The sequence below is a fragment of the Oncorhynchus tshawytscha genome, linkage group LG06 (assembly GCF_018296145.1).
Source record: "Oncorhynchus tshawytscha isolate Ot180627B linkage group LG06, Otsh_v2.0, whole genome shotgun sequence".
In the NCBI taxonomy this organism is placed as follows: domain Eukaryota; kingdom Metazoa; phylum Chordata; class Actinopteri; order Salmoniformes; family Salmonidae; genus Oncorhynchus; species Oncorhynchus tshawytscha.
In genome coordinates, this window is record NC_056434.1 from 19747440 (window position 1) to 19818770 (window position 71331).

General features: G+C 42.2%; 5 protein-coding genes and 1 pseudogene across 12 annotated transcripts in view; 1 reads left to right on the forward strand and 5 right to left on the reverse strand.

Annotated features, from left to right (window-relative positions):
* Positions 1 to 2113, reverse strand: part of LOC112253277 — a 52726-nt pseudogene extending 50613 nt beyond the window's left edge.
* A 2182-nt stretch (positions 2114 to 4295) lies between these two features.
* LOC112252219 (heterogeneous nuclear ribonucleoprotein M) lies at positions 4296 to 11087 on the reverse strand. Of its 3 annotated transcripts, XM_024423259.2 has the most exons (15): positions 10819 to 11087; positions 9915 to 10090; positions 8210 to 8262; positions 7540 to 7547; positions 7355 to 7448; positions 6979 to 7239; positions 6669 to 6872; positions 6507 to 6567; positions 6263 to 6367; positions 6136 to 6180; positions 5939 to 6007; positions 5749 to 5850; positions 5082 to 5647; positions 4887 to 4938; positions 4296 to 4680 (listed from the first exon to the last, which is right to left on the reverse strand). In XM_024423259.2, exons 1-15 carry the CDS (start codon positions 10857 to 10859, stop codon positions 4517 to 4519), a joined length of 2001 nt encoding a protein of 666 aa, XP_024279027.1. In that variant the 5' UTR covers positions 10860 to 11087; the 3' UTR covers positions 4296 to 4516. The 3 variants fall into 3 exon arrangements, with proteins under 3 accessions (XP_024279027.1, XP_024279028.1, XP_024279030.1); XM_024423260.2 differs by lacking the exon at positions 6136 to 6180; XM_024423262.2 differs by lacking the exons at positions 8210 to 8262; positions 10819 to 11087 and having other exon boundaries at positions 9915 to 10049.
* Positions 11088 to 16974: 5887 nt separating this feature from the next.
* On the forward strand, positions 16975 to 20634 carry LOC112252220 (ras-related protein Rab-11B). Its single transcript, XM_024423263.2, has 5 exons — positions 16975 to 17154; positions 18706 to 18901; positions 19039 to 19232; positions 19334 to 19414; positions 19527 to 20634. The coding sequence occupies exons 1-5, from the start codon at positions 17115 to 17117 to the stop codon at positions 19667 to 19669; spliced, it is 654 nt and encodes a 217-aa protein (XP_024279031.1). The 5' UTR covers positions 16975 to 17114; the 3' UTR covers positions 19670 to 20634.
* A 5098-nt stretch (positions 20635 to 25732) lies between these two features.
* On the reverse strand, positions 25733 to 33653 carry LOC112252221 (E3 ubiquitin-protein ligase MARCHF2). Of its 3 annotated transcripts, none has more exons than XM_024423264.2 (5): positions 33296 to 33653; positions 27978 to 28246; positions 27454 to 27658; positions 26710 to 26919; positions 25733 to 26587 (listed from the first exon to the last, which is right to left on the reverse strand). In XM_024423264.2, the coding sequence occupies exons 2-5, from the start codon at positions 28151 to 28153 to the stop codon at positions 26429 to 26431; spliced, it is 750 nt and encodes a 249-aa protein (XP_024279032.1). In that variant the 5' UTR covers positions 28154 to 28246; positions 33296 to 33653; the 3' UTR covers positions 25733 to 26428. The 3 variants fall into 3 exon arrangements, with proteins under 3 accessions (XP_024279032.1, XP_024279034.1, XP_024279033.1); XM_024423266.2 differs by having other exon boundaries at positions 27463 to 27658; positions 33296 to 33650; XM_024423265.2 differs by lacking the exon at positions 33296 to 33653 and having other exon boundaries at positions 27978 to 28407.
* A 2619-nt stretch (positions 33654 to 36272) lies between these two features.
* LOC112252222 (ras-related protein Rab-11B) lies at positions 36273 to 38416 on the reverse strand. Its single transcript, XM_024423267.2, is given in 6 exon segments — positions 36273 to 36616; positions 36618 to 36630; positions 36777 to 36857; positions 36967 to 37160; positions 37298 to 37493; positions 38226 to 38416. Coding segments are annotated over 6 exon segments (648 nt in total). The 5' UTR covers positions 38266 to 38416; the 3' UTR covers positions 36273 to 36492.
* Positions 38417 to 45897: 7481 nt separating this feature from the next.
* LOC112252223 (phosphatidylinositol 4-phosphate 5-kinase type-1 gamma) overlaps positions 45898 to 71331 on the reverse strand; it is a 95047-nt gene continuing 69613 nt past the window's right edge. The window contains exons 11-18 of one of the 4 annotated variants that reach the window (XM_042323058.1): positions 67422 to 67506; positions 66956 to 67117; positions 66637 to 66781; positions 66343 to 66375; positions 64460 to 64573; positions 61530 to 61761; positions 56449 to 56535; positions 45898 to 47778 (exon numbers count right to left, since the gene is read on the reverse strand). In XM_042323058.1, coding sequence (XP_042178992.1) covers positions 47776 to 47778; positions 56449 to 56535; positions 61530 to 61761; positions 64460 to 64573; positions 66343 to 66375; positions 66637 to 66781; positions 66956 to 67117; positions 67422 to 67506 — 861 coding nt within the window. In that variant the 3' untranslated portion in view covers positions 45898 to 47775. Of the gene's footprint in view, positions 47779 to 56448; positions 56536 to 60960; positions 61007 to 61529; positions 61762 to 64459; positions 64574 to 66342; positions 66376 to 66609; positions 66782 to 66955; positions 67118 to 67421; positions 67507 to 71331 lie in introns of all 4 variants that reach the window. The other 3 variants (XM_024423269.2, XM_024423270.2, XM_024423268.2) reach the window with 3 other exon arrangements.

A 71331-nucleotide genomic window follows, 5' to 3' on the forward strand; every position in this document is an offset into this window, starting at 1 on the left:
TTGTAGACCTGCACCAGGCTGGGAAGACTGAATCTGCAATAGGTAAGCAGCTTGGTTTGAAGAATCAACTGTGCAAGCAATTATTAGGAAATGGAAGACATACAAGACCACTGATAATCTCCCTCGATCTGGGGCTCCACGCAAGATCTCACCCCATGGGGTCAAAATGATCACAAGAACGGTGAGCAAAAATCCCAGAACCACACAGGGGTGACCTAGTGAATGACCTGCAGAGAGCTGGGACCAAAGTAACAAAGCCTACCATCAGTAACACACTACACCGCCAGGGACTCAAATCCTGCAGTGCAAGACGTGTCCCCCTGCTTAAGCCAGTACATGTCCAGGCCTGGCTGAAGTTTGCTAGAGAGCATTTGGATGATCCAGAAGAAGATTGGGAGAATGTCATATGGTCAGATAAAACCAAAATATAACTTTTTGGTAAAATTCGTTGTGTTTGGAGGAGAAAGAGTTGCATCCAAAAAACACCATACCTACTGTGAAGCATGGGGGTGGAAACATCATGTTTGGGGCTGTTTTTCTGCAAAGGGACCAGGACGACTGATCCATTTAAAGGAAAGAATGAATGAGGCCATGTATTGTGAGATTTTGAGTGAAAACCTCCTTCCATCAGCAAGGGCATTGAAGATGAAACGTGGCTGGGTCTTTCAGCATGACAATGATCCCAAACACACCGCCCGGGCAACGAAGGAGTGGCTTCGTAAGAAGCATTTCAAGGCCCTGGAGTGGCATAGCCAGTCTCCAGATCTCAACCCCATAGAATATCTTTGGAGGGAGTTGAAAGTCCGTGTTGGCCAGCAACAGGCCCAAATATCACTGCTCTAGAGATCTGCATGGAGGAATGGGCCAAAATACCAGCAACAGTGTGTGAAAACCTTGTGAAGACAGAAAACGTTTGACCTCTGTCATTGCCAACAAAGGGTATATAACAAAGTATTGAGATAAACTTTTGTTAATGACCAAATACTTATTTTCCACCATAATTTGCAAATAAATTCATAAAAAATCCTACAATGTGATTTTCTGGATTTCTTTTTTCATTTTGTCTGTCATAGTTGAAGTGTACCTATGATAGAAATTACAGGCCTCTCTCATATTTTTAAGTGAGAGAACTTGCACAATTGGTGGCTGACTAAATACTTTTTTGCCCCACTGTATATCCTACCAACGGGACATTAAAAACTGTAATATCTTGTGTTCACCGAGTTGTGGCTGAATGACGACATGAATAACATACAGCTGGCGGGTTTTACTCTTTTTCGGCAGCAACCTCTGGTAAGAGAAAGGATGGCGGTCGATGTATATTTGTAAACAACAGCTAGTGCACGAAATCTAAGGAAGTCTCAAGGTTTTGCTCGTCTGAGGTAGAGTATCTCATGATAAGCTGAAGACCACACTATCTACCAAGAGAGTTTTCATCTATATTCTTCGTAGCTGTCTATTTACCACCACAAACCGATGCTGGCACTCTACCTCAGGCGAGCAAAACCTCAAGACTTAATATTAGAATTCGTGCACCAACTGATATTGACAAATAGACACAGACCACCACCCCTTGGCTTACCGGAGGCAGCTGTTCTATCTTGCCGATGCATGAAAAACCCAGCCAGCTGTATGTTATGCATGTTGTTATTCAGCCAAAACTCTGAGAAATATAAGATATTACCAAAAAAGCTAGAGTAGCCACCCTTTGCCTTGATGACAGCTTTACACACTTTATGGTGGTGAAATTACAAGATTATGTTATAATACTGTTATTGCATCAAATGGTTGTTTTATGTAACAGAATAGAGTTCTTAGAACTCTCATGTGTCTGTGTTAACGCTGACAGTAGATTTATGATGCCTTAGGTGATAAACCTAACAAGCCACATTCCATTCATGTGAGGGAGATTGCTCCGGTCTGACTGGACTGTACCAGGGTGAGATGGCTTGGGTTGAGAGGAACCTCGTTTTCGGGGCCAAATTCTGGTTTCCTTACAATGAGAACAGTCTTCACAGCAGATACTGTTATCAATGTATTTAATAGCAAATGCTATCTGGCTGGGGGATACTCCTTTCTCATATATTAAGTCTCACCTTGTGACCCATTCCATACATCGCTTGTTTGTCATGTAGACTAGGGGGGTGTATCTTTGCCATATACAAGATCTTGGTATTCTTTGTGTTAGGGCTCTCAACCCAACAGTCAAGAGTTTTGAGTTGACCAGCCTCGTTATTGCAGAGCACTCATTCACTTGTGTGTGTGGTAAGACCTACTTTCCTTATTAATAAGTGAACAAAGAAATTACTTTTAGTATAACTCTGACTTGTGTGATATGTTTGTCTCTCCTCATTTGAGAATAAAGAAATAACCACAATTCTTAGCATTCTCTCAACCAGAATGCTTTTCCAACTGTCTTGAAGGAGTTCCCACATATGCTGAGCACATGTTGGCTGCATTTCCTTCACTCTGGTCCAACTCATCCCAAACAATATCATTTGGGTTGAGATTGGGTGATTGTGGAGGCCAGGTCATCTGATGCAGCACTCCATCACTCTCCTTTGTCAAATATCCCTTACACAGCCCAGAGGTGTATTTTGGGTCATTGTCCTGTTGAAAATGACAGTCCCACTAAGCTCAAACCAGATGGGATGGCGTATCGCTGCAGAATGCTGTGGTAGCCATGCTGGTTAAGTGTGCCTTGAATTCTAAATAAATCACTGACAGTGATCACACCTCCTCCTCCATGCTTCACGGTAGGAACTATACATGCAGAGATCATCCATTCACCTACTCTGCATCTCACAAATACACAGCAATGTCTATTGCTCATGTGTCTTGGCCCAAGCAAGTAATCTTCTTATTGGTGTCCTTTAGTAGTGGTTTCTTTGCAGCAAATCGAGCCATGAAGGCCTGATTCACACAGTCTTCTCTGAACAATCAAATGTATTTATAAAACCCTTCTTACATCAGATGTCAAAGTGCTGTACAGAAACCCAGCCTAAAGTCCCAAACAGCAAATAATGCAGGTGTAGAAGCACAGTGGCTAGGAAAAACCCCTTAGAAAGGCCAGAACCTAGGAAGAAACCTAGAGGAACCAGGCTCTGAGGGGTAGCCTGTCCTCTTCTGGCTGTGCCAGGTGAAGATAACAGAACATGGCCAAGATGTTCATAGATGACCAGCAGGGTCAGATAAGTGGTTGTAGAGGGTGCAACATGTCAGCACCTGAGGAGTAAATGTCAGTTGGCTTTTCACAGCTGATCAGAGTATCTCTACCGCTCCAGCGGTCTCTAGAGTTGAAAACAGCAGTCAAGCAAGCGCAGGGACCGTCTCCTAAAGTTGATTCAGCTGCGGATCAGGGCACCACCAGTACAGAGCTTGCTCAGGAATGGCAGTAGGCAGGTGTGAGTGCATCTGCACGCACAGTGAGGCAAAGACTTTGATAGCCTGGAGTCAAGGGCAGCAAAGAAACCACTTCTCTCCAGGAAAAACAGGGACAGACTGATATTCTGCAAAGGGTACAGGGATTGGACTGCTGAGGACAAGTCATTTTCTCTGATGAATCCCCTTTCCGATTGTTTGGGGCATCCAGAAAAAAGCTTGTCCGGAGAAGACAAGGTGAACGCTACCATCAGTCGTGTGTCATGCCAACAGTAAAGCATCCTGAGACCATTCATGTGTGGGGTTGCTTCTCAGCCAAGGGAGTGGGCTCACTCACAATTTTTGCCTAACACAGCCATGGTAACAACACATCCTCCGAGAGCAACTTCTCCCAACCATCCAGGAACAGTTGTGACGAATAATGACTTTTCCAGCATGATGGAGCACCTTGCCAAAAGGCAATCGTGATAAGTGACTCGGGGAACAAAACATCGATATTTTGGGTACATAGCCAGGAAACTCCCCAGACCTTAATCCCATTGAGAATTTGTGGTCAACCTCAAGAGGCGGGTGGACAAACAGACAAACTCCCAAGCATGATTACGCAAGAATGGGCTGCCATCAGTCAGGATGTGGCCCAGAAGTTAATTGACAGCATGCCAGGGTGTATTGCAGAGGTCTTGAAAAAGGATCAACACTGCAAATATTGACTCTTTGCATCAACTTCATGTAATTGTCAATAAAAGCCTTTGACACTTATGAAATGCTTGTTATTATACTCCAGTATTCCATAGTAACATCTGACAAAAATATCCAAAGACACTAAAGCAGCAAACTTTGTGGAAATTAATGTGTCATTCTCAACTTTTGGCCACGACTGTACATGTCAATGGCAAGGAAGACAGAAAACAAAATTCCAATGGTGATATTTATTATCAAAACACCTTATAGATCAAAGGCAATGAAGTGAAGCATTACAGGTAAAATATAAAGAAATTTAAATTTGGTCACAAATTATGCAGGGACAAGAACTAACTAAAAATACACTTGCGCAGTTACAATTGCCTAAAAAACAAGAAATGTGGAAAGGTCGATACAGGGCTGCAAATATCAGGGCCATAATGACACCGGACGATTACGCATTTCTGTCGATTCTGACATCGATCTCTCTTCCATTCAGCCTGTAGCCATTCATGGTGCGACAGGCTCTCTCTGCAGTCTCCGGGTTGTCAAAGCGAACCACGCCACAGCCCTTGGACTTGCCATTCTCCATCTTGATGTCAGCATATTGGACAATACCTACAGTAGAAAGCACATTAAAGCTGTTAGCCAAAATATTTTGGCTGAAGTGCCAATTGAATTTTGGGTCAGAAAGACTTCCATGGTGTCATTACCTAATGAACTTAAACATTCCATTCGCATGCCTCTCAATTCTGTCAAATGACATTTTTGCTAATTTTGTGGGAAGTCCCCACATTAATGAAATGAGTGGATTATGTTCTTACCGCATGTATTGAAGTTATCCTTCAGCATTTTCCAGGTGAAGTCAAAGGGCAGCTACAAAGAGAGTCAAATCAATAAGTTTACAATGCTCTGTGTTGAATACAACCTTCCAGATGAGTCTAAATAAAATCAATATTCTGAATACACGCCAACCACACATTTGGGGACAGTTGACCATTATTTATATAAAAGCTTACATTTCTGACAAAGATCTGGCAGCCCTTCCTGGCGTTGGCTCCAGGACCTCCGGCCCCCCCAAAGCCATTTCCTCCAAAGCCCCCACGCTCCATCTCAGCTGGCCGGTCAAACTGGCCGCCAACACCGACAGCGCCCATGCGGTCCATGGTGGAGCCCATGCGGTCAAGCCCGGTGGCCGGGAAGCGGTCGATACCGGCTGACCCCATGCGGTCAAAGTTGGTTCCCATCCTCTCCATGCGGTCCGCCATGCCCATGGGAGAGGCGAAGTCCAGGCCAGCAGGCATACGTTCCAAACTGGACGGGCCTAGGCGGTCAAACCCAGCTGGGCCCAGGCGGTCCACACTGGAGCTCATACGGTCCAGCCCAGAACCAAGCCTGTCCATACTGGGCCCCAGCCGGTCCAGCCCAGAGCCCATCCTGTCAAAGCCAGACCCCCCTAGCCTGTCCAGATCAGACACGCGGTCCATCCTCTCCATCCCCATGCGCTCCATTCCACCCAGACGGTCCATTCCACCACCCAAGCGATCCATGCCAGAGCTCATGCGGTCCATGCCCAGTGAGCTACCTGTAAGTCATGGAAAAACAACTGGTGAGACATTTCAGGTCCTGTGAGAAATCAGCGTCGGACGTGTTAGGAAGAATTGCGCAAATCCTAAAAGTACTAACCCATTCCTCTTTCAAAGGATTCTCCAAAATTATTGCGAGACATGCCCATATCATTTCGACCAAACTCCCGGTCAAAAGAACCACCAAGCCCACGGTCCATCTCTGACAACGCAAGAGATTAAACTATTAGAAGACAAACTAATGTTTCACTAACACGTGAATCTGTATTGTGTGAATTTAATTTCCTTACCATTCATCCTGCCCATTCCAGATGGTCCAAAACGCTCCATGTTGTTCATTCCACCAAAGTTATCCATGCCTGGGAGAAAATGATGGCGAGAAAGTTAAATCTACAATAGTGTATTAGAGAAAAAAGGGCAGGAAAAACACGATGCAAAATATGTTAAACTATACCCATTCAATGGACGCAGTACAAAAAGTACATACCTCCCATTCTACCCATGCCACCACCAAAGCCCATGCCATCCATGCCTACAAACCAAACAAACAGTGAGTGACTGAACCAAGCCAAATGAAAAGTCCACTGCAGAGGATCACAAAGACAGCTCCATACCCCCAGGTCCCATGTTGCCCATTCCTCCACCTCCTCTGTTCAGTGCGGTGGCGTCAATGGGTTGGCCACCAGGCCCAAGTCCCAGCCCGATGCCACTAAGGCCACCTGAGGGAAAAGAAATGGACGATTGAGAGAAAGAAACACAACAGACCCCATTGAAGATTTTGTGGAAGCTAGCCTTGAACATCAAAATGTGTTGGACAGACTTCTCTTTACATTTGCGGGGGGGGGGCATTGTACATACGGGGTAGTGCTGGGGGTCTCTCAGGTGGTGCAAAGTCTCCTTTTGGCAAGGACTTCTCATCCTGAAATATCCAACAAGTATCAGTTAAAATACATTCAAAAATGTGTACAAGGAATATAACATTTGTTAATATTGGTGTGCACACACTAATATGTTGCTCACCAGCTTGACATGCATGACCCGGTTGAAAAGCAGTTGACCGTTGAACATACTGACGGCTTGGACAGCTTCAATAGGCATGTCAAAGGTGACGGTGCCCATGCCCCTGCTATTCCCATCTTTGTCCTCCAGGATGTCAGTGCGCACCACCACACCTGCCATACCAAACACCTCCTTCAGCTTCTTCCAGCCAACCTTGTAGTCCAGCTGGACACAAAACAGTGTTAACTTGGTTAAAATACTTGCAATATCATAATTTAAAATGATACCAAAAACGATGTTTATTGGGCATACTGGACTACAATCAACTTACATTAGCTACAAAGACAGTGCTTCCAATCTTGCCAGCCTGCAGCCCGTGGATGATCTCATTGGGGATGTTGGAGTTGTTCATGAGGCTGGGGGGGATGTTGACCATGGGTGGCGCGCCCGGTCCTGGGCCCATGCGGTCCATGTTCATTCGCTCCATATTCATGCGATCCATGCCCATGTTCATTCCACCATGGCCACCAGGGGGTCCACCACCACCCTGGGACCTGTGGGCGTCCCTCTGGGCAATCACACCATCTGGGTCCTGGGGAAGAGAGACATGGACAACATCACTAAACAGAGAAAAAAGGCTTAGTGGTAGATTTTTGTTCTTCTGGTGGTAACAAGTGCCAGTAGCATCTTAAAAACAGACTGCTCACCTCTTTGACCTTCAGGGGACGCCCATTCAGGTTGTGCTTGTTGACCTTCTCCACAGCCTTCTTCATCAGTTCCTCAGTCCTGAACTCAACAACCCTGTTCACACAAACATTGTGATGACCACCAGGAACTTAGAATAACCTTCAGACACCTATTAGAATCAAGACAGAATGACAAAAATACTTACGCGCAACCCTTGGTTGATTGAAGACCACACAGCAGCATCATTGAAGTAGAAAAACAACATTCAAGTTAGTAATCAGTTGTGGCACTGTAGAGAACAATGGTATTCAGGGGGCTGAATTACTCTTATGAAAGGGCAAAACACATTCTACTCACTTGTATGGCCATAGCCTTGAACAGTCAGCTACTCTTCCAAAATTATTAGACCGCTTAAAAGCTGGTCACCAGACAATATAGCAAATACAGAGGTTGTCTGGTGAATCTAAACCCTTAACATTGTACACAAAGCAGAAGTCCCAGACAAAATGCACTCCTTTGAAGGAAATATCTGTTCCACAAAAACAATTACATGGGCTCAAATCGATTACATGTAACAGCCATGTTACAACCTCTTGGGGGGCTGGGCCCCATTTTAGATTAAGCCCCAGATGAACAAATCCACAGCAAAAGGGGACTTTCCCAGCTACTGCAATCACATGGGATTGGCTACAGAAACCCGAATTCCCAATCAGACACCAAGATGACCTCTTTCAGTGCCACAGACTGCACCATGTTTTCTGTCCAGTGTCACCCACTTGACACGTTCATCAAAACTCATCCAGGTCTGAACATCCCCCACAATGAAAGAAAAGATAACTCAAGCTGACAAACACAGGTTCGTCTATTGCACTTACCCTCGATTTGCCTTCTCCGTCCATTAAGTGTTCCACGTACGTTACCTCACCCACTACAAATCAGATTCCAGACGACACACACCAGGGGAGAGAAGCCGAGAAAACAATGGGGGTTTAGAGCAGACAAGCGGTTGGTGACCGTGAGCTCGGCCTGCTACTCCAGAGCCTCCCCCCAGCACCTCAATTCTGGTACAGGTCTACAAAAGACAAGCTCTTACTTGATCTTAAAATGCCTTCTTAGCCTGTCCTTGTAGAGTCCCCAAACACCAAGCGCAATAGATTGAAGAGAACAATCGTCAAATAGCTAACAACATCTAAATCGGATGAGTTATCATAGAGGAACCATTTTCGAAGTGAGGATAAAGTTGACAGAATGCCAGTTACGTTTGCAGAGTCATTTGAAACCATGAGTCCACCCTTCCAAAATACATGTTCCTTGTTAAATGTATTTGGAACCACTGACTGATACAACTGTTCGGACGCACCTTTGAACAAACTACACTAAAAACTAAATTGTACCAACTCAACTAACGCCAATGTCTGAAGAACATTGACATTTTTGGAAAGCTGTACAGACATTGGACTTGGAGAGGCACAACAGTGTCCAAATGTGTTTTTAACTAACAGAGGGACAACCATGGCTAATTCCAGCAAATGAGTGCGCCATAAATGGACAGGAACCAATCCTCAGCTGAAACAAGGACAGCCGTGAGAAGCTGCTTCATTTTGTAGACCTGTACCCCAAGAAATCCCAAGCACACATCTGTAATTGGTACAACATGGAGATCTGCGGAAACGACAAACCTAAAAAAGAGAATGCAATTTAACGCCACATTCAATTATTATATCCAAACACTAAAAACTGTTTCTGAAAGGCATTGGTAACCTCTCAGAACACCCATGCTTTATCATGATTAAAAGCAGGTGCTATTTATTACATTAGTGCTAACTTATATTATAGCTTTGCCAAAGCCATGTAAACCACCATTTAAACTTCAATAAACAGTACACCGTTTCTTTTGTTGCAGGACTCAATTTGAAGACAAAAAGAAGTCGAGGACAACTTGCCCATGCTGCAAATTAACATTAAATAGAACCAATTAAACATTTATTTTGACATAATTTCCAAGAAAATGATAACGCAAAGAACATAACACCAGCTTTAATAATTGTAGTATGGGCACCTGAGAGAAATTCAGTATGTCTCAAGGCAATGCGGACCGTTTTCCCTTTTCAGCTATATACTACACACACAAACCACAAGACCCAACACAACGGTGCAATTGATGGCCCATACACTAAGCCATGTACTTAATTTGAAGACCTCCCTTTAGGTTGTATAGTCCCATTGTTCAAGCAAGTGTAGCTGCAGTGATCAGGCACTCCAAAATGAAGTACAAATTCATAATGCTATTCACAGCACTATAAAAAATGACTAGCCAAAGGCAGAAATCACAGAGAGAACTATTCTGAAATCTAAACCATCCAAGACTTAGGACACAGGCCAATCCATGGAAAGGCCACTCAGTCTGTATACCAAGAACCTCATCGCTATGAATTGCAACCTAGGCCCTTTACAGATTTGCCAGATGCCTTCCAGTGAACAAGGTGAAGTGGTTCAACGCAAATGACCTGTTATGGGAGGTTTTATTAGCCTTGATGGACTCGATATCTATAACGGATCTAACTTAACTTAACACCATACCTTTTTCTTTCATTAAGTCTTTGAGTGCCTGCCATTTCACATCATATGGAATGTTGCTGACAAACACACGGTATCTCTTTGATGGGTTTCCATAGGGTTCAAAGCGACCACCTCCACGCTTCTGGGGCCTTTCCTTCCTGACACTGGGTTCATGCTTGGCCTTGCCGTTAATTTCCCTTAGGGAAAAAAGAACGGGAAGTGATTAATAGAGTAACGATAATACGCCGGTCTGATGATGAAAAAAGGTTAACGTCCACTAACAAAACAAATACTTCTAGCTTCGTTCTGCAACTAACTTTAGGCATGTATGGTAACGATTCTAACTTTTACTTTGTTTACAGATCGTTTAATATAGCTAAATGTTAACTAATACAAATGCTTAGTTACCGGACGAAGCTACACAAATCAAGAGTTTGGCTAAGACTAAGACTCCCATATTTACAAGCCAACTTGTATTAGCTAACGTTAACTTCCCTTTCTCCCATTTTCAGACAAGCGATATATCATAAAGGCAGCTAACTAGCGTTATTCCGTATTTTGTGAATAGTTGGCCAGTACACGAGCTTAGTTTACCAAAATAGCAAGTGATGGCGTACTAAACAAAAAAATGGAGGGAGAGGAAAGGTTAGGTAACGTTAGCAGACTAGCTAATTTGCTAATCTCATGCGGTGTGGTTGCACTGGTGCACGCACGTAGTTCACATTGTGGCTAGCATAGCAAGAAGAATCCATTGTTTAGCTATTTTAGTGATCAGCTAGGTAGGTATCAATTTAGCTGGTAACTTCTCAAAACAATAGACTAAAAATATACGAGAACTTGGCGAGTGGAAAATGTAAAGAAAGGTTACTAGGTAGCTAGCTGCCAGCCAAAAAAAAAGAATTCATGAAATAAATCAAAACGTTACCCCTGGCCTGGTTTCTCCGGAGCAGCGGCCTCGGTCGACATCTTCTTGCGCAGTTAGCTAATCCTGTTTCGTTGCGGAATTAATTTTTGGTCAATAGAATACCTCAACAACGCTGATAAAATATTGTCGAAATTTGACAGTGTTCCTTCACTTTAGCAGTATTGAATAAATAACTGTTTTAATGTATTTTTGGAGCGACGGGCTGCTAATCAACAAGCTAACGTTGGTGAAATGGCGGATGAATACACCGTTTCAATTTATTCGCTGGGTTGCCAAGGAGAGTGAAGCATGCTGGGAATTTGGCTCTGGCGACCGACGACCGCTCAGAATCAAAGTACAATTATATATATATTTTTATTGAATATATATAAATCCGTTACCTGTTCGAAACATGGCAAAATGTTTCACAGTTTCAATTTTGTTTACACTGTTTTTTTTATCATGGCAAGGAAATTGAGTTTCTAAACCCAGAGACAACATCACGAGACTTCCGAGAACGCGTTTGAAACAGACCAGGCCGAGGTTTGGAGTTTGAGAAGTGAAATAACATTTTTTGTTGCTGTTCATTTGCTCGACATCTAAAAGGTATAACCTAGATTAGAGCCAATGTCTTAAGTAGTTGAACATGTTACTACTCTAACCTTGGAAAAGTGGTAAACTGACAGGTTTTTCACATTTTCGTCAAAAAACAACTTTACATAGGAGTGCATTTGCTTTTACGGGATGCACATGCGCAGTTTGGTGCGATAGACCCGATGACGTGTTTCTGCGCATGAGTTTAGCTAGCGTACTGGTACGTCAATGAATGTCAAACGGTTTTAGGACACATACTTGCACATTCAGGATATGTAGCTAAGACATTGCAAGAATATATTTTATCTTAATTAATGCAAGCCTGAATCTGTTTGTGGCAAGCACATCCAGTAAACTGCAGTTTACCAAGATTAAAAAAGAGTAGCCTAATAGCATAGACATCGGATTAAAAAAATAACTCACTTTTTTTTAACCACCTGCTGTACATATGCGTCACTGATATAGCCTAGCAATGTAGGCCTACCAAATATTTGTGTAAGTAAACCTCTGTCTCAATCTCATTGTTCTATTTGTGGGCCTACTTCTGTTTTGTTAGACTTCAGTGCGACTACTATATTGTGGATAAAGAGTTACCTGTCTAAAAGAACACAGAGGGTGTTCTTTATTGGAAGCCTCCAACATAATCCAGGTAGAATCAGAAATTCCCTAGGGCAGCTGTCTAGGCCTCATACTTTAAAAAATATTTACTAACAACATGCCACTGGTTTTGATTAAAGCCAGTGTGTCTATGTATGCGGATGACTCAACACTATACATGTCAGCTACTACAGAGACTGAAATTACTGCAACACTTAACAAAGAGCTGCAGTTAGTTTCAGAAAGGGTGGCAAGGAATAAGTTAGTCCTAAATATTACAAAAACTAAAAGCATTGTATATGGGACAAATCATTCACTAAACCCTAAACCTCAACTAAAACTTGTAATGAATACTGTGGAAATTGAGCAAATTGAGTAGACTAATCTGCTTGGAGTAACCCTGGATTGTAAACTGTCATGGTCAAAGCATGTTGATTCAACAGTAGCTAAAATGGGCAAAAGTCTGTCCATAATAAAGCACTACTCTCAACACTATCAACAAGGCAGCTCCTACAGGCCCTAGTTTTGTCGCACCTGGATTACTGTTCAGTCTAGTGGCCAGGTGCCACAAAGAGGGTCTAGGAAAATTACAATTGGCTCAGAACAGAGCAGCACTGCTGGCCCTTAAATGTACACAGAGAGCTAACATTAATGATCTTTTTTAATTTTTAATTTCACCTTTATTTTACCAGGTAGGCAAGTTGAGAACAAGTTCTCATTTACAATTGCGACCTGGCCAAGATAAAGCAAAGCAGTTTGACACATACAACAACACAGAGTTACACATGGAGTAAAACAAACAGTCAATAATACAATAGAAAAACAAGTCTATATATACACATCTGCATGCAGTAGTGATTTTAGCATGTACATCTGCAAGGAAGAAAAGTCACAACACTAAACAATACATTAATTGCACTATAACGGTGATAACCGGTACCCACAAACTGCTAGCGCCTACCTAATGCTGTCCCAACACCTTACCACTGCTCCACCTGGCTATCAGCGGAGCCTTGTCTGGCAGTGAAATAGTTCATTCAGCCTCATTTACTGCCTTAAAAAAAACATAACTAGTATGATTGACTTGCTTAAACAAATGTGGTTTCTACTGACAATTGAGATGTACAAATATGGCATAAGGGGACGACAAGCGGATAAGAGGCAATCCGTAATTTCGACTAAGACATTAATGAGCGAGTGACGACGGACATAGTCAATATAACTATATGTTCAGCACTTTTGAAATGTACAGCGACAGAATTTTGACAATGAAAGCTCTTACAATATTCAATGATTACATTTCTCTAAAACAGGTTATAAGGCTACATGTGCACCACCAAGTTAGAACAGTAGGCAAAATTAAGAGGTGAAAATAGACCAAATTATTAGGGTGAGGCACATTGGAACATAGTTTGGGTCTTTGCGTGTCAAAAAAGATACGTCAAATCACACTTTGATGCGTTAAATAGTCTTTTAATTTGACACGTCAGATAACACAATTCTATGATAGAATGTTGTGTGTGCTGAATTTGCACATGCAAGCCAAGTGCCACCACTACTATCAGTAGCATTGTCAAAGCTGTACAAAAAAGTCTGCAAACAAGCACACACCGGCCACGAACAATGTGTTTACAATACCGCGTTGGTGAAAATAGACCAAATTATTAGGGTGAGGCACATGTGCTACTAACAGCTTACTACACAGCATACACTTAGCATTACTTTCTTAGCTACAGTATACAGTGGCAAGAACAAGTATGTGAACCCTTTGGAATTACCTGGATTTCTGCATAAATTTGACATAAAAGTCACAACAATAGACAAACACAGTGTGCTTAAACTAATAACACACAAATTATTGTATTTTTCATGTCTATATTGAATACATACTTTAAACATTCAGTGTAGGGTGGAAAAAGTATGTGTACCCATATGCTAATGACTTCTCCAAAAGCTAATTGGAGTCAGGAGTCAACTAATCTGGAGTCGAATCAATGAGACGAGATTGGAGATTTTGGTTAGAGCTGCCCTGCCTCATAAAAAACACTTGAGTTTTCTATTCACAAGAATCATTGCCTGATGTGAACCATGCCTCCTTGAACAAAAGAGATCTCAGAAGACCTAAGATTAAGAATTGTTGCCTTGCATAAAGCTGGAAAGGGTTACAAAAGTATCTCTAAAAATCAGTCCACGGTAAGACAAATTGTCTATAAATGGAGAAATTTCAGCACTTGTTACTTCTCTCCCTAAGAGTGGCCGTCTTGCAAAGATGACTGCAAGAGCAAAGCGCAGAATGCTCAATGAGGTTAAGAACAATCCTAGAGTGTCAGCTAAACGTACAGAAATCTCTGGAACATGCTCACATCTCTGTTGACGAGTCTACAATACGTAAAACACTTAACAAGAATGGTGTGGGAGGACACCATGGAAGAAGCCACTGCTTTCAAAAAAAAACATTGCTGCACATCTGAAGTTGGCAAAAGAGTACCTGGATGTTCCATAGTGATACTGGCAAAATATTCTGTGGACAGATGAAACTAAAAGTTGTGTTGTTTGGAAGGAACACACCACACACACTATGTGTGGAGAAAAAAAGGCACAGCACACCAACATCAAAACCTCATTCCAACTGTAAACTATGATGGAGGGAGCATCATGGTTTGGGTCTGCTTTGCTGCCTCAGGGCCTGGACAGCTTGCTATCATCGACAGAAAAATGAATTCCCAAGTTTATCAAGACATTTAGCAGGAGAACGTAAGGCTATCTGTCTGCCAATTAAAGCTCAACAGAAGTTAGTTGATGCAGCAGGACAACAACCCAAAAGACAGAAGTAAATCAACAACAGAATGGCTTGAACAGAAGAAAATATGCCTTCTGGAGTGGCCCAGTCAGAGTCCTGACCTTCTGGAGTGGCCCAGTCAGAGTCCTGACCTTCTGGAGTGGCCCAGTCAGTCCTGACCTTCTGGAGTGGCCCAGTCAGTCCTGACCTCAACCCAATTGAGATGCAGTGGCATGACCTCAAGAGAGCGGTTCACACCAGACAGCCCAAGAATATTGTTGAACTGAAACAGTTTTGTAAAGAGGAATGGTCCAAAATTCCTCCTGACTGTTGTGCAGTCTGATCCGCAACTACAGAAAAAGTTTGGTTGAGGTTATTGCTGCCAAAGGAGGGTCAACATGTTATTAAATCCAAGGGTTCAAATACGTTTGCCAATCTGCACTGTGAATGTTTACACGCTGTGTTCAATAAAGACATGAACAATTATAATTGTTTGTGTGTTATTAGTTTAAGCATATAGACTATATTTGTCTAGTGTTGTGATTTAGAGGAAGATCAGATAACATTTTATGACCAATTTATGAAGAAACCCAGGTAATTCTAAAGGCTTCACATACTTTTTCTTCCCACTGTACATATCTCCTTTGTATATTACATCATTTATGCAGCAGCATAACGTTACAAGACATTTTTGGACTCACCTTGTGCTGTGCTCACTTAAACAGGAAGGTGGTGCGGCGGTCCTTTGTCGGCAAATTTTGTCATCAAAGCATTCTCTGGAAGCACACAGCCACTCCTCTGAATAGCAGGCTAGTGGTTGCTTTGCAATGCTTGCAGTTAGCCACTGATTCCTTCCAAACCACTCATTGTTGAATTTGCAGTTTCCAACTTGTTGTGTAATGTAAAAGTCCAATAGCCGATGAGCACCGATACGTTTTATCTATAATTTTTCTTCATTATTTCTCTTCATATGACAAGCATTAAAAAGGATTTGCCAGTAGATTGTCGACTTGATTCATGATGATGAATGCTAGCTAAGATTTTGAAAGTAAGACGTTGACATGATCAGTCCAATCAAAGCTACTGTACATATAACGCGATTTGACGCCATTTTATTTGTGGCCAATGACCTTGAGCCTTCTTCGAAGGGCTCTTCTAATGTAACTCTATGGCAGGACCCGAAGGGCTTAAATGTTTGATGTCTACTCTTACTAAGGATTTACACTTGACCTGTGACATAGTGTCCCCATGAGTGACAGAACACTGAGCCAATCGCGGCGCAATGCTCCTATTTTCTGCTGGCTTGCCCCACCACCACATAAAGCACTGGGCTAGGCTGAAACACCTGGATTTTGGAGCTGCCTTACTCAAGAAAACAAAAAAAGAGACCATGTTTGTATGCAGCTTTATTAACTCTCCACTATATGCATGTCAATCTCTCCTGGCTCAAAGTGGAGGAGAGAATGACTTAATCCTTACGTGTTTATGTAAGAAGTGTTGACATCCTGAATGCACCGAGCTGTCTGTTTAAACTACTAGCACACAGCTCGGACACCGATGTATACCCCACAAAACATGCATAAATTCCCAATCTGGCCCTCAAACCATCACGGTCACCTAATAATCCCCAGTTTACAATTGGCTCTTTCATCCCCCTCCTCTCCTCTGTAACTATTCTCAAAGTCTTTGCTGTAAATGAGAACGTGTTCTCAGTCAATTTACCTGGTAAAATAACGGATAAATAAAATAAAAAATAAAAAAATGCCACCAGAGGTCTCTTCGAAATCCCCAAGTTCAGAACAGACTATGGGAAGTGCATTGTACTACATAGAGCCATGACTACATGGAACTATATTCCACATCAGGTAACTGATGCAAGCAGTAGAATCAGATTTAAAAAACTGATAAAAATACACCTTATGGACCAGCGTGGACTTTGAAGAGGCACACACACGGCTAGCACACGAACTCTACCCACGTACATTGTGGTATTGTTGTATGGTGGTATCATGCATTTTGTGTTGTTGATATGTAGTAGTGTAATGATGTCATATAATGTACTGTTTTATAATATGTGTAATGTAAGTGTCTTGATGCGTTTGGACCCCAGGAAGAGTAGGCATTTGCTAATGGGGATCCCTAATAAAATACAGTTTACATGGGCGCCAGTGAACTCCTCCCCTTCTGCAGAGTCAGGAAGATTCCGTTTTCCTGCGGTCAGTTGGGGACTGAAAAAACAGCGCATTGTCTCACACATTGGGTTATAGAGAAAACACTGCAACTAACTTTAGAAACGCTAGACCAATAATATATCGCAATTAAATTGGAATTGGACTATTTTTAAGACATGGGCAACAGAGATGATGAATACGATTTCTTGTTCAAAGGTAAAATAACTATCCATCTAGCTGTAGCCAGCTGCCTCTTGGTGGTAGCTACAACATATATGATTTGTGTCTCATTCTGTCAATTATGAAGTTACCTTGTGAAGCTCCCACAATGTACACAATGTATTTTATTCTAACAGATCACTTTAGAATGTCCAGCTAGATTAGGAATTGATAGCCTCCATCTGATCTGGTGACTTGCTAAATATAATGCTGAGTTTAAGGGGTTTGTCGCATTGTGTTGAGCAATGCCCAGCTCTAATTTAGCTAACAACAGAGGTTTTCTTAGGTTGCTTTATAACACCAATACCATAATCCTCAAAGGTCCTGGTTTATAGCCAGCAACATGTCGGGTTTTATACAATTAATATAGCTAGGAGGATCCTTCAAACAAGTGTACCAAAGGGTCAAATCTGAAATGATTTTTAATTAGTTGTAGCCTACAATTAGCCTGCTATGATTCATAGGTAGACCTAATACTCATACAGAATTAGCCTAATATACATACTCAATCATAAACAGTTGTTTACATTATAATGTGACTTGCTTTATGATCAATAGTAGCTGAACATGCTCATAAAATACTGTCCTAATTGTATCAGATAAGGATGGGATAATGAGCAGGAAGGAAGTTCCCAGTGGGTCACCCTCTTGATAGTCTGACGCTCTGACCATTCCATAATCGATTCCACTCAATATAGCACAAGAAAACACATTTGTCAAAATCTTACAGATACCAATTTATAACCCTACTGATGAGCTACTGTTAGATGTTGTGTTTCAAATCAATCCCACAGAAGCACACCTCACCCCAATCTAGTTTAGTGTAGAGCAGTCTATAAAATACATTCCAAATGACACATAACAGAAAATGTGAAAAAGGGGCAGTGTGAGAACAAAGAGGATTTCCAAGGGAGAATGACTGAAGGAGATGATAGGAAGGGAAGCCCTCTGAAAAGTGTCAACTCAGGATTCCCAGCAGGAGCAGGTTCTCAGCTTCCTGCACCATGACTCCAGAAGGACAAAGTTCAAATCCTTTTCCCCCTCTGAAGAGGCAGAGCAGCACTTTGTACTCATAACCACTTTATTTCTGAGTGTTTTTCTGTTTTTAATTTAAAAAAAAAACCTTTATTTAACTAGGCAAGTCAGTCAAGAACAAATACTTATTTTCAATGACGGCCTAGGAACAGTGGGTTAACTGCCTGTTCAGGGGCAGAACGACAGATTTGTACCTTGTCAGCTCAGGGATTTGAACTTGCAACCTTCCAGTTACTAGTCCAATGTTCCAACCACTAGGCTACCCTGCCACCCTGTTGTCTCAGTCTTCAGCAGTATTCAATCAATGAAAATATTGTCTTTCCAAAGCTTTAAAAAAGTCAAGACATGCAAGTAATCCACTTGGTATAACTATAATTGGTTTACTGTACTATATGTGATCTCATATTTTTGACTGTACTATATGTGATCTCATATTTTTGACTGTACTGAACTGCACATACAATGGCAGCCTGTCATTGCAGTGCTAATGTTGTCTGTGTGTTCTGTTGCCAGTGGTGCTAATTGGAGACTCTGGTGTGGGGAAGAGTAACCTGCTGTCCCGTTTCACACGGAATGAGTTCAACCTGGAGAGCAAAAGCACCATCGGTGTGGAGTTTGCCACCCGCAGCATCCAGGTGGATGGCAAGACAATAAAGGCCCAGATCTGGGATACAGCTGGACAGGAGCGTTACAGAGCCATCACTTCAGCGTGAGTGGAGGAGGGTGCTCGTCTTCCTGTAACCTGCCCTTTACGGAACCAACACATTTGGATAGTGTTGAAACCATCCTGAACAAATACTTCTGTGAATCGCACAACCTTTGACCTGCTTGCTCTGTCCCAATCAGGTACTACCGGGGGGCAGTGGGGGCTCTCCTAGTGTATGACATCGCCAAGCATCTCACCTATGAAAATGTGGAGCGCTGGCTGAAGGAGCTCCGGGATCATGCTGATAACAACATCGTTATCATGCTGGTGGGCAACAAGAGTGACCTGCGCCACCTCAGGGCAGTGCCCACAGACGAGGCTCGTGCCTTTGCAGGTAAACAACAACCACTGCAACAAGCTAACTCTGGGGACAGAGATGGTTAAATATTCACCCATGTTTGTCTCATTTCAATCTTTTCTCTTTTTCTCCCTCAGAGAAGAATACGCTATCATTTATTGAAACATCAGCTTTGGATTCCACTAATGTGGAAGAGGCATTCAAGAACATCCTCACAGGTAAGAAGAGGGATCCACGACACACCTCACAATACTGGAAACTAGCTGGTCTACAAATGATGTATTATTGGCACATTTTCTTTTCAGTAACTGTCTCTTCCTTTTCCTACAGAAATCCACCGAATCGTATCACAAAAGCAGATAGCTGACAGATCAGCACATGACGAGTCTCCAGGCAACAATGTAGTGGACATCAGTGTTCCCCCCACCACCGATGGGCAAAAAAACAAACTACCGTGCTGTCAAAGCCTGTGACCCTTACAACTCCTGTGACCCCCTTCACCCAACCCCACTCCACTTCCACCATCACTCTGTGTTATCCTGTACCGCCCATTCTGTATTTGTTCCCATATGTGACGACGCCCTGCTTTCCCCTCCCTGTCTGTATACAAAACATCCTTTTTATAACTTGTGCTCTTCTGCCATGAAGGGAAACTTTAAAAAGCCTTTCCGTCACTTTGTCAGTCATTCATGGAGTCAATATTGAGGTTCCTGCATTGTAGGAACAGGGCAGTTTTATTTTAAATGGATTGAGCTATACAGGTGTAGGATCTTAATTTGACTTATATTGTCATAGCAAAATAATGTTTAGTCCATAATCTGGTCTGAAGTAGGCTACATGAAGTGCAATACTGTTAATACAACCGTGTGTTAGTGTGGGTTTTCAGTGAATTTATGTAAATCACAAAGTTCATCTGCATTTCCTGCGGTGCAGGAAAATTCTCAGCAACAAAAGAGTGATCAAATTAAGATCATACACCTGTACTTGAAGTGCTATAGAGCAGGGTTTCCCAAACTCGGTCCTGAGGTCCCCCCTGGGTGCACGTTTACTTTTTTGCCCTAGGACGACACAGCTGATTGAAATAACTAACTCATCATCAAGCTTTTGGCAAAACCAAAACGTGCACCCAGGGGAGGGGGGGCACCATGACTGAGTTTGGGAAACCCTGCTATAGTGTGCTAGACTAGTATATTTGAACAATGACCAATAGATGGTGCTGTGTATATAGCCACTCACAGTTGCTCATGAATAAGGCAGTATTATGACATTGGTATATGTATGCATTTGTCTTTTAAGTGGCTCTTACTTTTCATCCAGGCAGTTATCATGCCCAGAATTAACCTTATTGTGTATTTATTCAAATATATTTGGCTCACCTTTTCATTGTTTTATTTTCCATAAGCACTGTAAGACTTTTCAATAAACTCCTTTAAACACAGTAATACGTAAGTAATTCATTCATCATTAACATATCATATATAATTTCTCAGTGCACTACAGTATTGGAATTGAAATTGCTCAACCGTAGATGTATGTGGGTAGAATATGTGAGATGTCTCCTGTGAACCTGTTCAGAGGTTATGGGGGCTTGCTGTGGTAGAGGCAGGGGGTCTAGAAAGATTGTTCTTGCTCTTCCATGCCCAGCCCTCTTCCTCTGACCCAGGACAGCACCACACCCCATGAGAGCTAGCCTAGTGGTGCAAAATGTGGTGCTGAATCAGCATATGGAAAATATTTCACCAGTGTTTATTCTAAGCCTCATATAGGTCTATCTGCCAGTCATTGGGTGTGAGTGAGACATTCTTTAGGTCCAGGAACTGTTACATTCAATATGTCCCCCCTCCCATTAGTTGTTTAGTTTGGTGTAGCCAAGAGAGAAATATAGGCCAGTGGTGGAAAATAATTATCGCATGACATGACCCTCTCATCTTTGGTGGTCTATTTTAAGTGGATTTAGAAACAAGCCTAATCTTAGATGGAGATGATGGGTTTTATAAATTGAGAATGTAACCAGTAAATTAACATGAGACATTTTGACATTTAATACATTACCTTGTGTTGATGGGTCCACTCCCCTCTTGTTGAAAGGTGAGTGACTGAAAACTACTATTAAGGCCAAGCAACATTTAGTAAAAAATAGATTTTTGACCGAACGTGTTAAGTGATACAGACAACCGTAAAGTCTGAACGAACATTCAATAAGGGGCCAGTGTAGTACATGCAAGAGTCCGCATAATTAAGAAAACAAAAGGAGTGATTGATGTTTATCCATACTGTGGCTTCATTTATTATTTTCTTTGCACACTTTCTTGGCTGATTGCAAGCACCAACATATTTTGGGTTTAGACATCTTTCTTTTTCCACTGCACAACATAAACATTATAGTTAAAGCTGGAATCCTTAATGGTGGAACTACCACGTCCGTTTGCGGTATTACAACAACTAAAAACGAACACTGTTTTTTCCCCAACAGACATCATTGCACCTGCGATAGAAGAGCATAACTTGTTTAACCATGCTGTGCGACTCTCCTCAGCTTCTGCGGATTCCATCTCTAAGAGTGATTAAAAACCCTGTGCTTAATGAATAATTGAACAAAAATTACAACTGATACATATCAGCATGTTAAAAACAGTGGCAAACTTAACAAGAGATTAAAACATTTTCAAACAAAAACAAGTCTATAAATCTGGTATGTTGCTCCTTCTACATACAAGCATGAGAATGCCCAGGAATCTTTGTTGCGTCTTCAAATCAAAAACAACATCTGAGGAGCAATATCCAAACACCCGAAATTGAAAAATTGTACTATATCAGTAATGCTTTTAAATCCCTTTCAAAGTCGGTGTTAGAAGACTATAGAAACAACCAAACTGTATTGATTTCCATGATAGTTTTGTGAAAGTGCCATTTGATATATAAAACAAGAATAGATGCATCTTTGGAGAAAATGACCTGTTTGAGTTAACAGTTATATAAAAGCTGGAGTAATGTGGCAAGTATGTCTCTGAGCTGCCTTCAAAGGGAGCAGTGTTGCATATTGTTGGCAACTCACAGACTCACTTAGCAAAGGAAAACATCCTATCGTGGCCCTCTCAGACTGCACAAGTGAGCAAACTGCAATGATCCTTCATATGCACTAGCTTCTACATTATATTTCTGATTTCATTATGTATTGTTATAGGTAAGCATTGCATTGTAAAGTTATCAAATTGCACACTTGCTGTAACTACACCCTACTTTGCAAAGTCTCCATAGCTCCAAACATGTCAGGTAGAGGCAAAAGCACCAATCAGAGACAGCATGAGACAGGGCAGTGGCCCATCACTGACAATGTAGATAAGAACTCTCTCCATGCTGAAAGATCCTGAAAGCTGTTCCACTCCACAACACACATTGACATACAGGAAAATAACCTCCAACTAAGCTCTAGTATTATTATTTAAGAACAAATAGATTTTCCAGACAAGAGGATTCCTTTAGAGGTCAAATCAACACTTTACAACAACAACAAAAAGTGGAAGATGCTTTATTTGACAAAAGGGGTCTCTCAACAGGACACCACTGAACTTGGCTGACTGTCTGTCTATGCTGTTCAAGTTTAGAGGATTACTTTCCTATTTCGTTTACTGTGACTGGAGATGACACTTTTTCAGGTTGAAACTGATTTCAGAAAGCCACTCTCATAACCAGGATTGTCACAGCTGCATAACACTTATACAGCTTAGCTGTCCCACTGCAAAGCCCTTCAGGTGATAAACCCTCAGTCAAACCTATGCATGAAGCCTACAGGTACTGGAAGAGTTGAACCTGCACCTACAAAATAAGCAATACACAGGAGTATGATTGCCATGAAGGGATTATAACAAATACTACTATCATAGAAATAAATTAGCATCAAATCTAGGCCTAGGTTTTTGGCTTCTGTGGACCATAATTTGAGCTTTCTACTGAGGCTACTTGCATTCAGTCTCTCTCCTATTCAGGCCAGTTAACATTCAGGGTCAGTACTTTTACGTTCAACCATGGACAACACTATGATTAACTATATATATATATATATACACAGAAATATGCAGAAATTAAGTTGGGCTAAAACAAAGGGGGTCTGAAGCGACTATACAGTGTACAAGGAAGAAAGTAAAATATATAAACTGAACAAAGAGGAACTCAAACCAAACACCCACACAGAGTTGAAGTCGGAAGTTTACATACACCTTAGCCAAATACATTTTAACTCAGTTTTTCACAATTACTGACATTTAATTCTAGTAAAAAATCCCTGTCTTAGGTCAGTTAGGTTCACCCCTTTATTCTAAGAAAGTGTAATGTCAAAATAATACAGAGAATGATTTATTCAGCTTTTATTTATTTAATCACATTCCCAGTGGGTCAGAAGGTCACATACACTCAATTAGTATTTGGTAGCATTGCCTTTAAATTGTTTAACTTGGGTCAAACATTTTGAGTAGCCTTCTACAAGCTTCCCACAATAAGTTGGGTGAATTTTGGCCCATTCCTCCTGACAGAGCTAGTGTAATTGAGTCAGGTTTGTAGGCCTCCTTGCTAGCACACACTTTTTCAATTCTGCCCCAAACATTTCTACAGGATTGAGGTCAGGGCTTTGTGATGGCCACTCCAATACCTTGACTTTGTTGTCCTTAAACCATTTTGCCACAACTTTGGAAGTATGCTTGGGGTCATTGTCCATTTGGAAGACCAAGCTATAACTTCCTGATTAATGTCTTGCGATGTTGCTTCAATATATCCACATAATTTTCCATCCTCATGATGCCATCTATTTTGTGAAGTGCACCTGTTCCTCCTGCAGCAAAGAACCCCCACAACATGATGCTGCCACCCCCGTGCTTCACGGTTGGGATGGTGTTCTTCGGCTTGCAAGCCTTCCCCTTTATCCTCCAAACATAACGATGGTCATTATGACCAAACAGTTATATTTTTGTTTCATCAGACCAGAGGACATTTCTCCAAAGAGTACGATCTTTGTTCCCATGTGCAGTTGCAAACCGTAGTCTGGCTTTTTTATGGCGGTTTTGGAGCAGTGACTTCTTCCTTGCTGAGCGACCTTTCAGGTTATGTCGATATAGGACTAGTTTTACTGTGGACATAGATACTTCTGTACCTGTTTCCTCCAGCATCTTCACAAGGTCATTTGCTGCTGTTCTGGGATTGATTTGCACTTTTCGCACCAAAGTACGTTAATCTCTAGGAGACAGAACGCGTCTATTTTTCTGACCGGAATGACGGCTGCGTGGTCCCATGGTGTTGTACTTTTGTTTGTACAGATGAACGTGGTACCTTCAGGCGTTTGGAAATTGCTCCCAAGAATGAACCAGACTTTTTTTCTGAGGTCTTGGCTGATTTCTTTTGATTTTCCCAAGTAAAGAGGCACTGAGTTTGAAGGTAGGCCTTGAAATACATCCACAGGTACACCTCCAATTGACTCAAATGATGTCAATTAGCCTGTCAGAAGCTTCTAAAGCCATGACATAATTTTCTGGAATTTTCCAAGCTGTTTAAAGGCACAGTCAACTTAATGTATGTAAACTTCTGACCCACTGGAATTGTGATACAGTGAATTATATGTGAAGAAATCTGTCTGTAAACAATTGTTGGAAAAATTCCTTGTGTCATGCACAAAGTAGATGTCCTAAATGACTTGCCAAAACTATAGGTTGTTAACAAGAAATTTGTGGAGTGGTTGAAAAAAAAACGAGTTTTAATGACTCCAACCTAAGTGTCTGTAAACTTCTGACTTCAACTGTATATTCATGAAAATATCCAAACAGGTGATAGTAAATGGCCAGCCCTATAAATCTGTATTTTTGCATATCTCTCTTGTCCAGAGGTCAACTCATGCATTTTAAAGCTGTGGTAGATGGGTGAGAACAGTGCCTACACTGGTCTTGCTCCACACACTAGGTTCTACTGTCAAGGTACAGTTGACATCTGTAGACGTCTGAGACGAGACATCAGTCTGGTCGCCTGCATATCAGAAAGGGAATGCAACTGCTACAAAACATGAAGTAACATCAATTAACCAATCTATGCTCTTGCTGCATGTGATTACTAGCAAATGTTATGACTACACAAAAAAACACATAATATTTAAAAGCATTTCATTGGTCTATCGTCGTAGGAGAGCAATGCACTAGCTATTGAAGAGTGATCTTGACCTGCGCTACTCTAACATTGTCCTGGAAAGGTAAGACTTACTTTCCGTCAACCACAAAAAGTTTGAACTTCATGTTGGTGGAATATACATTTCCATAAAGTTATTTTTTCTCTCATCAGTGACGTGTAGACCTACCTACCTAGATCAGCTCACTCTATGTGGTGCTAATAGAATGAGAGAGCTCTATACTCTAGGGAGGAAACCCAGTTCAACATACTAACTAGTAACACCAGATTAATGGGAGCTCAACCAACCTCTCGTACAAAATAAAAAGAACAGTATACATGCATGCAAAACTGTGCATGTTGGTAGCAGTCTCATCACGTACTGTGAGAGGAAACCGTGTCCAGTGTTTTATTGCACAATCTCCATCTTTATGAACAAAATTCCTGCTCACACCAAGTAGGAAAACAGATGGAGCTGAATTGAAGGGAGTCAACTGGCTTGCGTAGCAATGTCATAAGCATCTCTAATCCCCCCAGTCTAATAGCCTTTGGCTGGTAAACGGGAATGAAAGCTTTAAGCTTCTTACTTCTACACTCAGTGGTTAGGGAACCAACCGCTGGATGGATCGCCGTAGATCAGCGTCAACAATCCATGCTACACTTTTAGAGATGGCTGTGAAGGAAGTTAGGGAGGAGAAAGTGGGAATTGTCCACTTAAACACTAGAGGGTTTGGTCTTAAAGCTTCAGCAGCCATCTCCACTGAGCATCTGTCCAACGAATCCTATGTTGTCCCTTTGCAGCGCACAGCGGAGACCCATCCAATCAACTGCCCTTTTCCAAACCTTCAGAAACACCATACTGCACGGTAATCACTGGTCTCTAAAATACTGGTTTCTTTACCAGATCACAAAAAAAACACCATCAGAGGCTCAGACGACAAAATAAAAAAGAAGTGCTGACGATGATGACACACATAGGTAAAAAGGATTTAAATAGAAAAAGAGCTTGGGCTCTGGTTGGAGACGTGCTTTTTCATTGAGAACCTCCAGCACCCAAAGACCACCAACTTCAAATCTTCCCACCTTTGACCTCATACTATAGTCTCGTCTGCTGTTTTTTTCAGCAGCTTGGTGGAGAGCAAGGAATGCTGGTTAGAATGCCGCCCCTTTGCGTCGGGAAGGAGGAGGCGTACTTTCTGATGGGTTCGTCTCCACTCAGAGTAGAGCTGACAGTGGTAGCGGAATGATACCTGCAGGAGAGAAGGGTAGAGAAGAGGATAGACTAGAGAATATTGGTGTTCATCCAAGCTATAAACAAAGTTAAGGTTAGGATTTGGGGAGGGCAGCTGATCCTAGATCTGTGCCTACTCACCAGAGTCCAGAGGACGTATATTGTGAAAAGGGCGATGGTGAGGGCGATGAGGCCCAAGGCCTCCAGTCTGCTGTTGAAGTGCAGGTGATCTTGGGCTCCCCTCAGACACAGCCAGCCAGAGATGGCTGCCAGGGGCGTGATTAATAGGAAGCACACCATGTCACAGAACAATGTGCGCTTCTCGTTACGAGGGCCCGGGTCCCGCAGCCACTGTGGAAAGAGAAGCAAGGACAGAGAAGAAAGAGAAATGTGTACTGAGCCTACATGAGCACTGAGTATGCACATGCACTATAGCCAAAACAGGGGACACTGGAGGACTCTGCTTTTCTTCTTCTTCAGGATTTGGTTTATTGAGATACCCATTAGTAGATCAAGGGTTAAACTTCCTGGGTTTCTTCATCATTCATTACATAAACACATGATGGCACATAACAAAAACAATAACAAAGAATCCCTAACCCTCCCAAACTGCATTTCTGTTGACATATTCAGGATGTAATATGCATGAGTAATACACAACTAAGTCAACAGATCTACATGTTGGTGACCCATGAGCAAGGCCAGAAATTCTATTTCAACACATAAGTATTGCAGCTACCTACAAACACAATTTTTGCATTGAGGAATCTACGCAAGCAGAAAGAGAAAAACAAGTGAATCATGCTCATGTGTTTTGACATAACATAAGCACAACCACACACACAGAGGCAGGCAGAGGAGAACAGACAAGCTAAAGGCATTGACCTTTGTTACCTCTGTGAGAGGCTTGGGCCTGCGCTCAATGGTGAACTCTGTGTGGCACAGCTCACAGTAGCTGGTGTTGGAGGAGGAGAGCCACTTCTCCAGGCAGCTCTTGTGCACCGTGCCCAGAGTCCCTGTGCAGTTGCAGGGGGACAGAAGCCCCTCGCCGTTGGCCCCCTCGTGGCAGATCCGGCAAATTGGCCCATCGCTGGAGGAAACAGGAAGAGAGAGGTCCTGAACAGGGTACTCTGACTGGGTTTACTTACTACAGCTTGCCGGATGCCACTTGGGCTAACATGTCACAGTCTTAACAGCTAAGCTAATTCTCATACATACCGAGGACAACTGTGAGAGCGAGACATTATCTTTCTGGTAACACCCACACTCTGACACATACTCGCATACACTTTCACGGGTTCCAGATATAACTAGGATTACTACTATAAAAGCCTGTTGGAAAGCCCTGAATATTTCATAAATGCTTCATTCTGAAAGTAAGAATGTGTTCAGGAGTTCAGTCATAGTACCTCTGTGTGCTCAAAGGTTTGATGACGGTGGAGAGCAGCCGCCCATCTTTGGCTGTGACCTGGGTGACATACTGCGCTCTGCAGTTATCCGACTCCTCCACGCTTTTGGACAGGCCAGTGTTGCCAGTGCAGTCGCACAGGGAGCCCGGGAGGTGGCAACAATCCCCCGTCGTCATGGTTACACCGTCCAGGGGTCAAAAGTCAGGGGTCAAAGGGATTATGGGGGAGCAGACTCAGCTCCCTCAGGTCAGAGCAGTTAGGCCCAACGACTGAAGAGCGATAGGATGGAGTTAGGACCTCATTCACCATACAATACACTACAGGTTACTTTACAGAACTTATTATGTCCCTCCAGGACACCTACACCACCCGATGCTACAGGAAGGCCATAAAGATCATCAAGGACATCAACCACCCGAGCCACTGCCTGTTCACCCCGCTGTCATCCAGAAGGCGAGGTCAGTACAGGTGCATCAAAGCTGGGACCGAGAGACTGAAAAACAGCTTCTATCTCAAGGCCATCAGACTGTTAAACAGCCACCACTAACATTGAGTGGCTACTGCCAACACACTGTCAATGACACTGACTCAACTCCAGCCACTTAATAATGGGAATTGATGGGAAATTATGTAAATATATCACTAGCCACTTTAAACAATGCTACCTTATATAATGTTACTTACCCTACATTATTCATCTCATATGCATACGTAGATACTGTACTCTATATCATCGACTGCATCCTTATGTAATACATGTATCACTAGCCACTTTAACTATGCCACTTGGTTTACATACTCATCTCATATGTATATACTGTACTCGATATCATCTACTGTATCTTGCCTATGCTGCTCTGTACCATCACTCATTCATATATCCTTATGTACATATTCTTTATCCCCTTACACTGTGTATAAGACAGTAGTTTTTTTGGAATTGTTAGTTAGATTACTTGTTCGTTATTACTGCATTGTCGGAACTAGAAGCACAAGCATTTCGCTACACTCGCATTAACATCTGCTAACCATGTGTATGTGACAAATAAAATTTGATTTGATTTGATTTTAACAGTGAGAGTTATAATATATACACTACCGGTCCAAAGTTTCAGAACACCTACTCATTCAAGGGTTTTTCTTTATTTTTACTATTTTATACATTGTAGAATAATAGTGAAGACATCACCACTATGAAATAACACGTATGGAATCATGTAGTAACCAAAAGAAGTGTTAAACAAATCAAAATATGTTTTATATTTGAGATTCTTCAAATAGGCACCCTTTGCCTTGATGACTGCTTTGCACACGCATGCAATTCTCTCAACCAGCTTCACCTGGAATGCTTTTCCAACAGTCTTGAAAGAGTTCCCACATGTACTGAGCACCTGTTGCCTGCTTTTCCTATAACTCTGCGGTCCGACTCATCCCAAACCATCACAATTTGGTTGAGGTCGGGAGATTGTGGAGGCCAGGTCATCTGATGCAGCACTCCATCACTCTCCTTCTTGTTCAAATATACCTTACACAGCCTGGAGGTGTGTTGAATCATTGTCCTGTTGAAAAACAAATGATAGTCCCACTAAGCCCAAACCAGATGGGGCGGAAGGTAGCCTAGTGGTTAGGATGTTGGACTAGTAACCAAAAGGTTGCAAGATTGAATCCCTGAGCTGACAAGGTAAAAAAAAAATCTGTCGTTCTGCCCCTGAACAAGGTAGTTAACCCACTGTTCCTAGGCCGTCATTGAAAATAAGAGTTTGTTCTTAATGTTCTTAACTGACTTGCCTAGTTAAATAAAGGTGAAATTAAAAAAAATGTTTAAATGCTGTGGTAGCCATGCTGGTTAAGTGTGCTTTGAATTGTAAATAAATCACAGACAGTGTCACCAGTAAAGCACCCCTGCCACGATTGAATGGACCAAGGTGAGCGTACATTTTTCTTTATTTGCAAATGTTGCCAACAAAACAATAATACAATGAAAATGAACTACCCACAACTACCAAAAGGAAAAAATGGCTGCCTAAGTGTGATTCCCAATCAGAGACAATGATAGACAGCTGTCCCTGATTGAGAACCATACCCCGCCAAAACATAGAAACAAACAACAGAATGCCCACCCCAAATCACACCCTGACCTAACCAAATAGAGAAATAAAACGTCTCTCTAAGGTCATGGCGTGACACCCCCAACACCATAACATGCTTTCCTCCTTCATGCTTTACAGTGGGAAATACACATGTGGAGATCGTCCGTTCATCCACACAGCGTCTCACAAAGACATGGCGGTTGGAACCAAAAATCTCAAAATTTGGACTCCAGACCAAAGAACAAATGTCTATCGCTCGTGTTTCTTGGCCCAAGCAAGTCTCTTCTTCTTATTGGTGTCATTTAGTAGTGGTTTCTTTGCAGCAATTCTACCATGAAGGCCTGATTCACACAGTCTCCTCTGAACAGTTGATGTTGCAATGTGTCTGTTACTTGAACTCTGTGAAGCATTTATTTGGGCTGTAATTTCTGAGGCTGGTAACTCTAATGAACTTATCCTTTGCAGCATAGGTAAGTCTGAGTCATCCTTTCCTGTGGTGGTCCTCATGAGAACCAGTCTCAACATAGAGCTTGATGGTTTTTGCAACTGCACTAGAATAAACTTTCAAAGTTCTTCAAATTTTCCGTATTGACTGACCTTCATGTCGTAAGTAGTTTCTCTTTGCTTACTTGAGCTGTTCTTGTCATAATACAGACTTGTTATTTTGCCAAATAGGGCAATCTTGTGTATACTATGCCAACCTTGTCACAACACAAGAAATTCCACAAATTAACTTTTAACAAGGCACACCTATTATTTGAAATGCATTCCAGGTGACTACCTCATGAAGCCTATGCTGCTCTGTACCATCACTCATTCATATATCCTTATGTACATATTCTTTATCCCCTTACACTGTGTATAAGACAGTAGTTTTGGAATTGTTAGTTAGATTACTTGTTGGTTATTACTGCATTGTCGGAACTAGAAGCACAAGCATTTCGCTACACTCGCATTAACATCTGCTAACCATGTGTATGTGACAAATAAAATTGGATTTGATTTGATTTTGGTTGAGAGAATGCCAAGAGTGTGCAAAGCTGTCATCAAGGCAAAGGGTGGCTACTTTGAAGAACCTCAAATATAAAATATATTTTGATATGTTTAAAGCTTTTTTGTTTACCAAATGATTCCATGTGTTATTTCATAGTGGTGATGTCTTCACTATTATTCTACAATGTAGAAAATAGTAAAAATATAGAAAAAGCCTTGAATGAGTAGGTGTTCTAAAACTTTTGAACGGTAGTGTATAATAATAATTTTCTTTGACCAACATTAGAACACTGAGCTGTATGAGGCCTAAATGATGCCAACATGAAATATAATCTAAACATTTTTCAAAACAGTGATATTTTTTTTTTTAATATAGGGGGGAAAATAATGATCTTCTTGTCTGAAAATTCAGTTGAGCCAATTTGCCAAAACACAACACAGCTACTTCTAAAGGGCAACCTCTGTATGAGCAGCAGGGCACAAGAGAGTGATAAACAGCTGTCATCATACAGTGCATTCAGAAAGTATTCAGACCTCTTCCACTTTTTTCACATTTTGTTACGTTACAGACTTATTCTAAAATGGATTAAATAAAACAAATTTACTCATCAATCTACACACAATAACCCATAATGACAAAGCAAAAATGTTGGCAAATGTATTAAAAATAAAAAACAGAAATACTTTATTTACATAAGTATTAAGAACCTTTGCTATGAGACTCAAAATTGAGCTCAGGTGCATCCTGTTTCCATTGATCATCCTTGAGCTGTTTCTACAACTTGATTGGAGTCCACTTGTGGTAAATTCAATTGATTGGACATGATTTCGGAAGGCACACACCTGTCAATATAAGTTTCCACAGTTGAGAGTGCACGTCAGAGCAAAAACCAAGCCATAAGGTCGAAGGAATTGTCAAATCTGGGGAAGAGTACCAAAAGAAATGTCTGCAGTGTCCATGGTCCCCAAGAACACAGTGGCCTCCATCATTAACGGAAGAAGTTTGGAACCACCAAGACTCTTCCTAGAGCTGGCTGCCTGGCCAAAATGAGCAATTGGGAGGTGACCAAGAACCCAATGGTCACTCTGAAAGAGCTCCAGAGTTCCTCTGTGGAGATGGTTGTCCTTCTGGAAGGTTCTCCCATCTCTGCAGCCCTCCACCAATCAGTCCTTTATGGTAGAGTGGCCAGACAGAAGCCACTCCTCAGTAAAAGGCACATAACAGCCCGCTTGGAGTTTGCCAAAAGGCACCTAAAGGACTCTCAGACCATGAGAAACAGGACAAGCCTTTGAATGTCCTTGAGTGGCCAAGCCAGAGCCTGGATGAGAACCCAATCAAACATCTCCCTAGAGACCTAAAAATAGTAGTGAAGCGACACTCCCCATCCAACCAGACAGAGCTCAAGAGGATCTGCAGAGAAGAATGGGATAAACTCCCCAAATACAGGTGTGCCAAGCTTGTAATGTCATAACCAAGAAGACGCTGGGCTGTAATCGCTGCCAAAAGTGCTTCATTAATACTAGGTTTTGAATACTTACGCACATGTGATCAGTTATTTAATTTAATACATTAGCAAACATTTCTAAACCTGTTTTTTTCTTTGTCATTATGGAGTATTGTGTGTAGAGTATTTTCTCAATTTTAGAGTAAGGCTGTAATGTGGAAAAAGTCAAGGGGTCTGAATACTTTACAAATGCACTGTAGCTATCCTCGCCCAATAAGGCTCGCTGTCTGTGTGGGATGAGTCTTCCCCACTAAGAAATGCACTGACATGACCAAATTAGAGTTGGAGTATTCAAGTCTAACAAATAGCAATCCATTTTTTTGTAAATATCAGGAATAATAATCCTGATTTGATAAATCAATTAGTGGTTACTACAAGCAAACCGAGCTAGGTACATAATGCTTGGTGTCGAATCCCGACAACACTGAAATACAGACACAAACCCCCGACAGGACGCATCTGGATCATTTGGTCAACCAGCTGTTTAACTTGCTACAGTAGCTTGCTAGCGCAATATAGACCACACTAGATACCATACTGCTTGCTACATGGAAAATGACGATTATGATTGCATGTGTTCACATCAGTATCGTTGATTTAAGCTAATGCCTTATAACGTTACTATGAAAATTGTCTAACGTTATTCGGCTAGCTTTATCATGTTAGCTAGCCAGTTAGCTATTTATGTTAGCCAGCCGATCGAGACGATAGAAAAAAATGTATTACTCACAGCATTCCTCCTTTTTTCATTTTAACATGTAATATGTGGCGTTGTCAATATATAAAATACTCATTGATAATTCCTTTCGGCTAGCTAAGTATCTTTGCCAGTTATCGTCTTGCTGACAAACGACAACAATAGCATTTTCTTTGGTAGCCTCCTCACGGTCGTCACACAGCCACAAAGTCATAAACCCCGCCTATTCTACAATTTATTTTCTTAAAATCAGATTTTAAACCTAACCTTAACCACTGCTAAATGTATGCCTAATCCTAACCTTAAATTAAGCATATTTTAGTTCTGGATTTTGAAAAGATAGCCAATTTTGACTTTAAGGCTGTGGTAACTAGTGGAAACCCTCCACCGACGGCGTTTCCGCTCAACAATACAGGGTGCGTTTGTAAATAAACGTTGGAGTGCCAGAGAGCGCTCTGGGCGTTCAGTGTTGTCCGATTGTCGGTTCGGAAATTCAGAGCTCGCACTGGACGCTCAGGCCTGAGGAGTAGGGTTGATCCGAGCGTCCTGACCTCAACGGCGGTCAAGCACCCAAGCTAACTGGCTAACGTTGGCTAGCTTGCACGCTACTTCCAGACACATGAAAGAACACCTCTCTGACAATTCCCCATAAAGAATGTATTTATCTTGCTCTTTTGCACCCCAGTATCTCTACTTGCACATTCATCTTCTGCACATCTACCATTCCAGTGTTTCAATTGCTATATTGTAATTACTTCGCCACCATGGCCTATTTATTGCCTTAACTCCCTTGTCTTACCTCGTTTGCACTCACCGTACATAGACATTGTTTTTTGTTCCGCTGTAATTATTGACTGTTTTGTTTATTCCATGTGTAACTCTTGTATGGGTCGAATTGCTATGCTTTATCTTGGCCAGGTCGCAGTTGCAAATTAGAACTTGTTCTCAACTAGCCTACCTGGTTAAATAAAGGTAAAATAAAAAGTTTTTACTCCCCCTAGCAGAGCTGGTTAGGGTGTTTTCATGTGATCTAGAGCGTTAGTGACTGTAACTGTGCTACTGGCAACAATTTAATTACGCTTTTTTTGCCTACGTTTACTGACACCGGCCATATTCTGCCTCGTTAAAGGTTAAATAAAACAATTATTCAACTGGTGTTGAACGTTCGTAAATACATCAGTTATTCAGCGCTCTGGCACGCAGACGAACGCTCTGAAATCGTCGTAGATAGCCAGAGCGAATTTACGAACGCACCCTTAGTTACCTTCCTCGCCAATTTGGCTTGTTTTCTGCTCCCGATTGATAGGCTACAAAAATGTAACATAGAAAAATATCCCACCCATTTGTATGTGAAATAAAACAGATTCATGTAGTTTTTTTTGTTCCATATGGAAGAGATCTTTATTTAGTCAAATATATATTAACACCAGACGCAAGCACATATTTTGTATGACAATGTAGACCAACCCACGTTGAATTCACCACGAACAAAAAGCGACGTTTTTACATAGTGGATTTAATGAAACTAACACCTTTAAAAGACCTGCTGGAATTCAGTATGTCTTGTATGAAAGTAGTTGAATGTGGGGTATCGTTCATGTGCATAAATCATGGGGGAAAAAACTATTTGGAATGATTAACTGATATTAATTAATATAAAGCTAATCAGGCATATCGTACAAAAATAAAATTTCAGACATTTTATCAAAGTTGCACAATATCTAATGAACACTTCTGGTGAGCATATACAGTATAAGTAAAGTATTCAACGTTGCATAAGGCTACCATTACATTTCAGTCAATTCTTCAAAATCTGTAAATAAGTCTCAAATTGCTCTATAAAGTTGGCTTTGAGATGATATTGGTCCTCCTACTGGTAGGAGATATGTAAACATGCATTTCTGTATCAAGCTTTCAATGGTATGCTATACATACACCATTAGAAATTATGCAGGACATTTTCAGCACTTAATTACAAGACTTGAGGAGTTATTTTTGTTCAAAGAAAATGTCTGCCAACATGACATGAATTTGGTTTATTTCCATTTCAGTGTTCCTTGATGAAAAGGCAGATGAACCAATTTGTTTGATTTAGAAGTTGGATGTGACAAAATTACATACGTAACCACACTCCAAAAAGGCAATTCTACTAGAAAGGGTAGATAAGGCATTATAGCCAATCATACAAAGGCAACCTTTTCATAAATTCCACTGTCAACTCAATTTGACACCTTCATGGTTTGACTAGAGAGAAGCAATGAGAGCATCCTCCACCCTAGATATTGCAGTGTTTTATTAGAACCCCCCCACCCAAACAAACCAAGCGAAGTGTTGGGATTTAAAGATGTTAGTCATTCAGAATCAGTTTACATGGCGAGTTGCATTGAAGTGATCGGCAGGACAACCTTCATATTCACGTTTGCTTTCAATTGTAGTCTGACTACTGGATCAGGTCATAGTATAATCTAATGACAGAGAGAACACAGTGGCTGCAGCTAACAGTGAAACAAAGCACATGAAACCATTGGTAAATCCAATCTTCACCAATGTGCCTCTCTGCGAGTTTCTTTTAGATTAGATCGTTTCAGATTTAAATTGATTTCAGCCACACTTTGGTGTATCTGTGAACCACAGGCTTAACAAAAAATAAAAACACACAATTTTCTGAAATGCATCAGATCAGCCAAACTTTGACTACCCACATCCCTGTTATTGCTCCTTTCATGCCACACTCAAGACAGGGACTCTAAGGACAGCAACCAGAAGCTTGTTTTATCTAAAAGGGATACAGCTTGTCAAAATTTACTTTTTGTAACAGGTTAAGGTTTTAAGAAAGGGGTTAGACAAAATGCTAAATATTTCAACCTTTGATGTCAATTGACACAAGCTGTAGCTTATCTTGATATGACCCAGAAGCTCAGGACAATCTGATCCCTCACCAGTCCTTCTACAGGATTGGGTCACATGATCAGAGCCTGAATACAACCCCCAAAAAAAAAAAAAAAAAAAAAAAAAAAAAAAAAATCCTATCACTTAGTAAAAGACAAGTCGAGGTTAGAGGATAGCATACAGACAAACATGAGAAAAGTGAAAAAGGAATGTTATCTAGAAAGTCAAGGTTTCTAGGAGACTTCTAAAACACATGGAGGAAGAGACAGCAACAGCACAACACCCAGGAGAAAAGCAGATGAAGAGAGTGAGGAGTGGATGTGGGACGGTGGTATTGAGGGTCACAGGCTTTGACAGCACGGTAGTTTGTTTTTTTGCCCATCGGTGGTGGGGGGGACACTGATGTCCACTACATTGTTGCCTGGAGACTCGTCATGTGCTGATCTGTCAGCTATCTGCTTTTGTGATACGATGGATTTCTGTGCAAAAAAAAAAAGGACGTTTCCATTACTCATTAAATATTTACCTAATACAGCACCTACTGCATTCATGCGTTAGAAATCACACAATTTGACTTAAAATAAACTAATGTAAATAGTCTTGAATAGTGGCTCCTGTCATTTACCTGTGAGGATGTTCTTGAATGCCTCTTCCACATTAGTGGAATCCAAAGCTGATGTTTCAATAAATGATAGCGTATTCTTCTCTGAGGGAGAAAAATAAAAAATATTGAGTTGAGACAAACATGGGTGGCTTTTTAACCATCTCTGTCCCCAGAGTGAGCCCTCTCCTCCAGTGGTATTGTTGCAGTTTACCTGCAAAAGCACAAGCCTCATCTGTGGGCACTGCCCTGAGGTGGCGCAGGTCACTCTTGTTGCCCACCAGCATGATAACGATGTTGTTATCAGCATGATCCCGGAGCTCCTTCAGCCAGCGCTCCACATTTTCATAGGTGAGATGCTTGGCGATGTCATACACTAGGAGAGCCCCCACTGCCCCCCGGTAGTACCTGATTGGGACAGAGCAAGCAGGTCAAAGGTTGTGCGATTCACAGAAGTATTTGTTCAGGATGGTTTCAACACTATCCAAATGTGTTGGTTCCGTAAAGGGCAGGTTACAGGAAGACGAGCACCCTCCTCCACTCACGCTGAAGTGATGGCTCTGTAACGCTCCTGTCCAGCTGTATCCCAGATCTGGGCCTTTATTGTCTTGCCATCCACCTGGATGCTGCGGGTGGCAAACTCCACACCGATGGTGCTTTTGCTCTCCAGGTTGAACTCATTCCGTGTGAAACGGGATAGCAGGTTACTCTTCCCCACACCAGAGTCTCCGATCAGCACCACTGGCAACAAAATACAAAAAACATAAGCACTGCCGTCTCACAGTGGAAAAGATCAGGGTTCAGCAGTGACTAGTACAGGATACATTTGTTTAGATTCAACAATGTCTAAATGAAGCCCAAAACTACTGAGCATGTTTCTCCTGGTAGCTTGTCTGATGATTGGTGCTGATACTTAGGCAAAGTTATTTGTATCTTAGACAGAGATAAGTCGTCAGTCATAATTGTTATTCATGCCAGACAAGTGGTGACCAAGCTAACATTGCAGACCGTTTCTTGTGCAATCTTTGGTCAGCTGGTGGTAATGGATAGCCTAGTTAACACAGTGCCAGCAGTGGCTTTGGCTAACACCATCCCAGCTGATTGTCAGACATTACATTAGCTAGCTAGTTAATTAGTTAGCCATTTGTTATCAACTCCATGATATTAAAACTAAGAATCTACAAAACGTTGAAAAGTAGTTAGCTTAGTGACTTTTTCTTCACATTGTCTGAGTGTAGCTAGCTAGTAAACTAAAGGGTGATGAGACGTTTAGCAAGCTACCGATTATGCCGCAGATAACCGCTTATTTGATAGCTAACAGGTTACATAGTTGGCTATCAGCTAGCTAGTTTGGCTAACATGAACGTTAGCTAGCTGGGGAGACTTCCTCTCCTTTCAACTTCAACTAACGTTACTGCGAAAACATGTACATGTAAACTTTGACTACAACAACACATGTGGGGCGCGTCTTACCTTTGAAAAGATAGTCGTATTCGTCGTCTCGGGTTCCCATTTTGAAGATTTCCCACTTTATGAAAGTACTTTACTACAAAAAAGAGCCTCCTAAATCCGTCTCCACCACTGCTCCGACCGGCAGTAAAACAGCCTCCAAAGGGAATATGCACATGAGCTGAGGGACAACTGCTTTGACCAATTAGAGGTGTATCTCTGTTAATTGATAGATACATTGACAAGTAATATCCTTCTCCATTTAATATTGACCAATGGCCATAGGTAGGGCCGTGATCAGAGGAAAACTGATAGCTTCCCATCATAGGTATTTATGAAATCTACATTCTAAAAAATGTGGATTGAGCAATAATCTTTTCCACCTTGTGAGTATTTCTGTCCATACATGCATTTGATGGTTTATGAAGGAGAGTTTATTATTGAAAATACAAACTAACAAAAATGGACTAGAATCAATTATTTATTTGCCATGAAATCATTCAGATTATTTTAACAATTCTCATATTGTCAGGTACTGGGATTTCCCTCAATTGTACAGTAATTCAGTGATCCCAAATATTTTAGCTGCTGTTGCTATGACGTCCGAAGTAAACCCTTGATACTCCTCTGGAATTCAACTTAAGAGAAACAAAAATTCATAACTTACAATTTAGTGAAGAGTTGAGTTCATAGCTAGTCTAACATTATTAATCAAATAATTTGGTCGGACAAAAAAACAGAACAAGAAAGTGGAAACACTGGCCTACTTCTGTCATAATGAAGGCTCTAAGCTTTGATTGTGTCAAAGGCAGAAAGCAAAACAACAACAGGATATGATGCCATACAATTAGTAAAATATTCCAATTTTTAACTCAATGGTCTCTTTTATAATTTGGTGAAATGTTGTCCAATTAAAAAGTTCCATTGTTTTTCAGGGCCTTTCTACAAAGATGGTCAATGGACATCTACATACTATTTTCTTTGTGATAGCTTTACATGATTGGCTTTTACCTGACTGGAGGTTCTTCAGTCTTTTTTGGACTGTTAGTAAATGCTGCATGCCTTCAGAATCCTTCAACCCACAATGGGCACTATGCCCAATCTTTTTCTCCCGGCCTACATATTGCCTGCGAATAAAAGAACACAAAACAATACATACAGGACTGTAATGGGTCAAAAATGTAAAAGCATAAAACCCCAGAACCTTCGATCCACTCTCCCAGGAGACTTAGGGGAGCGTGAAAATAAAAGATCTGGGCTAAATTATGAAATCTATGCCAAGATGCTGATTAGATTACCCATTGGGATATGGAGAAGAAGGTCTCATAGAGAGGTTCTTCTGAGGCATCGTCACAGCAGAAGGGGAATGAGGGGAGGGTGATGCTCCACTTCTCCATGCTACTGCTCTATATTGTCTCCCTCTCATCCCCTTCTTCTTCCAGCAGCTGGTGACTCTGCAGAGAATCTAAACTGTCCACCTGCAGAAAAGAGGAACATAAAGCCAACAACTCAGTCATATTGTAATAATGATGCATAAATGCTCTGTTGCTTGTGTTTTGTGAAACCTCAGCTGTGCTTCTTCATGAGAACGGTCTACTGCAACTAAGGGAGTGTAACAAGACTAGTAGCAATACATATATTATATACAATAATATTGATCATTTTTAGTCTGAGTAACAGTGCCGTGAGCAAAATATACCAATGTGTATTGGTCATCAATTGTACATGATTTACAATAAAACAAAAGGATGAGTCTCACCAATTTTTATGCCTTTTTCTCCCATTCCTTGCTCTTGTCTAACACCTGCATCCAGTCTTGCCTCCTCTGGTCATCTCTCCCAGCCTCCTTCTCCAGGACGAAGTGCAGGTTGGTTCTCAGCTTGAAGGACCCCTCCTTCAGGCCACCCATGTGGGGGGTGAAGTGCTGTGGTCCCTTCTCCAGGCCACAGACCAGTCTGCACCTCAGAAGGTCTGGCTTTACGTGGTGCTGTACATCTGCCAGGTCCTTCTGACGCATCCTCAGGCTATTCAGGGCAAACTCCCTCTACTCAATTTGGGTTCTCAGCTTCTTTCTGTCAGAGTGGAGAGAGAGGGGATATAAGGGAGTTATATCATGTACAATCAGGGGCGGCAGGTAGCCTAGTCGTTGGAGCGTTGGACTTGTAACCGAAAGGTTGCGAGATTGAATCCCCGAGCTGACAAGGTAAAAATCTGTCGTTCTGCCCCTGAACAAGGCAATTAACCCACTGTTCCTAAGCCCTCATTGAAAATGAGAATCTGTTCTTAAAACTGACTTGCCTCGTTAAATAAATGTAATTAAAAAAAAAAATTTTTATCATTGGCTAGGGTCACTGTTGTATCTTCATTGTTTTAATCTGTTTTTATTTGTATCAATAAAGGAAAGTGTGTGTGTACTCATGTTAACCTGAGATCCTTGATAGTGTCTTGCAGCTCTTTCTCATATCTAACGGGTCTCTCAAGCTCCTTGTTTGCTTTTGACTGCTCCTCCAGCAATTGAGTGTTCAAGGCAACTAACAAAGCCAATATGAAATCAGGATTATACAGTGACAGGGAAACATCTGATATAATCTTCAACATTATGCACTCACTCTGGCTGTGCAGCTCCTGCTCTGTTGAAGACAATTTCTTTGTAGCTCTGTTCAGTTTCTGTTGAAGCTTCCCCACCTCCTTTACATGCCCAAACTCAGTCTTGTCCAGTGCATCCTGCAGAATCTCCACTTTCTCCCTGGCACTCTGAAGACCTGAGGGTCTGGATGTTCTTCTCAAAGGAAGCCAGGTTCTGTTGCAGAGACTGGGTCCTCTCTTGGGAGTCCCCAAGGATTTTCTGCAGACTTTGGCCTCTCTTCTCAGACTCCTCCAGGTCCTGCTGAAGGGACTGGAGCTTCTTCTCAGAGACCCAGAGGATTTTCTGCACACTCTGAGTCCTCTCATTGGAGCCCATGAGATTGTGCTGCAAAGACAGGACCTGTCCCTCAAACTCCTTGAGTTTCTGCTCCATGGAGTATACCTTGTCCTCAGACAGCCTGAGGCTCTGCTGGAATGTGAGCTTGGAGCTCTTGTTCTCCTGCTTAGCAGAATGGAGGGACAGGTGGAGGCCCTTGATCACAGTCTCTTGTCGGCTCTTGGTATCTCTGAACTCCAATGTTTTGGCATCGTTCTCAGAGAGTAGGCGCGTAAGGTCAGATGAGATCAGGTAGCTCTGCACGTCATCCTTCAGTCAAACACAGCACAAAGAATAAATACAGGATGGTCACACATGACTATGAATATTATCCTATAGCAGGGATCATCAACTAGATTCAGCTGTGGGACAATAATTTTTTTGAAGCTGATTTCCTGGTGTTTTTTTTGTCTATTATGTCGAACAATGAAGATTCCACACACATTTCTTTCTCCAACTTTTTTATTTATTATTTTGCTCAGTAAACTTGGCTGGCCAAATAAAACCATGCTGCCAGTTGGGGAACCTTGTCCTATAGCCTTACATCATAGGGCGGCACACAATTGGCCCAGCATCATCCGGGTTAGGGTTTGGCCAGGGTAAGCCATCATTGTAAATAACAATTTGTTCTTAACTGACTTGCCTAGTTAAATAAATAAAATAAATTTAAAGAACATCAAAAAACACAGTCCTAAATCAAAAAGGGAAACACTTCAGTACCTACCCATTTTTTTTGTAAATGCTAATTTCAAAAGGAACTCTTGGAGGGAGGGGGTATGTAAGATAATGTGTTTGTCCTGCTGGTCTTTCCTGTGACAGCTATCCTCCAATGCTGATGACTTAGTCACCAATTTGCATGCATCTGAATGAATTTGATCCAAAATAGGCTGGAGAACATAAAACATAACACGCGTTTGTTTTTCAGGCAGATTCCCACAGCAGAACACAGAGCCATGGCCAACTACTGGATACTAAAAGAAAACCATAAAAACAATTTAAACAGTGATTTGCAACTATGCATCATCAATCATTATCATACTGCACCTTCATGTGGGCATGGACCATGGCTTCAACTTCTTTGTATGACATTTTGGACCTGTCTATTTCATCATGGAGCTGTCTTGTTATAACATTGTAGAATTCTAGAAAATAAAAGAGTGAATTACACCCTTTAACATTTTATAAAAAAGAAAAATAGGAATTTGTTGAACCTGTCTCCAAAAAAAAGGCCCAAATCAAGACAGTGTTTGTCTTATCACTGGGTTGATTTCTCTCATCACTAAGAACTCCAGATGCTGGACTTGAGCATCTACTACTGCCTTCATTTGACATTTTGTCTCCAAGACCCTGGAACAAACCAGACACAGTTAAATAAGATATATAAAATACAAATATTTGCTAATGAACATGAGAGGACAACAAACCTTGCAAGACAGGTCCTCCCATGTGGGGAGAGTTTTTGTGAAGTCTCCATTGTCCATCATCATGTCAAAAGAGGGTGAAAAACCCTCACTATAGCTATAGATTAAAAAATGAGACTTCTAATCAAAATTTTAAAACAAATTATGGATGTGCTAGATTTCAGTATTACATGTGCTAGTCCTCAGTGGCGGTTCTGGGGGGGGCAGTGCCCCTGTGACAACAATTTTGGACCCCCTTGTGGCCCCCCTAAATGTGGAGTATGAAATAATTTTTACATAACTAATTTTTGCTATTGTTCTTTTTTTTTTACATCCATTATTAGACAGTGGCAAAGATGATGATTTTGAACATGGTCTTTTGCTTGCTAATGCTTGCAATGCAGTGAAGAAAACGATGACATCAATAACTTCTAATGTAATTGGCCCCTCTAACAGTACAACTGGCCCCAGCTTGGCCCCAGTACAACTGCCCCCCAGTTGAAATGGTCTAGAACCGCCACTGCTAGTCCTATAAATCATAAAATATCATTAGCTAGCTAACCTTTCAAAACGTAGCTCTGTTGTTCTCCAAGGAAACCTGACTTACGATTTGAGCGTTCCATTCGTTCATTCCCGCCCTCTGGCTCTGGCACTTTGATCATGAGAACGTCTCAGTGACATAAATAGACACGTTGGTATTCGTTTTTTTTTTAATGACATGTAAATTAAGAGAATGACATACAATTGAATCATCCCAGCACTTTGACCGTTTATTTTAGTTACATTTTAGTAATTTATCAGACGCTCTTATCCAGAGCGATTTACAGTAGTGAATGCATTGACATAAATATACATTTTGGTATTCGTTTTAAAAATGATTTTGTTTTACTTAATTTGTTTTTCCGCAAATTTTAATTGACATATAAATTAAGAGAAGGACATACAATTGAATCATCCCAGCGCTTTGACAGTTTCTTTTGGTTACATTTCAGAAATTTATCAGACGCTCTTATCTAGAGCGATTTACAGTACTGAATGTATACATTTTCTTACTGGTCCCCCGTGGGAATCAACCTAAAACCCTGGCGTTGCAAGCGGCATGCTTTACCAACTGAGACACACAGGACCAGACATTTGACAAGACATTTTAATGTCACTGGTCTCAGATATATAGCTCAATGTTTTAATGAAATGGCACTGTCACAGGGCATATTTTCTCTTATGTAAAACATTCAAGCAAAATACCAATGAGAAAATTCAATTTAAAAAGACAATCAAAATAAAGATTATATAGCCACAATATGGGCATGTATCGGTGCAAACAACTGTTGAGAACGTGTATGACATTTCATTAGAACAGACAAATTAAGGATCAATACATGTCAAAATATTTCAGAAGAATAACCTCATAATTTTGACCTAATAAAACCATGATTGCATAACATATTTAAACACTTTCCTACTATTCAATTGTATTGTTATAGCTGTAGGCCTCCTACTTAAAAGTGTAACCACCAGTCTAGTAATGAACTTCATTTGTGGTTTAGCATAATAATCAGCTCAGTTGACAAGTGACTCACTGGTAACCTCAGAAACGTTTCTGTAGTGATGAGGACCATCTACAGTAACATTTTCCTGAGTGTTGTTATGTAACATGCTCTTTACCTCCCTCATTCACCAGTACTGCTCAGATAAGATGTCATAAATCAAAGATATTTTTGAGTACTGTGCCTTGAACATCATGTTGCTATTCTCACCAGTTGAAAAGTTGAATTCTATACTAAGCAGGTCAATATGCTTCTCTTAAAATGTATCTTCTGTGTGCTTTATTGCAAGCTAAGGGGAAAAGGCCACACGAAAATCAAGCACATCACAATGAAGATTGTTTTTCACAGCATACGCTGAACAGTAGCACGAGAGACACATGGAGGGAATTCCCTGCTTGCCAACATCAGCTATATAGACATGGAATTACACAGACACACACAACTTTGGAAACATGGGCAAATACTCTATTTCATAGACATATAACTGCTTTATTGAGTCCAAACACACAGTCCACACACACACACACACACCTATTTATCCTCATGTATAAATAGATGAATATACACAAGATATACAGTGCATTTGGAAAGTATTCAGACCCCTTAACTTTTTCCACATTTTGTTACATTACAGTCTTATTCTAAAATTGATTGTTTTTCCTCAACAATCTACACACAATACCCCATGATGACAAAGCATAAACAGGTTTCGACATTTTAGCAAATATATTAAAAATAAACAGAAATAACTTAAGTATTCAGACCCTTTGTTCAAAATTGAGATCAGAGGCATCCTGTTTCATTGATCATCCTTGAGATGTTTCTACAACTTGATTGGAGTGACCAAGAACCCGATGGTCACTTTGACAGAGCTTCAGAGTTCCTCTGTGGAGATGGGAGAACCTTCCAGAAGGACAACCATCTCTGCAGCACTCCACCAATCAGGCCAGACAGAAGTCATTCCTCAGTAAAAGGCACATGACAGCTTGGAGTTTGCCGAAAGGCACCTAAAGGACTCTGACCACGAGAAACAAGATTCTCTGGTCTGATGAATCCAAGATGGAACTCTTTGGCCTGAATGCCAAGCGTCACATCTGGAGGAAACCTGGCACCATCTCTATGGTGAAGCATGGTGGTGGCAGCAATGGGAGAAACTCACCAAATACAGGTGTGCCAAGCTTGTAGCGTCATACCCAAGAAGACTCAACGCTGTAATCACTGCCAAAGGGGCTTGAACAAAGTATTGCGTAAAGGGTCTAAATAATTATGTAAATGTGATAGTTATTTTTTTTTATATACACTTGCAAAAATGTCTAAAAACCTGTTTTTTCTTTGTCATTATGAGGTATTGTGTGTAGATTGAGGGTTACATTTTGAAAAATATATTTTAGAATAAGGCTGTAACGTAACAAAAAGTGGAAAAAGTCAAGGGGTCTGAATACTTTCCCAATGTACTAGACATATTTCTGATATGCATATTCATTTTTAAATCGTGCTGTCTCTGTAAAGGACTCTCCCTAAGTGAGGGCACATAGCGATTTGAAAACACACACACACACACAAATACAGCTAAACTGTTGGAAGAACCCCTACTGATGTGCATGTACAGTAAAACTCTTCAGTTACAGATATCATACAGAGACAGCAGTGATTTATACACCATAAATAGAGCTGCATTTTGTCAGCTCATTAAAACATATGGTACAGTAATTCATGTGTTGCTCTTCATCTTTTCTTGCCAGCAGCAAAAAATTTAATCAAATAAAAATAATATTCTCAAATTCAAATTGAAAATATATTTATATCTTTATATAGGTATTTATAATTCTATATACACATTCTCAGGAGCACAACCACGGGATTGAACAAATGACTTGAAATTAATAAATACAACAGCACTAGAATGAAAAATCAAATCAATATTTTAATGTCTATTTAAGGCAATTAAAAGTAACTTTACAACTACTGCACTGTAGAAAATATTGCTGCTATGGTCTCTTGATGACATTAACAACTGATTAACTGGCCACTGCACATAAGTATTTTACAAGTTCTGACACCTTGCCTCACACACAGACATACAAACACACCAACTTTAATTTAAACAGCCAAGTGTGAAACAGAAAAAGAGCAATAAAACTGTTAAAAATGTAACTTAAATCTTAAAACATGTAATCCACATAAAGACTAAAACACATGAATCCTATGCCAGAGGATTGTGATAAAGATGTCACTTTCACATCTAATGATGGTTAATACATAAAGTGCAGCCTGAATTCCCTTTTTGATGAACCCTTACCAAATAACAGAAGTATGAATTAATTCTGGCCTTGATATGATATTGTTATTTGTCCTAAGTAATCCAATCCATTAGCCTAAGGTCACTAGCCTGGCTGATCCGACTCAAGTGACTCACAGCAAGGGAGAGCTGTGACACACTGGTCTGGAAAGGAGGCCATTGTAAATGCAGTATTTGTACAGAGATGTGCTCCTGAATGTACTGAGTTTTGATTGGTTCTCTCAAACTTTTTTTTTCTTTCTTTTTTTTCCTGGGGAGGTTGAGCCCTCATGTTGTTTGGATTTGAAAATTCAACAGTTGTATTGGAGAGCTGTGAATGGCTGTCCATGTGGGTGTTGGAATGAGAAAAATACAGAAGAGAACCAATCAGTAAAACAAGCACATCCCCTTCCTTATCGTCGCATCGTGCCGACGTCAAAATAGCCTTTCCAGACTCTGAAGTCAGGAGGACTTTGAGTTAGCCTACTAGCCTGGCTAATACCCATGTCCAGCAGAGCTCAAATCCAGAGCCAAAGTTTGATTGCTAAACTGTTGGCATTTCATTTCATATTAAGAGAACTCAATAACTCATTATGCTTGGAATCTTTTGTTGTTGTTGCATTTACCCAAAAGCTGGGTGGTCCTGGAAGACATTGTAATGATGTAGGATTCTGAAATGATAGACAATGTCTCAACATTAGTTAGTGTTGCAATGATCTGGTTTTGTGGCTTGGAGACTCATGAGAGGTGCATTCAGCAGGAGTGTATGGGAAGTGTAGCAATACTGTGATAGAAATGTCAAAATAAATACTTGACAACTAAAAAATAAACCTGTCAAATAATACAGTAGGCTTATAAATATGCACAAAATCATGTTTTGTGAAACACAGTCTAGCAATCATTTTTTCTGTTTATGAAAATAAATAAAGTAGTGAAAAAAGTTCAGAAAATAAAGAAACTAAACTAAAAACAAAGAAAAAGCAAACAATATAAATTAACATGATATCAATAAAATACATGTGACCATTTGACTTAATCAACCGTTGGGAATGTGTGGCGAGTAACAGAGACGACTCAACGCCCCTGTTCTCATGGGGCATGCTAGACGTAGCATAGCCATTTGAGGCCCTGTTTTATCATGGTAGGGTCATTTTTGGTTGAGGTGGAGTGAAAGGAGAGGAATGGATCATATCATCAACACAATGATAACGGGATGTCTAGGGGGGTTTCCTCACAGTATTTCGTCTGTTCTGCTTTTGTATCCATGGTTTAAAATACAGGTCGGGACTAGAATCATTCTGCTGCCTGCCACTCAAAGGCCTGGGGATCAATCTGATGGCTCCTCTCTCCACAGAGTCATTCTCCTCTCAGCTCTATGGAGGAGTGTTTACTGTTGGTGGAAGAAAAAAAATAAAGAAAGAAAGAGAGAAAGAAATAAAGAAAGAAAGAGAGAAAGAGAGACAGAAAGAAAGAAAGAGAAAGGGGAATAGAGGTTGTAAATATTTGGCATATATTCATGTCAATAATGTCAAATAAAACCTATTAATTCCCCCACAGCACTGTATAACTAGGGTATAACCCTTATCAAAGTACAGTTATTTATCAAAGGTCTATATCAATCATTCACAAGGCAGGCAAGGGAGGACATAAACACATAAAATAGAGGGTAGAAAGAGAGAAATGTAGTATTTTCCCTCATGAAGATCAGCTCAACAAAACATTTATGACTGTTTTTACATTTTGTATTCATCTATGTCGAGACAAACCCTAAGAGACAGACTCCTTCCACTAGGCACTGTAATGCCATGTCCCACAGGCTCTGCTTCCACTCATTCTGCTGGCAGTGGCAGCTCCTGTCTCATGGTGAGGTGGAAGTGACAGTTGTATGTGTGTGTGTCTTCTTTATGGGAAATAATGGGCCAGGGGTGGAAGTGACAACTCCATTCACAGCTACTTCCTCCTGGACTTTGGCGAAGGGTCAGCCAGCCTGCCTACAGCTCTGAGCTTCTACTACTACTGCAGCTTAGATTTCTTAAAATACCCCGGACTAAAATCAAATCAAAGTGTATTTGTCACGTGCCCCGAATACAACAGGTGTAGACCTTACAGTGAAATGATTACTTACAGGCCCTAACCAACAGTGCAATTTTTAAGTAAAAAATAGGTATTAGGTTAACAATAGATAAGTAAGGAAATAAAAAAACTACAGTAAATAATAACAGTAGTGAGGCTATATACAGTAGTGAGGCTATATACAGTAGTGAGGCTACAACAGTACTGAGGCTATATACAGTAGTGAGGATACAACAGTCCTGAGGCTACAACAGTCCTGAGGCTATATACAGTAGTGAGGCTACAACAGTACTGAGGCTATATACAGTAGTGAGGCTATATACAATAGTGAGGCTATATACAGTAGTGAGGCTATATACAGTAGTGAGGCTATATACAGTAGTGAGGCTATATACAGTAGTGAGGCTATATACAGTAGTGATGCTATATACAGTAGTGAGGCTATATACAGTAGTGATGCTATAACAGTAGTGAGGCTATAACAGTAATGAGGCTATATACAGTAGTGAGGCTATATATAGTAGTGAGGCTACATACAGTAGTGAGGATACATACAGTAGTGAGGATACAACAGTCCTGAGGCTACAACAGTCCTGAGGCTATATACAGTAGTGAGGCTATATACAGTAGTGAGGCTACAACAGTACTGAGGCTATATACAGTAGTGAGGCTATATACAGTAGTGAGGCTATATACAATAGTGAGGCTATATACAGTAGTGAGGCTACAACAGTAGTGAGGCTATATACAGTAGTGAGGCTATATACAGTAGTGAGGCTATATACAGTAGTGAGGCTATATACAGTAGTGAGGCTATAACAGTAGTGAGGCAATAACAGTAATGAGGCTATATACAGTAGTGAGGCTATATACAGTAGTGAGGCTATAACAGTAATGAGGATATATACAGTAGTGATGCTATAACATTAGTGAGACTATAACAGTAGTGAGGCTATATACAGTAGTGAGGCTATATATAGTAGTGAGGCTATATATAGTAGTGAGGCTATATATAGTAGTGAGGCTATATATAGTAGTGAGGCTACATACAGTAGTGAGGCTATAACAGTAAAAAGGATATATACAGTAGTGATGCTATAACATTAGTGAGACTATAACAGTAGTGAGGCTATATACAGTAGTGAGGCTATATATAGTAGCGAGGCTATATATAGTAGTGAGGCTATATATAGTAGTGAGGCTACATACAGTAGTGAGGCTACATACAGTAGTGAGGCTATATACGGTAGTGAGGCTATATACAGTAGTGAGGCTATATACAGTAGTGAGCCTATAACACTAGTGAGGCTACATACAGTAGTGAGGCTATAACAGTAGAGAGTCTATAACAGTAGTGAGGCTATATACAGGCACCGGTTAGTCGGACTAATTGAGGTCGTATGTACATGTAGTTATGGTTAACGTGACTATGCATATGCTAAACAGAGAGTAGCAGTAGCGTAAAAGAGGGGTTGGCGGTTGGCAGAACACAATGCAGATAGTCCGGGTAGCCATTGTGCGGGGGCCCCCAGTTAGTCGGGCAAATTGAGGTAGTATTTACATGAATGCAAAGTTAAAGTGACTATGCATATACGATAAACAGAGAGCAGCAGCAGCGTAAAAGAGGGGTTGGGGGAGGGAGCAATGCAAATAGTCTGGGTAGCCATTTGATTACCTGTTTAAGAGTCTTACAGCTTGGGGGTAAAAACTGTTGAGAAGCCATTTGGTCATAGACTTGGCCATGCGGTAGTAGAGAAAACAGTCTGACTGGGGTGGCTGGGGTCTTTGACAATTTTTAGGGCCTTCCTCTGACACCACCTGGTGTAGAGGTCCTGGATGGCAGGCAGCTTAGCCCCAGTGATGTACTGGGCCGTACACACTACCCTCTGTACTGCCTTGCGGTCGGAGGCCGCGCAGTTGCAGTACCAGGCAGTGATGCTCTCGATGTTGCAGCTGTAGAACCTTTTGATGATCTGAGGACCCATGCCAAAACTTTTTAGTTTCCTGAGGGGGAATAGGTTTTGTCGTGCCCTCCTCAAAACTGTCTTGTTGTGCTTGGACCATGGACCAAAACTGTCTTGGTGATGTGGACACCAAGGAACTTGAAGCTCTCAACCTGCTCCACTACAACCATGTCGATGTGAATTGGGGCGTGCTCTGCCCTCCTTTTCCTGTAGTCCACGATCATCACCTTTGTCTTGATCGCATTGAGGGAGAGGTTTTTGTCCTGGCACCACACTTCCAGGTCTCTAACCTCCTCCCCATAGGTTGTCTCATCGTTGTCGATGATTAGGCCTACCACCGCTGTGTCGTCGGCAAACTGAATGATGGTGTTGGAGTCGTGCTTGGCCACGCAGTCATGGGTGAACAGGGAGTACAGGAGGAGACTAAGCACGCACCCCTGAGGGGCCCCTGTGTTGAGGATCAGCATGGCAATGAGGATCAGCATGTGTTGTGGCCTACCCTTACCACCTGGGGCGGCCCATCAGGAAGTCCAGGATTCAGTTGCAGAGGGAGGTGTTTTGTCCCAGGGTCCTTAGCTTCGTGATGAGCTTTGAGGGAACTATGGTGTTGAATGCTGAGCTGTAGTCAATGCACAGCATCCTCATGTAGGTGTTCCTTTTGTACAGGTGGGAAAGGGCAGTGTGGAGTGCCATAGAGATTGCGTCATCTGTGGATCTGTTGGGGTGGTATGAAAATTGGAGTGGGTCTAGGGTTTCTGGGATAATGGTGTTGATGTGAGCCATGAGGTAGTCATTTAGGCAGGTTACCTTGGTGTTCTTGGGCACAGGGACTATGGTGGTCAGCTTGAAACTCGGCCAGGGACAGGTTGAAAATGTCAGTGAAGACATGTTAGTTGGTCAGCACATGCGCAGAGTACACATCCTGGTAATCCGTCGGCCTTGTGAATGTTGACCTGTTTAAATGTCTTACTCACATTGGCTACGGCAAGCGTGATCATCCAGTTGTTGGGAACAGCTGGTGCTCTCATGCATGCTTTAGTGTTGCTTGCCTCGAAGCGCACATAGAAGTCATTTAGCTCGTCTGGTAGGCTTGTGTCACTGGGCAGCTCGCGGCTGGGCTTCCCTTTGTAGTCTGTAATAGTTTGCAAGCCCTGCCACATCCGACGAGCATCTGAGCCGGTGTAGTAGGATTTAATCTTAGTCCTGTATTTACGGTTTGCCTGTTTGATGGTTCGTTAGAGTCCTGCTTCTTGAAAGCGGCAGCTCTACCCTTTAGCTCAGTGTGGATGTTGCCTATAATCCATGGATTCTGGTTGGGGTATGTACATACGGTCACTGTGGGGACAACGTCATCGATGCACTTATTGATGAAGCCGGTGACTGATGTGGTATACTCCTCATTGCCATGGGATGAGTCCCAGCACATCTGTGCTAGCAAAACAGTCCTTAGCATCTGCATCATCTGACCACTTCCGTATTGAGCGAGTCACTGGTATTTCCTGCTTTAGTTTTTGCTTGTAAGCAGGAATCAGGAGGATATAATTATGGTCAGACACGCGTCTCTGTGTGTGGAGTAAAGGAAGTAATTTTTTTTCTCTGATTGCACATGTAAGATGTTGGTAGAAATGTGGTAAAACGGATTTAACTTTCGCTGCATTAAAGTCCCCGGCCACTAGGAGAGCCGTCTCTGGATGAACATTTTCTTGTTTGATTAAGACCTCAGTTTGTTGCAGTCTAAGTACCAGCATCGGTTTGTGGTGGCAAATAGACAGCTGCAAAAAATATAGATGAACACTCTTGGTAGATAGTGTGGTCTACAGCTTATCATGAGATGAGGTTTTGTTCGCCTGAGGTAGAGTATCTCATGATAAGTTGTAGACCACACTATCTACCAAGAGAGTTCATCTATATTCTTTGTAGCAGTCTATTTACCACCACAAAACGATGTTGGCACTCTACCTCAGGCGAGCAAAACCTCAAGACTTCCTTAATATTAGATTTTGCGCACCTGTTCTGTCCTGCCGATGCATCGAAAACCCAGCCAGCTGTATGTTATCCACGTCGTCGTTCAGCCATGACTCGGTGAAACATAAGATATTACAGTTTATAATTACCTGTTGGTAGGATAGTCTTGATCAGAGCACATCCAGTTTATTATCCAATGATTCTACATTGGCCAATAGGACGGATGGTAGAGGCGGGTTACCCACTCGCTGACGAATTCCCACAAGGCACCTGGACCTGCGTCCCCTGAATTGGAGTCTTTTCTTCTTGTGAATGATGGGGATTTGGGCCTGATCTGGTATCTTGAGTAAATCTTTCGCTTTTGAAATGCTAAAGAAAAATCTTTGTCCAGTACGAGGTGAATAATCACTGTCCTGATATCCAGAAGCTCTTTTTGGTCATAAGAGACGGTGGCAGAAACATTATGTACAAAATAAGTTACAAAAAATGCAAAACCCTCCCACAAAATCACACAATTGGTTAGGAGCCCGTAAAATGGCAGCCAGCTCCTCTGGCGCCATATTGTGTGTAGATTGATGAAGAATATGGCTGTAACATAACAATATGTGAAAAAAGTCAAGGGGTCTGAATACTTTCCGAATGCACTGTACGTACCAGCATCGGTTTGGTGGCAGGTAGCCTAGTGATTAGAACGTTGGACTAGTAACCGAGAGGTTGCAAGATCAAATCCCCGAGCTGACAAGGTAAAAATCTCTTGTTCTGCCCCTGAACAAGGCAGTTATCCCACTCTTCCCAGGTAGGCCGTCATTGAAAATAAAAATTTGTTCTTAACTGACTCGCCTAGTTAAATAAAAGGTTAAACAAATGTGTGGGGTACAGAGATGAGTCAGTCATTAAAAAATCATGTTAAACAATATTATTGCACACAGAGTGAGTCCATGCAATTTATTTTTACTTCTGAACTTATTTAGGCTTGTCATAACAAAGGAGGGGAATACTTATTGACTCAAAACATTTCAGTTTAAAAAAAAAGATTTGTAAATCCACTGATATTATGGGGTATTGTGTGTCGGCCATTGATAAAAAAAAATCGAAATGCAATCTATTTTAAATCCAGGCTGTAATAAAATAAAATGTGGAATAAGTCAATACTTTATGAAGGCACTAAATGTGTACTAAAGTAGTCAAAAATGTAGTATTTGATTCCATATTCCCGAGCATGCAATGTGGTTCTACAAACTTGTTGGATATATTTGCTGTTTGTTTTGGTTGCTTCAGATTATTTTGTTCCCAATGGAAATTAATGGTAAATAATGTATTGTGTCGTTTGAGTTGCTTTTATTGTAAATAATAATATAATATGTTTCTAAACACTTCTACAGTCGTGGCCAAATGTTTTGAGAATGACACAAATATTAATTTCCACAAAGTTTGCTGCTTTAGTGTCTTTAGATATTTTTGTCAGATGTTACTATGGAATACTGAAGTATAATCACAAGCATTTCATAAGTGTCAAAGGCTTTTATTGACAATTACATGAAGTTGATGCAAAGAGTCAATATTTGCAGTGTTGACCCTTCTTTTTCAAGACCTCTGCAATCCACCCTGGCATGCTGTCAATTAACTTCTGGGCCACATCCTGACTGATGGCAGCCCATTCTTTCATAGTCAATGCTTAGAGTTTGTCAGAATTTGTGGGTTGTTGTTTGTCCACCAGCCTCTTGAGGATCGACAAGTTCTCAATGGGATTAAGGTCTGGGGAGTTTCCTGGCTATGGACCCAAAATATTGATGTTTTGTTCCCCGAGTCACTTAGTTATCACGTTTGCCTTATGGCAATGTGCTCCATCATGCTGGAAAAGGCATTGTTCTTCACCAAACTGTTCCTGGATGGTTGGGAGAAGTTGCTCTCAGAGGATGTGTTGGTACCATTCTTTATTCACGGCTGTGTTCTTAGGTAAACTTGTGAGTGAGCCCACTTCCTTGGCAGAGAAGCAACCCCACACATGAATTGTCTCAGGATGCTTTACTGTTGGCTTGACACAGGACTGATGGTAGCGCTCACCTTGTCTTCTCTGGACAAGCTTTTATCCGGATGCCTCAAACAATCGGAAAGGGGATTCATCAGAGAAAATTACTTTACCCCAGTCCTCAGGAGTCAAATCCCTGTACCTCTTGCAGAATATCAGTCTGTCCATGATGTTTTTCCTGGAGAGAAGTGGCTTCTTTGATGCCCTTCTTGACACCAGTCCTCCAAAAGTCTTCGCATCACTGTGCGTGCAGGTGCACTCACACCTGCCTGCTGCCATTCCTGAACAAGCTCTGTACTGGTGGTGCCCCGATCCCGCAGCTGAATCAACTTTGGATGGACTTTGGCTGGACTTTCTTAGGCGCCCTGAAGCCTTCTTCACAACAATTGAACCGCTCTCCTTGAAGTTCTTGAGGATCCAATAAATGATTGATTTAGGTGCAATCTTACTAGCAGTAATATCCTTGCCTGTGAAGCCCTTTTTGTGCAAAGCAATGATGATGGCACGTGTTTCCTTGCAGGTAACCATGGTTGACAGAGGAAGAACAATGATTCCAAGCACCATCCTCCTTTTAAAGCTTCCAGTCTGTTATTCGTACTCAATCAGCATGACAGAGTGATCTCCAGCCTTGTCCTGGTCAACACTCACACCTGTGTTAACGAGAGAATCACTGACATGTTGTCAGCTGGTCCTTTTGTGGCAGTGCTGAAATGCAGTGGATTTTTTTTTTTGGGGGGGGAATTCAGTTAATTTGCATGGCAAAGAGGGACTTTGCAATTAATTGAAATTCATCTGATCACTCTTCATAACATTCTGGAGTATATGCAAATTGCCAACATACAAACTGAGGCAGCAGACTTTGTGAAAATTAATATTTGTTTCATTCTCAAAACTTTTGGCCACGACTATACATTAAGGTGGATGCTACCATGAGTATGGATAGTCCTAAATGAATTGTGAATAATAATAAGTGAGAAAGTTAGACGCACAAATATCATACCAAGAGATGCTAACCCTCTCACCATTACAATAAAGGGGGGGGGGGGCTATATTTGTGCGTTATTGGCGTTCAAGCAGGCATATATTTGGCCGGTATGACGTAGTGCTGTGATAAAGTCTCTCACTACAATGGAAGTTAATAGGAAAATGACTTTTACATCACGAAAACGTCTATCATACATTTCATATTTTAATACTGGCTGATATAATACCTCGGGAGGAGATCTTCTCTCGAATTAGACATGGATCATATTTTTTGCAATATTCCTACCTCGAGAAATGTGTAATTTAATGGAGGGTCTAGCACATTTTTCCTATTTGTCTGCCTCTTTAGTCCAGGGTGCATTGCATGGTTCCGTTGTCAGAGATATTATACAAAAGAGATAGAAATCCAATGAAAAAATTAATATATAATGCCCCACCGAGCAGACTGTCGACCAATTGCGTTAAAGTTGTCATGCTGCATCACGCGGTTGCTAAAATAATCATCACGCAATCCCTTCTCAAAGTCAATGTGAATGTCAAGAGAAACGTGCCTATTTTCCTCAAAGAAAACACATTATTGTGTTTCAGAGAGGAACTGTACAAATCAAATGTAATAGCTATTTATTTGCTTTACTTATTTGCCATTCACCTGACCAACTGCTTTTTACTGTACATGTCAAAGCACAGGCTTATACTGTATTGTTGGTCAGTTGTTTCAGAAAAAAAAATTGTGATATTGGCAACAGTAGCTGTGCGGGTCTGGGATCTGATAATGTTGATGCATGAGCCATGAGGTGATGGAGACATGTGCCAAGTTACCAAACTACATGCAACCAGCCAGCCAGGCCTACAGACTGAGAGTATGTGTCCGAGGCACCACAGCGAAAAAACTGAGCAGCATGCAGTGAGAGTTGGGGGTTGCACAGTGAACAGAGAGGGAACCAAATGGTTGTAACTGGCACGGCCATATTCAGTGGGCACGACTTGTGGGCCGGCCCATACACACACTGTACTGGACACTGGAGGTGTAATTCTCACTACTTACTGTCTCGCTCTCCTCCCCATCCGGCAAGGTATTAGACTCACTGCCATAGTGCAGAGGGGAGTACACCCAGGTCCTGTCCTCTGGGGGCTGTCGGTGCACAACCGACACAGCAGAGGGCGTCAGAGAGAGAGGGAGAGAGCGGGGGCCATTGGACGCACACAGAGAAGCAGAGGCAGGCAAGAGAGATAGACAGGACAAGGCAGGCCAGGAAAATTAAATCAAATTAGAAAATGCCAAAGGAGGAAATGCCAGGACAGAAAGTGTGAGCTTGGAATATAGATTAGCCTAACTACAGGGGAAATAGGGAAATCCTATTTGAACAGAACACAGTGTAGAGGGTTAGTGTAATGAAATATTAACATTTCCTTCAAAAGAATGTTAGTCTTTTCCCATTTCCTGCTATCACTGTCAAAAGTCTTCAGTTTTAATGCTGGCTGGTATGCATCATGTGCCTAAGAATGGCTTTCTATGACTATGCTATTTCTATTTGATTAACCCCTCATCAATCTCAAAAGCCAAGGTGAAGTGGACAAGGAAAAAGGATGAATGTACATCAGCCAGACAACAGGGTGGGAGTGGGTGGTTGGCGACGGGTGGAAAGCGAGGGAGCCAGCACTGCCAACAAACAAAATGACATCTTCTCTCAAAGCATCTCCCCCCCTTCATTCTCAATAAAGAAAAGTGCTCTTAATGCATTTACTATTAGGTGCATTAAGTATTTGGCCGGGACAGCACCTCAGTGCTGCTCTGTCTCTGAGGCCACTCAGGTAGAGACAGAGGGAGAGACTGAGAACGAATTTGAGAGAGAGAGAGAGACACAGACAGACAGAGGGAGAGACTGAGAACAAATTTGAGAGAGAGAGAGAGAGGTGGGAAGACAGGGAGTGGGAGCGGGAGGAGAGAGACAGATGGCCTCAAATGAGAAGCCAAGAGCCTCCTCCTATAAGTTAGCCACCTCATCCCTTCTTTCTCCTCCTTTCCTGCCATCATTCCCCCTCTCTCTCTACAGGGACTCTTCTCCAGCCGTTTGATTTGATTCAACATGAAGAGGAACAAACTCCAAGTGGAGGATGAATAACATTAAAGCTACAGTCTGCCAAAAGAAAAACAACTAAATTATATAAAGATTTGAAATGACTATTGAACAGATTTCCAGATTGCAGAATGAAGCTGAACAAAAAAGGCCATGTCCCTTTTTGTTCAAATGATATAAAACACATGATGAAATAAAAATGATCTGTAACAATAAGTAAAGGATGTACTGTGTCATGTCCTCTTACCCATCAAGGCACCATCCCCGGAGAAAAGATGCTCGTCAAGGGAAGTCAGTTTATAAGTCATTTGTGTGAGATCTTGTGCATGTCTTCTCATCCGGATCCGTCTAGTTCAAAGTCTGAGGATCAACTGAGGAATCACTACAGATAGAGCACTAAGACTCTAAGTAAGCAGACTGGAGGACTAAGCTACAACACCATCCACAACTATAGGCCATTGATATCCTTATAAACATGACTGAAGCATTGACTAGACATGAGAGCTTGGGACTATAAGGTTCTATCTGCAAAAAGATGATTCTGAGATATTTGGCTTTAAAGTTCCGAACCCTCATTGGTTTGAATGGTGTCAGCAATTTTTTTTCTTGTATTCTTTTGAACTTAAAACCATGAACTGGGGTATTCAGAGTACTATATAAGTAGAGAGCATTGAACAGAACAAGGATATGTCAATAACATTTTTTGACAAAAATGCAGATAGATGCCTACTACGAGAGCTTGGGACTATGAGCTGGGAGCCATAGAGAGTCCTACTAACTTACACTGCAGCTTTCTCCTCCGACAGGACAGGAGAGAACACCCAGGTTCTCCCGTCTGCAAGCTGACAGCACACCCCCACAGAGAAGGGGGTGGGGGGGTGGAGAGAGAAAGAAGAAAGAGAGAGGAGGGAGAGAGAGATGGGGAGAACAGAGGGGTGAAAGGGATGGAGGACAGACAGATGAGACGAAGATGGAACATGGATGGAAATTAAAGGTTCATAGAAGAGATGGTTGCTATTTTGACATTGATGGTGAAATGTGAATCAGGCATGATGATGAATGGATTTACAGGTCTGGTGCCCTCCCTTTCCTCTCACCCCCCTTTCTCTAATATTTTTTTTACCCCTTTTTCGCCCCAATTTCGTGGTATCCAATTGTTGTCGTAGCTATCTTGTCTCATCGCTACAACTCCCGTACGGGCTCGGGAGAGACTATGGTTGAATGTCATGCGTCCTCCGATACACAACCCAACCAGCCATACTGCTTCTTAACACAGCGCGCATCCAACCTGGAAGCCAGCCGCACCAATGTGTCGGAGGGTACACCGTGCACCTGGCAACCTTGGTTAGCGCGCACTACGCCCGGCCCGCCACAGGAGTCGCTGGTGCGCGATGAGACAAGGACATCCCTACCGACCAACCCCTCCCTAACCCGGACGACGCTAGGCCAATTGTGCGTCGCCCCACGGACCTCCCGGTCGCGGCCGGTTGCGACAGACCCTGGGCGCGAACCCAGGGACTCTGATGGCACAGCTGGCGCTGCAGTACAGCGCCCTTAACCACTGCGCCACCCGGGAGGCCCCCCCCTTTCTCCTTACTCTCACCACCCGGAACCTCTGTCACAGCTTCAACAGATAAATCAGAAGAGAGAGGGAGTGTGAAAGAGAGGGAGAGAGATGGCGTGAAGGAGAGAGGAAGATAAGGGAAACAGAGCGAGGGATAGGAATGAGACAGAGCGAGGGATAGGAATGAGACAGAGCGAGGGATAGGAAGGAGACAGAGCGAGGGATAGGAAGGAGACAGAGCGAGGGATAGGAAGGAGACAGAGCGAGGGATAGGAAGGAGACAGAGTGAGAGGGTGAGACAGAAACACAGAGAGAATGAGTGTAAAAGGGAGGTGGCGACTGCTGATGATAAATGAATAATTCAGGCTGTAGCCACTCAACAGGAGCTGGTGAAGTGCTTCTCTGCCATCTCCCCTGGGCCTACTCTGACAAGAACAATCACTTCAGCCCTCTCTCCATGACCTCTCAAAGTAATATCCACTCCATCTCTCAGGACTGGTACAATATCCCACACATTGCTCTGATGAGGAGTCATGTCTACTTTGACCAGTCAAATCCCAGAAGACAATCATCTTTTCATGCAGTTTACTGGTATGTGCTTTGAGATTGCTTTACACATGACGAGATGACACAACCATACAACCCATAAAATGAAACCGTTTAGAAGCACTAAATTAGAACGCTATTAGAATTCAATGTAGAATGTTATATGACCTAATACGTGTCTTCGGCTGGCTAAATGACCACAGGTGCATGGATACAGAGAGACACAGTGGTGATAGTGGTTGTTTAAAAGTGTTGCCTCTCTGTTTCTCCTGAACTGCAGCATGAGAGTAGAGAGGCAGAGCAGGTCTGGTGAGTTGAGCTGGTCATCCGATGACTAAGAGCTCTCAGACAGACAGACCTACTGACCCTCAGAGGCTCCAGGGTCACAGTGTAAGGTGTTTCATTGCAGGAGAGACTGTCCACCCGTCCGAGCAACGCCAGAGGAAACTTTCCTATCTGGACTTTTCATCACTTCTTACCACAGATTCGTACATCAATGCATGGCTCCGAACTCAGTGTCGTAGAGCCCAGACTTCTACAATAACACCTGTCAGATCAAAGTCAGACTGTCTGAAGAGAAGTAGTCTGTTCAGGAGGACAAGGGCCATGCAGTTAAGAGAGATGTCAGATCAAAGTCAGACTGTCTGAAGAGAAGTAGTCTGTTCAGGAGGACACGGACCATGCAGTTAAGAGAGATGTCAGATCAAAGTCAGACTGTCTGAAGAGAAGTAGTCTGTTCAGGAGGACACGGACCATGCAGTTAAGAGAGATGTCAGATCAAAGTCAGACTGTCTGAAGAGAAGTAGTCTGTTCAGGAGGACACGGACCATGCAGTTAAGAGAGATGTCAGATCAAAGTCAGACTGTCTGAAGAGAAGTAGTCTGTTCAGGAGGACACGGACCATGCAGTTAAGAGAGATGTATGTACAAAAGAGAGAATAACTCTACTTCACCATCTGCTGATGTCATAGCCTGAAGTACTGTCCTATTTGTCTGGGCCCACATTCAATTATGTTTAGTGCCAGATTGAGATGACATAAAGTGCTTAGGATAAAGCAGAAGTGAAGCTAGGGAGATGGACTGACTAAATTAACCCTTAAACACCTCAAATCCCAGTCTTAACACTCCACACCAACCCACTCTGAACATCCCAGAACATTCTGAACACTGCAATCCAACCCACACTGAACACCCTAGAACATTCTGAACACTCCAATCCAACCCACACTGAACACCCCAGAACATTCTGAACACTCCAATCCAACCCACACTGAACACCCTAGAACATTCTGAACACTCCAACCCAGTCTCAACACTCCAACCCACTGTGGTGTCTTCTGGTATAACACACGCCCATGCAGGTGTCTCACCTCACTCTCTCTCTCTGCTCCCTCTGGATTCCTACTGTCAACGCTTCTGTAGAAAGGCATGACAGCATCCAAATCTGAGACTCACACACCCTCCCATGACCCAACACTAATAACACACACTGACTATCTGCATTACGGGTGGCAATGATAAGTTACACACACATGGACAAACAATATTTAACAAATCAAAAATGGAAATGATGGCCAATGGAAATGATGGGAGCTAGCCGTGTATAGTCTAGTGTCTGCTGTTGTCTGTTTCATGTTCTGCTGTATGCCTACCGACTGACGTAGATTTAAACCAAGGAGATATTTAGCAGCTAGGATACTGTAGTATACTGTAACTGAGCTGTATGCCTATAGACATGGTAGCAGTTGGTATTTAGTATCTATCATAACTGTGCCTTGTGTGCCCAGGGTCCTATTCATTAGGCACTAAATGGATGAAAACAAACTGAAACAGGGCGAAACAGTTTTGTTTTTGTTACAAAATGTTTTAAAACGTTTTCCTAAGGAATACGATCCAAGTGTGTGTGCATGTATGTTGTGCCAATGAAAGCACAACTTACAAAGTAGATGTCTGTGATTGTTACGTCATCCTCGTCGTCCTGGGAGGCTTGGCTGGTGCAGCCGGACCCTGACACCATGCTGCCCCGGCGGTCCCCCTCAACCTCCACCAACTTGGAACTGGCAGGGGCCTCTGGGTCAGGGGCCTCAGCAGCAGAGGCCTCAGGAGCCGGGGGAGAGGTGGAGGGTGGGGCAACAACATCAGCAGAAGCCTCAGCTACCTCTGGTATCTCACTGAGAAGATAAAGGGGGGTCAGTCACACACACACACACACACACACACACACACACACACACACACACACACACACACACACACACACACACACACACACACACACACACACACACACACACACACACACACGAATTACTGTACACACCTGCTCTCACACATTCTCTCTCTCCTTCTCCCTCTCACTCTGATACCAGCCCAGAGCTGAGACTGACTGATTAGATCAATGGGAACAGAGAGGCCACTAACCAAGACTTACACTACCAGATGGCGCAGTGCCACCACAATCCCTCTATTGTCCAGACCCAGATCATTACCTACTAGGAATGACTTAAGCTTATCCCAGATTGCTTTCTCAGCTTGTGTGTTTAGATAGAGAGACAGAAATGTGAAGCCTTGCATTCCTAAAGAACAGTGACAGCATCTCAGACTCGGAGAAGGACCTGTTTGTTGGGAAATAAGTATTTAATGGGGGTGAGGGGCTGGTGTTGTAGTTGCCATGCAACCAGGGACCTCAACTCTCTTTCTACCTCTCTCCCTCTCTTTTTCTCTCTTGCTCTCACCAAGTAGGTGAGCCTGAGGCAGCTTTGAAGAGCAGGGTCTCCAGGTGGCTAATCTACCCCGTCCCCTCCACCCTTCCCCTACTACCCCACCCAGCTCCCCGAGGCCATATGTCTAACTTGGGTCTCAACCCCCCCAGACCCCATCTGACACAGTTCCACTGCCTGGCCACTCCATAACTTTCCCCATGCACTCCTGTCTTTCTGTCTCACCCTTTTACAGCCACTGTGGTCTCACCCTACTAACCTGTCTTTCTGTCTCACCCTTTTACAGTCACTGTGGTCTCACCCTACTAACCTGTCTGTCTGTCTCACCCTTTTACAGTCATTGTGGTCTCACCCTACTACCCTGTCTGTCTGTCTCACCCTTTTACAGTCACTGTGGTCTCACCCTACTACCCTGTCTGTCTGTCTCACCCTTTTACAGTCACTGTGGTCTCACCCTACTACCCTGTCTGTCTGTCTCACCCTTTTACAGTCACTGTGGTCTCACCCTACTACCCTGTCTGCCTGTCTCACCCTTTTACAGTCACTGTGGTCTCACCCTACTACCCTGTCTTTCTGTCTCACCCTTTTACAGTCACTGTGGTCTCACCCTACTACCCTGTCTGCCTGTCTCACCCTTTTACAGTCACTGTGGTCTCACCCTACTACCCTGTCTGCCTGTCTCACCCTTTTACAGTCACTGTGGTCTCACCCTACTACCCTGTCTTTCTGTCTCACCCTTTTACAGTCACTGTGGTCTCACCCTACTACCCTGTCTGTCTGTCTCACCCTTTTACAGTCACTGTGGTCTCACCCTACTACCCTGTCTGCCTGTCTCACCCTTTTACAGTCACTGTGGTCTCACCCTACTACCCTGTCTGCCTGTCTCACCCTTTTACAGTCACTGTGGTCTCACCCTACTACCCTGTCTGTCTGTCTCACCCTTTTACAGTCACTGTGGTCTCACCCTACTAACCTGTCTGTCTGTCTCACCCTTTTACAGTCACTGTGGTCTCACCCTACTACCCTGTCTGTCTGTCTCACCCTTTTACAGTCACTGTGGTCTCACCCTACTACCCTGTCTGTCTGTCTCACCCTTTTACAGTCACTGTGGTTTCACCCTACTACCCTGTCTGTCTGTCTCACCCTTTTACAGTCACTGTGGTCTCACCCTACTACCCTGTCTGTCTGTCTCACCCTTTTACAGTCACTGTGGTCTCACCCTACTACCCTGTCTGCCTGTCTCACCCTTTTACAGTCTCTGTGGTCTCACCCTACTACCCTGTCTGTCTGTCTCACCCTTTTACAGTCACTGTGATCTCACCCTACTACCCTGTCTGTCTGTCTCACCCTTTTACAGTCACTGTGGTCTCACCCTACTACCCTGTCTCATCCTTTTACAGTCACTGTGGTCTCACCCTACTACCCTGTCTGTCTGTCTCACCCTTTTACAGTCACTGTGGTTTCACCCTACTACCCTGTCTGTCTGTCTCACCCTTTTACAGTCACTGTGGTCTCACCCTACTACCCTGTCTGTCTGTCTCCCCTTTCACAGTCACTGTGGTCTCACCCTACTACCCTGTCTGTCTCACTCTACTCCACTCTCTTAACCTAATTAGATGGCTGCTCCAGAGAACATCCAGAGGCAGCGATGATCTGTACATAACAAGGGACTTAACAGCATAGCAACAGGCCACAGCCACCCCAATAACCAAATGGGACCTAGAGTGAGGTGTAAGGTGGGGACTTAATATCACCGCCAAATGGGAACATGGCATCCCCACTTCCCAGAGTGGAGGGTTAGATAACCTGGGTGATAGCCTGTCCCAGGTGAGACATTTTCAGGTTAGTTTTAGTAAAAAGTGCCGTAGCAGCAGCGGCCCGGGTTCCTATTGGGGTAAGAGCAGCCCCATCAGAGGTAGGATCTGAAACACTGACTTTACACTTGGGATTCCCGGAGTTACAGTGAGCACTGACAAGTATGTTAAGTATACCAACATGATGCCCGTTGAAATGCTAATAACTCTGTAAATGCATGGCTCTGGTTTGAGTGTGTTGGATACTGGGTGTGCTGCTCAGTAGAGTTGAGCCTGCTCTCAGGGATTTGTGTAATACATCTTGATCTATGTAGAGTAAGGTTGAGGCTGTGTACCTGGTCTCTGGAGATGGCTGTGGGGCCGTGATGATGGGCTCGCTGTCATGTCTCTTCACCTCCACCTCCACCGTGATGGTCTGCTGCTCCTCCTCACGCATCTCCTCCTGGGTCCTACACACACACAGATGTGCAATGTAAGTACACACACGTTAAATGTACAGTACCAGTCAAAAGTTTGGACACACCTACTCATTCCAGGATTTTTCTTTATTTGTACTATTTTCTACATTGTAGAATAACAGTAAAGGCATCAACACTATGAAATAACATATATGGAATCATGTAGTAAACAAAAATATATATATTTGAGATTCTTCAAAGTAGCCACCCTTTGCCTTGATAACAGCTTTGCACACTCTCATCCCAAACCATCTCAATTGGGTTGAGTCGGGTGATTGTGGAGGCCAGGTCATCTGATGCAGCACTCCATCACTCTCCTTCTTGGTCAAATATACCTTACACAGCCAGGAGGGGTGTTGGGTCATTGTCCTGTTGAAAAACAAATGATAGTCCCACTAAGCCCAAACCAGATGGGATGGCGTATCGCTGCAGAATGCTGTGGTAGCCATGCTGGTTTAGTGTGCCTTGAAATCTAAATAAATCACTGACAGTGTCACCAGCAAGCACCCCCACACCATCACACCTTCCACACCATCATGTGTGGGAACCACACATGCGGAGATCATCCGTTCACCGACTCTGGGTCTCACAAAGACACGGCGGTTAGAACCAAAAATCGTACATTTGGACTCAGACAAAAGGACAGATTTCCACTGGTCTAATATCGAATTGCTCGTGTTTCTTGGCTCAAGACAGTCTCTTCTTCTTATTGGTGTCCTTTAGTAGTGGTTTCTTTGCAGAAATTCGACCATGAAGGCCTGATTCACTCAGTCTCCTCTGAACAGTTGATGTTGAGATGTGTCTGTTACTTGAACTCTGTGAAGCATTTATTTGGACTGCAATGTGAGGTTCAGTTAATAGCCTATTTCTGAGGCTCGTCACTCTAATGAACTTATCCTCTGTAGCAGAGGAAACTCTGGGTCTTCCTTTCCTGTGGCGGTCCTCATGAGAGCCAGTTTCATCATAGTGCTTGATGGTTTTTGCAACTGCATTTGAAGAAGCTTTCAAAGTTGACTGACCTTCATGTCTTAAAGTAATGATGGACTGTCATTTCTCTTTGCATATTTGAGCTGTTCTTGACACAATATAGACTTGGTATTTTACCAAATAGGGTTATTTTCTGTATATCACCCCAACTTTGTCACAACACAACTGATTGGCTCAAACGCATTAAGAAGGAAAGAACAAGGCACACCTGTTAATTGAAATGCATTCCAGGTGACTACCTCATGAAGCTGGTTGAGAGAATGCCAAGAGTGTGCAAAGCTGTCATCAAGGCAAAGGTTGGCTACTTTGAAGAATCTCAAATATAAAATATATTTTGATGTGTTTAACACTTTTTTTGGTTACTACATGATTCCATATGTGCTATTTCATAGTTTGATGTCTTCACTATTATTCTACAATGTAGAAAATAGTAAAAATAAAGAAAAACCCTTGAATGAGTAGGTGTGTCCAAACTTTTGACTGGTATTGTAAGTACACTCACACACACACACATGTGAATAAGCACACACACGCACAAGCGTAAGCACACAAGCAGGCACACACACGCAATACAACTCAGCGACAGGAAGGGTGGTCACATCCATAAAAACACAGACTGATAGAGTGACTTGACACACCCTAGCCTATTGGCCTTACTCATTGGTCAGAGCCGGAATGACTAGCGCTGTAAGAACACCCAACTACCAAGTCCTTTATGCAACGGAATAAGTTGTGCATTCAAACAGACCATGTAGGCACAGCATTGTTGTTACCTCCCGTCATGGCTGACAGACTGGGTGTGCCTCCTGCAGAGAAACACACAGAGAAGTTAACGTGTTGTAAACCTGGGTAGGGTACATCAATTTGGTTCTGTGGCTCTGACAGTTCAACACAACCAGGGACTGTTTTTTTTATCAAGTTATGAATATGGTATAGCCATTATATTATACATTTTGACTTATGTTTTAATTCTCATTAAAAAAAGGGCACACTCCATGAATACATAGTCCATTAATAAGCCATTGTGTCCATAGCGGTACCTTCTCTCAGAGCTGTTGTTCTGGTACCTGTAGCGGGGGTTCTCTGCTCCAGCATCTGAGGGAGACCTCTCTGGGATGGACAGAGAGGTGGTGGAGGAGAGCGTGGTGGCGATGGAGGCCGTGGTCGCCTCCTCAAACGACGGAGGGGTGCAGGGTAGAAGGTCTGGTCGCCCTGAGAGAGAGAGAAGAGACAAGGGGGGAGATGTGGAGAGAGAGAATCAGAACAGGTTATCAAAACACCTGCATTCAGTCTCCGTCAACAGAGAGGATAAAATGACATCGCTGCGTGAATGTGGAGTGTGTGAATTTGACGGTGGGGGGTATTTATATAATCTAGGTCCTCTACCCTCGTCCTCCAGCGTGGGGAAGCTGCGTGCTCCTCTCAGGTCATATATGTTATCGTCTCCCTCCGAGGGCAACTGGCTGGCTGACCAGGCGGCTCCAGGGCCGGTGTACTTAGGCACTGTCAGGCCCACACGACCCTTCTTAATGGGAGAAGACTTCAAGGCTGAGGAACACACAGATAAATAACATCACTTGTCCTCTTACCACCAAAGGGAACACAGTCCTATGTATGTTTGAGTGTTCAATATCTTTCATATTTTCTCATAATGTTTCACCTCCCAATACAAAATACATAACAGAGGATTTGCAGCGAAAAAGTACATCATTCAAAAGAGATCAATTTAAATACATCAAGTTCAAAACCAAGATTCAAGCATAACACTAAGTGAATTGAGCAGGTCTTTGTTTTCCTGTAACCGTGTGTGTGTCAGTCTGACTGCTAGTATAGTCTAGTCTGGTCTACTCACAGGAGCTCTTCTTGAACACATTGCTGCTCATGAATTTGAAGAACCTGTCTGCATAGAAGCCAGGCCGATGGACCGATACGGTGTCCTGGGGGGGTATGGGAAGATAAAGAAAGCAAATGAGAGAGAGGTAGTAAAAACAGGAGAGAGAGACACACAGTGAGAGAAAGAGAGAGAGAGACAAAGAAAGAGGGCAAGAGAGAACAACACATTTACTTTAAATACAGTCCATCTCTCCAGAGAGAGGCCATTCTTAGTTAGGATGCTGCACGCCTCACTGTATGGCCTAATTTATTCACCCTTTCTCTCTAGAGTAGGACAGGCCAAACGACCCAGGACACACACACACTCTCTCCAACTCATTACACATGCACCAGTGGGCTAAGATCACATGGCTGGACAGGACACACAACACTCGGGTGTTTGGTTCAGTCTGACCTAGAAAGAGAGGGTGAGAGATGACGACCCCCCCCCCCCGTATCTTCTCAGTGAGGTACCAGAGACTCCTGCTGTTGTTGCCCCACCCTCCACCTCTCCCCCAGCCCCTGATGCTCCTGGAGCCCCTGCTAAACCCTCTGCTGCTCAAGCCCCTGGCCCGGAGTACACTGCTTCGGCCCCGGAGGCCCCTGCCAGTCTTTAAGGTGGTGGTGGTGGTGGAGGCTGAGCGGGACCGCCGGGGCAGCATGGTGTCAGGGTCTGGATTCACCAGCCAAGTCTCCCAGGATGACAACAATCACAGACATATACTTTGTAAGCTGTGCTGTCATTGGCTCAACACACATGCACACACACCCGAGAGAGAGAGATGTGGTATAACCCCATCACTCAGTCATTATGCTGGTTTCCCAACACGTCACTGTCTTGTTAAACCATGTCAGGGGGGAGAGAGAGAGAGCGAGTGAGAAAGAACAGTTCTACAGTGCCGTCAGAAAGTATTCACACCCCTTGACTTTTCCACATTTTGTTGTGTTACAGACTGAATTTAAAATTGATTACATATTGATTTTTTGACACTGGCCTACACACAATACCCCAAAATGTCAAAGTGGAATTATGTTTTTCAAAATGTTTACAAATTAATAAAACATGAAAAGCTGAAATGTCTTGAGTCAATAAGTATTCAACCCCTTTGTTATGGCAGGCCTAAATAAGTTCAGGAGTAAAACATTGCTTAATAAGTCACATAATAAGTTGCATGGACTGCATGGAATAATAGTGTTCATCTCTGTACCCCACACATACACTTATCTGTAAGGTCCCTCAGTCGAGCAGTGAATTTCAAACACAGATTCAACCACTAAGACCAATGGAGGTTTTCCAATGCCTCGTAAAGGGCACCAATGGTAGATGGGTAAAAACCCCCAGAAAAAACAGACATTGAATATCCCTTTGAGCATGGTGAAGTTATTAATTAATGGCTTTGATAGGAGAAAACTGAGGTTGGACAAACATTGTATTTACTCCACAATACTAACCTAACTGGTATTGAGTGAAAAGAAGGAAGCCTGTAAAGAATACAAACATTCTAAATCATGTTTGCAACAAGGCACGAAGGTAATACAGCAAAAATGTGGCAAAGCAATGACCTTTTTGTCCTGAATACAACGTGTTATGTTTGAGGCAAATCCAATAAAACACATTACTGAGTACCACACTCTATATTTTCAAGCGTAGTGGTGGCTGATCATGTTATGGGTATGCTTGCAATCGTTAAGGACTGGGGAGTTTTTCAGGATAAAAAAACAAATGGAATGGAGGACAGGCAAAATCCTAGAGGAAAACCTGATTCAGTCTGCTTTCCAAAAGACAATGGTAGATGAATTCACCTTTCAGCAGGACAATAACCTAAAACACAAGACCAAATCTACACTGGAGCTGCTTACCAGGAAGACAGTGAATGTTACGGAGTTTCCGAGTTACAGTTTTGACTTAAATCTACTTGAAAATCTATGGCAAGACCTGAAAATGGTTGCCTAACAATGACCAACAACCAAATTGACAGACCTTGAAGAATTTAGAAAATAACAAATGGGAAAATGTTGCACAATCCAGGTGTGGAAAGCTCTTAGAGACTTACTCAGAAAGACTCACAGCTGCAATTGCTTCTAAAGGTGCTTCTACAAAGTATTGACTCAGGGGTGTGAATACTTAGAGTTGAAGTCAGAAGTTTACATACACTTAGGTTGAAGTGGTTGAAAAACTAGTTTGAATGACTTTTGTAAACAAACTATAGTTTTGGCAAGTCGGTTAGGACATCTACTTAGTGCATGACACAAGTAATTCTTCCAACAATTGTTTACAGACATATTATTAACACTATTCCAGTGGGTCAGAAGTTTACATACACTAAGTAGACTGTGCCTTTAAACAGCTTAGATAATTACAGAAAATGATATCATGGCTTTAGAAGCTTCTGATAGGCTAATTGACATCATTTGAGTCAATTGGAGGTGTACCTGTGGATGTATTTCAAGGCCTACCTTAAAACTCAGTGCCTCTTTATTTGACATCATAGGAAAACCAAAAGAAATCAGGCAAGACCTCAGAAAAGAAATTATAGACCCCCACAAGTCTGGTTCATCCTTGGGAGCAATTTCCAAACGCCTAAAGGTCCCACGTTCATCTGTACAAGTAATAGTATGGAAGTATAAACACCATGGGACCACGCAGTGGTCATAGCGCTCAGGAAGGAGACGCGTTCGGTCTCCTAGAGATGAACGAGCTATGGTGAGAAAAGTGCAAATTAATCCCAGAACAACAGCAAAGGACCTTGTGAAGATGCTGGAGGAAACAGGTACAAAAGTATCAATATCCACAGTAAAACAAGTCCTATATCGACATAACTTGATAGGCCACTCAGCAAGGAAGAAGCCACTGCTCCAAAACCGCCATAAAAAAAGCCAGACTACAGTTTGCAAATGCACATGGGGACAAAAATCATACCTTTTGGAGAAATGTTCTTTGGTCTGATGAAACAAAAATAGAACAGTTTGGCAATAATGACCATCGTTATGTTTGGAGGAAAAAGGGGGAGGCTTGCAAGCCAAAGAATACCATCCCAACCGTGAAGCACGGGGGTGGCAGCATCATTTTGTGGGGGTTCTTTGCTGCAGGAGGGACTGGTGCACTTCACAAAATAGATGGCATCATGAGGATGGAAAATATGTGGATATATTGAAACAACATCTCAAGACATCTCAAGGCTTGGTCACAAATAGGTCTTCCAAATGGACAATGACCCCAAACATACTTACAAAGTTGTGGCAAAATGGTTTAAGGACAACAAAGTCAAGGTATTGGAGTGGCCATCACAAAGCCCTGACCTCAATCCCATAGAAAATTTGTGGGCAGAACTGAAAACGTGTGTGCGAGCAAGGAGGCCTACAAACATGACTCAGTTACACCAGCTCTGTCAGGAGGATTGGGCCAAAATTCACCCAACTTATTGTGGGAAGCTTGTGGAAGTCTACCCGAAACATTTGACCCCAAGTTAAACAATTTAAAGGCAATGCTACCAAATACTAATTGAATGTATGTAAACTTCTGACCCACTGGGAATGTGATGAAAGAAATAAAAGCTGAAATAAATAATTCTCTCTACTATTATTCTGACATTTCACATTCTTAATATAAAGAAGTTATCCTTACTGACCTAAGTCAGATAATTTTTACTTGGATTAAATGCCAGGAATTGTGAAAAACTGAGTTTAAATGTATTTGGATAAGGTGTATGTAAACCTCTGACTTCAACTGTCTGTAAATTCGATATTTCCATATTTGATTGTCAATACATTTGCAAATATTTCTACAAACATGTTTTCACTTTGTCATTACGGGGTATTGTGTGTAGATTGGTGAGGAAAAACACATTTTGGGGGGAATAAGTCAAGGGGTATGAATACTTTCTGAAAAC

Coding starts and splice junctions, on each gene's coding strand:
- LOC112252219 (XM_024423259.2), bottom strand. CDS start 10,859: ATGTCGACCGAGGCCGCTGCTCCGGAGAAACCAGGCCAGGG. Junction 8,263..9,914: donor AGACTTAATGAAAGAAAAAG/GTATGGTGTTAA, acceptor TCTGATTTGTAG/TGGGTGAGGTAACGTACGTG. Junction 6,008..6,135: donor TGGCATGGGTAGAATGGGAG/GTATGTACTTTT, acceptor ATTTTCTCCCAG/GCATGGATAACTTTGGTGGA.
- LOC112252220 (XM_024423263.2), top strand. CDS start 17,115: ATGGGCAACAGAGATGATGAATACGATTTCTTGTTCAAAG. Junction 17,155..18,705: donor ATACGATTTCTTGTTCAAAG/GTAAAATAACTA, acceptor TTCTGTTGCCAG/TGGTGCTAATTGGAGACTCT. Junction 19,233..19,333: donor CGAGGCTCGTGCCTTTGCAG/GTAAACAACAAC, acceptor TTTCTCCCTCAG/AGAAGAATACGCTATCATTT.
- LOC112252221 (XM_024423264.2), bottom strand. CDS start 28,153: ATGACGACGGGGGATTGTTGCCACCTCCCGGGCTCCCTGTGCGACTGC. Junction 27,659..27,977: donor AAACCTTTGAGCACACAGAG/GTACTATGACTG, acceptor TGTTTCCTCCAG/CGATGGGCCAATTTGCCGGA. Junction 26,920..27,453: donor CTCTCACAGAGGTAACAAAG/GTCAATGCCTTT, acceptor CTCTTTCCACAG/TGGCTGCGGGACCCGGGCCC.